Here is a 72,089-nt window from a genome sequence, read left to right as displayed (position 1 = left end):
GGTAATCGGAGATGAATGCTGGGTTTGTCAGGACTATGATATGTTCAGCAGCGGAATTACAAGTCTTAGAAAGATTTAGCTTATACTTAGTCAGAATGCAGAGAGAGGAGGGACTGGGATAGCCAGCCTTTTTGGTGATGTCACCAGGCTAAGCTATAACTGCTATAACACTATAACACTTGCATTTTTAACCCCTTTCTGACGTTGGGCGTAATAGTACGTCCACGTCAGAATCCCTCCCTTTAATGTGGGCTTCGGCGCTGAGCCCACATCTTTCCCGACACGTCAACAGTCGCGGGTGAAACTGCGATCCACCTGCAGCTGTTAACCTATTAAATGCTGCTGTCAATCTCTGACAGCGGCATTTAACTCGCGTTTAGGTCGGAGTCACACTAGAACGTAATACGGCCGAGTGCAATGCGATAAAAAATCGCATAGCACTCGGCTCAATGTTAATCTGTGGGGAAGCTCCTATTATCCGTTGTTTTTTCGGCCATATTCAGGATCCGAGTGAAATCGCAGCATGCTGCGATTGTCAGCGTATCTCGGCCGAGAATCGCCAATGCAAGTCTATGGGTGCAAGAAAAAAACGGATTACACACGGACCATCAGTGTGACTTGCAAGAAATACGCACCGGTGTTCTATAGAAAAGCCGGCAATTCAGTGCGGTGTACAGTAAAATCACACTGACAGGTTAGAATAGAACAGATGAAATAAATGTCTACAGATAGACATATACAGGTCCTTCTCAAAAAATTAGCATATAGTGTTAAATTTCATTATTTACCATAATGTAATGATTACAATTAAACTTTCATATATTATAGATTCATTATCCACCAACTGAAATTTGTCAGGTCTTTTATTGTTTTAATACTGATGATTTTGGCATACAACTCCTGATAACCCAAAAAACCTGTCTCAATAAATTAGCATATCAAGAAAAGGTCCTCTAAACGACCTATTACCTTAATCTTCTGAATCAACTAATTAACTCTAAACACATGCAAAAGATACCTGAGGCTTTTAAAAACTCCCTGCCTGGTTCATTACTCAAAACCCCCATCATGGGTAAGACTAGCGACCTGACAGATGTCAAGAAGGCCATCATTGACACCCTCAAGCAAGAGGGTAAGACCCAGAAAGAAATTTCTCAACAAATAGGCTGTTCCCAGAGTGCTGTATCAAGGTACCTCAATGGTAAGTCTGTTGGAAGGAAACAATGTGGCAGAAAACGCTGTACAACGAGAAGAGGTGACCGGACCCTGAGGAAGATTGTGGAGAAGGACCGATTCCAGACCTTGGGGAACCTGAGGAAGCAGTGGACTGAGTCTGGTGTGGAAACATCCAGAGCCACCGTGCATTCCCCAGGTAAAGCCACTTTTGAACCATAAACAGCGGCAGAAGCGCCTGACCTGGGCTACAGAGAAGCAGCACTGGACTGTTGCTAAGTGGTCCCAAGTACTTTTTTCTGATGAAAGCAAATTTTGCATGTCATTCGGAAATCAAGGTGCCAGAGTCTGGAGGAAGACTGGGGAGAAGGAAATGCCAAAATGCCTGAAGTCCAGTGTCAAGTACCCACAGTCAGTGATGGTGTGGGGTGCCATGTCAGCTGCTGGTGTTGGTCCACTGTGTTTCATCAAGGGCAGGGTCAATGCAGCTAGCTATCAGGAGATTTTGGAGCACTTCATGCTTCCACCGGCTGAAATGCTTTATGGAGATGAAGATTTCATTTTTTAGCACGACCTGGCACCTGCTCACAGTGCCAAAACCACTGGTAAATGGTTTACTGACCATGGTATTACTGTGCTCAATTGGCCTGCCAACTCTCCTGACCTGAACCCCATAGAGAATCTGTGGGATATTGTGAAGAGAAAGTTGAGAGACGCCAGACCCAACACTCTGGATGAGCTTAAGGCCGCTATTGAAGCATCCTGGGCCTCCATAACATCTCAGCAGTGTCACAGGCTGATTGCCTCCATGCCACGCCGCATTGAAGCAGTCATTTCTGCCAAAGGATTCCCGACCAAGTATTGAGTGCATAACTGAACATTATTATTTGATTGTTTTTTTGTTTGTTATTAAAAAACACTTTTATTTGATTGGACGGGTGAAATATGCTAATTTATTGAGACAGGTTTTTTGGGTTATCAGGAGTTGTATGCCAAAATCATCAGTATTAAAACAATAAAAGACCTGACAAATTTCAGTTGGTGGATAATGAATCTATAATATATGAAAGTTTAATTGTAATCATTACATTATGGTAAATAATGAAAATTAACACTATATGCTAATTTTTTGAGAAGGACCTGTATATACTCTATATACCTATACTGTCAGTGAGACACATATATATATATATATTTATATTTCATACTGCGCTAGATAGCAGAAAAGCCGGTAATTCAATTGCCGGCTTTTGCAATCTCCTTCCCAAACCCGACAGGATATGAGACATGGTTTACATACAGTAAACCATTTCATATCCCTTATTTTTTTACATATTCCTCACTACTAATGTTAGAAGTGTATGCGTGCAAAATATGGGGGCTCTAGCTGTTAAAATAAAGGGTTAAAGCCTCTCCATTATTAACCTGGCTTAATGTCACCTTACAATAGCAAGGTGACATTAACCCTTTATTACCCCATATCCCACCGCTACAGGGGAGTGGGAAGAGAGGGGCTAAGTGCCAGAATAGGCGCATCTTCCAGATGTGCCTTTTCTGGGGTGGCTGGGGGCAGATGTTTTTAGCCAGGGGGGGCCAATAACCATGGTCCCTCTCTAGGCTATTAATATCTGCCCTCAGTCACTGGCTTTACCACTTTGGCGGAGAAAATTGCGCGAAAGCCCACGCATTTTTCCCTATTTAACCCTTTATTTTAACAGCTAGAGCCCCCATATTTTGCACACATACACTTCTAACAGTAGTGAGGAATATGTAAAAAAATAAGGGATATGAAATGGTTTACTGTATGTAAACCATGTCTCATATCCTGTCGGGTTTGGGAAGGAGATTGGAAAAGCCGGCAATTGAATTACCGGCTTTTCTGCTATCTAGCGCTGTATGAAATATAAATATATGTATATATATGTGTCTCACTGACATATATATATAGACTGTATATATGTTTTTACGAATATTTGAGGCCATGGATCCATTCTATGTCCATTTTGCAAGACGGCGAGAAAATCTTGCCGTATGGATGCCATACGGGTGACACACGGATAATTTTTGGAGAAAAAATCGCATCCTCGCATTGAATACGGATCATTGTTCAGGAAATTTTCTGCGTATCTCGGCCATCAAAAACGGACTGTATTTTTATACGTTGTGTGTGACTCCGGCATTACTGGAAGCACGCCGCTAATCCCGCCCACCGGTGACCCCGTCACGTGATCGCGGGACACCGATGGGTTGGCATGACAACGAGAGGTTTCCAGTAGACCTCTATTTTTGTCATTGCCAGATTGCTATGAGCGCCGCCTCGTAGTCTGCGCTCATAGCCAATGAGCATTTCTGCTACACACAGGCGATCTGATCATCGCCTGTATGTAGCAGAGCCGATCAGACAGCTGCAGTTTCTAGTTCCCATGGAGACTATTAAAGCATGAAGAAAGTAAAAAAAGTTTTTAAAATTATTTATATATATATATATATATATATATATATATATATATATATATATAAATAGAATTAAAATCACCCCCCATTCGCCCCATTCAAAATAAAACAATAACAAAAATCAAACATACACATATTTGGTATCGACGAGTTCAGAATCGCCCTATCTATCAATAAAAAAAGAATTAACCCGATGACTAAATGGTGTAACGAGAAAAAAAGTCAAAATATCAGAATTACGTTTTTTTGGTTGCTGCTATGTCGCAATAAAATGCAATAACGGGAGATCAAAAGATGATATCTACACCAAAATGGTATAAAAAAATAAGCCCTCACCCAACTCCTGATCCCGAAAATGAGACGCTACAGGTCTCGGAAAATGGCACAATTATTTTTTTTACTAAGGTTTGGATTTATTTTTCACTACTTAAATAAAAAAGAACCTAGACATGTTTGGTGTCTATGAACTCGTCATGACCTGGAGAATCATAATGGCAAGTACACAGAATTCTCCTTGTGACACCATTAGAGCTTGTGACTCAGCAGCTTAAAACTCCTGTCTGAAGTGTTTTAAGCCTGTGGGTTTAAGACGAGGAGACTCAGTGAAAACAAAAGTTCCTTTTTTTGTAATTGCTTATAATTTTTACTACTTTTATACAACCAAAAAATCTTGTTCCTCACCTCAGGATGCACCTCAGTATACACCTCAGGATACAGGGGCCATAAATATACATTGGTAAACACAATGGATCTCTATGAACTTGCATAAGCTGCTTCAGGATTCATTGCCTGCTATACAGGTCACTATAACCAAATTCTCCTAACTACATCACTACACATTGAGCCAGAATGTGGGGATCTATCTGGATCACATCCTTCGCCCATTTGTCACTTCTCTTCCCTTGTATGTAAGAGATTCGTCTGATCTGCTGTGTAAAATAGAAGGTATCTATGTTGACAAGGAGACCCTGCTATGTTCAATAGATGTGGAGGCCTTATACAGAGCAGTATTCCACACCCGATGGGCCTTAAGGCTATGGAGTTTTACCTCAAATCCAGAGCAGTATATTTCAGGAGACATAATGGAATATATTTTAACCCACAATTTTTTTCTACTTGACTGCAAATACTTCCACCAGCGCAGGGGGACTGCGATGGGTTGCTCTTGTGCACCCTCATATGCAAATCTCCTCCTGGGCTGGTGGGAGGAAACTGTCATCTTTCCGGGTGTGGACTGTTGGTGGGCAGAAAAAATATCAGCATGGTATCGCTTTATCGACGATGTATTTCTAATCTGGGGTGGCTCTGAGAACGTGTTTACAGGATTCGTGCAAGAACTAGCTGTAAATAATATTGGTCTAAAATTTACCTCAGAATCTCATCGAAGTGAACTGGTATTTTTGGATGTCATGATTAGTAAAAAGTGAGCATGGACTTCTGAACACTAGAGTATGTCGTAAGCCCACAGCTACGAATGCACTCCTCAGGTGGGACAGCCATCATCCTGTCCCTCTGAAGAAAGGTATCCCCTGTGGAAAGTACCTTCGTATTAGGAGGAACTGTTTGGAGGAAGGGGTCTTTAAGACACAGGCATATGAACTGAGGGGTCGCTTCAGAGAACGGGGGTATCCGGATGAGATATTAGATCCAGCATTTAGAAATGCTCTTGAGAGAGAAAGGAGCACGCTTTTACAACCTCGTGAGCTAGAAACAGATAAAAACATATCTAGAGTGATCGGAACCTTTGACACACAATCTGATAATATCTATAGGGTCCTTAGGAAACATTGGCTGATCTTGCATAAAGACGCTACTCTTGAGGATATCATCTCTCCTCAACCTCAAATTACCTTTAGGAGGGGCAGGTCCCTTAAAGACCGACTGGTGCACAGCCATTACATAAGACCAAAATCTTAAGGTACATGGTTGGATAGGAAGGTCTGTGGGACATTTAGATGTGTGGGAATTGTTCCTTTTGCAGGGTAGTGACACCATGTAAGGGATTTCAGAGTGCTTCAACAGGGCGGAGGCTCTTCATTAGAGATTATGCCAACTGTAAAACAACTGGAGTAATATATATGGCGACATGCTCGTGCCCCATGAATTATGTAGGGAAAACAAGGAGAGAGCTTAGAAAGAGAGTGAGTGAACATCTGGGTGATGTGAGGAATAAGAGGGACACCCCCGTAGCGAGGCATGTGTGGGAATGTCACCAAGGAAATGCTGACACCCTCAGGTTCTGTGTATTGGAAGTAGTCAGACCCAGTGGGAGACAGGGCGACTGGGATAGGCTATTATTACAAAAGGAGTCTCAGTGGATCTTTAGAATGGAGTCAGTAACCCCGAAGGGGTTAAATGAACAACTTTCCTATAGTTTCTTTATCTGAAATTACCTCATCTGTTCATCACTGTTATAGCTAGTGATAACCCTACCTAATAATTTAGTGGTTTTTCGGCCATGTAACATACACTTATGAGACAGTGTGTGATTAACATCTATTCAGAAGTGGACCACAATTTGGTCATTGATTCATCTATCAATATGCCATCATTGACAAATGTTTAGAAAAAATTCTGGGGCTATAGAAAGTGACCTTTCGTTGATATCCTATAATGTGTAGGGGTCATGAGAATTAAGAATTGGTGGTCGAGTATCGGTGTTTATAGCCAGTTTTTTACAGTTATTTCTGACCTATTACTTTCCAAAGTACAAATAGGGTATGGCGCTTTCGCACGTGTTATCCCTTTAAATGGGGGCATGTGCTTGCACAACACAGTCTATACATATTATATTATACCAGGATGCCGTACTTTTTGTAATATGGGGATGCAGTATTCTAACCTACATATGACCCACATGTATAGTGGCACTCGTCTAAAATGGGCATGAGGGGTTCCACACGCTGTGAGCGTGCATTAGGTGGTAGGCAATTTGTATATATATTTTTTGATTACTGCCTTCATACAAATGTGCATGCGGGGTATGTGGAAAGGAGGCTGAGCCACCGAGTCACTGTCCGATACGAGAATGTGATTGGGCTATGTAGAACACAGTGTAGATAACTGCGCATGCGCAGTCTGAGTTAAGACACGCGCCGAGTGTAAGGCATTCTGGCGTCCAGAGAGGCCGTACTGGGCCCACGGCACCTAAAGGGAGGCCGACGTGACAAGGTTGCGTGGGACCTGGTGAGCTGATGCTGGGAATTGGTTGGGAACACGAACAGCGGGGTTAAGTGGTACATGAGGGGAGGGATTATGGCCATGGCTTAAACTTAGAAGGAGGTGGGGATAGGGTGCGAAGGGAGGGGGAGTATAAGAGGGAGCACGTACCTCACGCAGGCATCCATTTTAAGTACCTGCCAGACGTGTGTGGAATCTCCCACCCACCCTCCCTTTCTTGCTTGGTTAAACGGCGGGGTGAGGGCCTTGGAAGGGTTAGACTACTTCTATTTAAGGGGTGCCATAAGGCTAATCGTTTTACGGGACTGTTAATGCTAATGTTTCAAATGTCACGGCAGTTTGGCGGGGGGAGATCCTCGAAGTCGTTGGAAATGTTAAATGGCGGTTCACTGGGTGGGTCTTGAGAGGTCCTGGACTCCCCATGAGTGAATTTAACAAGGCGTGGTTTGATTATCCCGCTGGAGGGGTATTCGAGGGACCCTGGCATGGGTTCTGGTTTGGTGGACCAGGTTGGTTGTTATCTATCCCTGAGCTGGTGCTTTACGGCTGGGGGTAAGACTTAACCTGGGGGAGCAATGTGGAATTTGGATATCTGAGGTTTATAACTTTGGGGCTTCGAGGACCACCCCTCCTAATTTGTGTTTGTTAACTCTTTTTCCCCCAAGGGTTGTTTGCACGATAAAGACCGGGCCAATTTTTACAATTCTGACCACTGTCCCTTTATGAGGTTATAACTCTGGAACGCTTCAATGGATCCCGGTAATTCTGACACTGTTCTCTCATGACATATTGTACTTCATTATACTGGTATCATTTCTTTGATATTACCTGTGTTAATTTGTAAAAAAAATGGATATTTGGCGAAAATTTTGAAAATTTAGCAATTTTCCAACTTTGAATTTTTATACAATTAAATCACAGAGATATGTCACACAAAATACTTAATAAGTAACATTTCCCACATATCTACTTTACATCAGCACAATTTTGGAACCAAAATTTTTTTTGTTAGGGAGTTATAAGGGTTAAAAGTTGACCAGCAATTTCTCATTTTTACAACACCATTTTTTTAGGGACCACATCTAATTTGAAGTCATTTTGAGGGGTCTATTGTTATGACCTGGTGGTTAAGAGGCAACATGGGACAAGCTCTGAGGAGGTGGTATCTGTACTGACCGCAGTTCCTAATCCTAACACCAACACTAGAAGTAGCCGTGGGATGTTCCTGTCACTCCCTAGACACCTCGTCACAGCCTGAGAACTAACTACCCCTAAAGATGGAAACAGAAAGCTATCTTGCCTCAGAGAAAACCCCCAAAGGAAAGATAGCCCCCCACAAATATTGACTGTGAGTGGAGAGGGAAATGACATACACAGAATGAAAACAGGATTTAGCAAAGGAGGCCAAAACTACCTAAATAGACAGAACAGAAAAGGCTACTGTGTGGTCAGTATTAAAAGCTAAAAAATTCCACGCAGAGTTTACAAAAATAATCTCCACACCGACTCACGGTGTGGAGGGCAAATCTGCTTCCTCAGAGCTTCCAGCTAAGTTGAATATATCATACTGAAAAGCTGGACAAGAAAAAACATAACATGAGCTGAGCGATTAAGTCCACAGCAGGTGGACAACAAAAGAACAAGCAAGGACTTAGCTTTGCTGAAATGGACCGGCAATCAGAGAAATCCAAGGAGAGATCTGAATCCAACCAAGAAACATTGACAGCTGGCACTGGCTGAAGCCCAGAGCCAGGTTAAATAGCAGAGCCAGGAGAGACGATCAGTGGAAGCAGCTGCTAATGCTAAACCCAAGGAGCAGCAGTTCCACTCAAAACCACCAGAGGGAGCCCAAGGGCAGAACCCTCACCAGAGCCCCCAGGCCGATCCGGATGAGCCAAGTTAAAAGCACAAACCAAATCGGCAGCATGGACATCGGAGGCAACCACCCAAGAATTATCCTCCGGGCCATAACCCTTCCACTTGACCAGATACTGAAGCTTTCGCCTCGAAAAACGAGAATCCAAAATCTTCTCCACCACATATTCCAACTCCCCCTCAATCAACACCGGAGAAGGAGGATCAACAGAGGGAACCACGGGCACCACATATCTCCGCAACAAAGATCTATGGAAAACATTATGGATGGAAAAAGAAGCTGGAAGGGCCAAACGAAAAGATACCGGATTGATAATTTCAGAAATCTTATAAGGACCAATAAAGCAAGGCTTGAGCTTAGGGGAAGAAACCTTCATAGGAACATGACGAGAAGATAACCAGACTAAATCCCCAACATGAAGCCGGGGACCAACACACTGACGACGGTTAGCAAAACGTTGAGCCTTTTCCTGAGACAACATCAAATTGTCCACCACATGAGTCCAAATCTGCTGTAACCTGTCCACCACAGAATCCACACCAGGACAGTCAGAAGGATCAACCTGCCCTGAAGAAAAACGAGGATGAAAACCAAAATTACAAAAAAAAGGCGAAACCAAGGTAGCCGAACTAGCCCGATTATTAAGGGCAAACTCGGCCAACGGCAAGAAGGTCACCCAATCATCCTGATCAGCAGACACAAAAGCATCTCAAATAGGTTTCCAAGGTCTGATTGGTTCGCTCAGTTTGGCCATTTGTCTGAGGATGAAATGCTGAAGAAAAAGACAAATCAATGCCCATTCTAGCACAAAAGGACTGCCAAAACCTAGAAACAAACTGGGAACCTCTGTCAGACACAATATTCTCCGGAATGCCATGCAAACGAACCACATGCTGAAAAAACAACGGAACCAAATCAGAGGAGGAAGGCAATTTAGGCAAAGGTACCAAATGAACCATCTTAGAAAACCAGTCACAAACCACCCAGATAACAGACATCTTCTGGGAAACAGGAAGATCCGAAATAAAATCCATGGAAATATGCGTCCAGGGCCTCTCAGGGACCAGCAAAGGCAAAAGCAACCCACTAGCACGGGAACAGCAAGGCTTGGCCCGGGCACAAGTCCCACAGGACTGCACAAAAGAGCGCACATCCCGTGACAAGGAAGGCCACTAAAAGGACCTAGCAACCAAATCTCTGGTACCAAAAATCCCAGGATGACCAGCCAACACCGAACAATGAACCTCAGAAATTACCTTACTAGTCCATCTATCAGGAACAAACAGTTTCCCCAGTGGACAGCGGTCAGGTTTATCAGCCTGAAACTCCTGAATCACCCGCCGTAAATCAGGGGAGATGGCAGAAAGAATCACCCCCTCCTTGAGAATACCAACCGGCTCAAGGACACCCGGAGAATCAGGCAAAAAACTCCTAGAGAGGGCATCAGCCTTCACATTCTTAGATCCCGGAAGATACGAGACCACAAAATCAAAGCGGGAGAAAAACAGGGACCATCGAGCTTGTCTAGGATTCAACCGCTTGGCAGACTCGAGGTAAATCAGATTCTTATGATCGGTCAAGACCACAACGCGATGCTTGGCTCCCTCAAGCCAATGTCGCCACTCCTCGAATGCCCACTTCATAGCCAACAACTCCCGATTGCCGACATCATAATTACGCTCTCAGCAGGCGAAAACTTTCTGGAGAAGAAGGCACACGGTTTCATCAAAGAACCATCAGAACCTCTCTGAGACAAAACGGCCCCTGCCCCAATCTCAGAAGCGTCAACCTCAACCTTAAAAGGAAGAGAAACATCCGGCTGACGCAACACAGGGGCAGAAGTAAAATGACGTTTAAGCTCCTGAAAGGCCTCAACAGCCGCAGAGGACCAATTCATCACATCAGCGCCTTTCTTCGTCAAATCGGTCAGGGGCTTAACCACACTGGAAAAGTTAGCAATGAAACGGCGATAAAAATTAGCAAAGCCCAAAAATTTCTGAAGGCTCTTCACAGATGTGGGTTGAATCCAATCATAATTGGCCTGGACCTTAACAGGATCCATTTCTATAGCCGAGGGAGAAAAAATGAAACCCAAAAAAGAAACCTTCTGAACTCCAACAAGGCACTTAGACCCCTTCACAAACAAAGCATTAGCACGAAGGATCTGAAATACCATACTGACCTGTTTCACATGAGACTCCCAATCATCGGAAAAAAACCAAAATATCATCCAAATATACAATCATGAATTTATCAAGATAATTCCGGAAGATATCATGCATAAAGGACTGAAACACAGATGGAGCATTAGAGAGCCCGAATGGCATCACCAGGTATTCAAAATGGCCTTCGGGCGTATTAAATGCTGTTTTCCATTCGTCACCTTGTTTAATTCGAACAAGATTATACGCCCCTCGAAGGTCAATCTTAGTAACCCAACTAGCCCCCTTAATCCGAGCAAACAAATCAGAAAGCAAAGGTAAAGGGTATTGGAATTTGACCGTGATCTTTTTGAGAAGGCGATAATCTATACAGGTTCTCAAGGAGCCATCCTTCTTGGCAACAAAGAAGAATCCAGCTCCCAACGGTGAGGAAGACGGGCGAATATGCCCCTTCTCCAAAGACTCCTTTATATAACTCCGCATGGCGGCATGCTCTGGCACAGACAGGTTGAAAAGTCAGCCCTTAGGGAACTTACAGCCAGGAATCAAGTTAATAGCACAATCGCAGTCCCTATGAGGAGGAAGGGAGCTGGACTTGGGCTCATCAAATACATCCTGGAAATCCGACAAAAACTCAGGAACTTCAGAAGAGGGGGAAGAGGAAATTGACATCAAAGGAACATCACTATGTATCCCTTGACAACCCCAACTAGTCACAGACATAGACTTCCAATCCAGCACTGGATTATGTACCTGTAACCATGGAAAACCCAGCACAACAACATCATGCAAATTATGCAACACCAGAAAATGACAATCTTCCTGATGTGCTGGAGCCATGTACATGGTCAACTGTGTCCAGTACTGAGGTTTATTCTTGGCCAATGATGTAGCATCAATCCCCCTTAAGGGAATAGGGCTCTGCAAAGGCTGCAAGGAAAAACCACAGCGTCTGGCGAACTCTAAGTCCATTAAGTTCAGGGCAGCGCCTGAATCCACAAATGCCATAACAGAAAAGGACGATAATGAGCAAATCAGGGTAACAGACAAGAGAAATTTAGGCTGTACAGTACTAATGGTAACAGACCTAGCGACCCTCTTAGTACGCTTAGGGCAATCAGAAATAGCATGAGCAGCATCACCACAGTAAAAACACAGCCCATTCTGACGTCTGAATTCCTGCCGTTCTGCTCTAGTCAAAATCCTATCACATTGCATAGGCTCAGGACTCTGCTCAGAGGACGCTGCCATATGGTGCACCACCTTGCGCTCGCGCAGGCGCCGATCAATTTGAATGGCTAGAGGCATTGATTCGTTCAAACCAGCAGGCGTGGGAAACCCCACCATAACATCCTTAAGGGCTTCAGAAAGACCCTTTCTGAAGATTGCTGCCAGGGCATACTCATTCCATTTAGTGAGCACAAACCACTTTCTAAATTTCTGGCAGTATACTTCTGCCGCTTCCTGACACTGACACAGAGCCAGCAAGGTTTTTTCTGCCAGATCCACAGAATTAGGTTCATCATACAGCAATCCGAGCGCTTGAAAAAATGCGTCTACATTGAGCAATGCAGGATCCCTTGACTCAAGGGAGAATGCCCAGTCCTGAGAGTCTCCACGCAGCAGAGAAATGACAATCTTCACCTGCTGAATGGGGTCACCAGAGGAACGGGGTCTCAAAGCAAAAAACAATCTGCAGTTATTGTTAAAGTTCAAAAATTTGGATCTATCCCCAAAAAACAAATCAGGAGTAGGGATTCTAGGCTCTAAAGCCGGAGTCTGAACAACATAATCTTGGATACTCTGTACCCTTGCAGCGAGTTGATCCACACAAGAGAACAAACCCTCAATATCCATGTCAGCGCCAGAATCCTGAACCACCCAGAGATTAAGGGGAAAAAAAGGACAAAACAGGCTGCAGAGAAAAAGAAAAAAAAATGGCACAGAACTTTTTTTTCCCTCTTTTGAGATGCATTCAACACATTGTGGGCCAGCTGTACTGTTATGACCTGGTGGTTAAGAGGCAACATGGGACAAGCTCTGAGGAGGTGGTATCTGTACTGACCGCAGTTCCTAATCTTAACACCAACATTAGAAGTAGCCGTGGGATGTTCCTGTCGCTCCCTAGACACCTCGTCACAGCCTGTGAACTAACTACCCCTAAAGATGGAAACAGAAAGCTATCTTGCCTCAGAGAAAACCCCCAAAGGAAAGATAGCCCCCCACAAATATTGACTGTGAGTGGAGAGGGAAATGACATACACAGAATGAAAACAGGATTTAGCAAAGGAGGCCAAAACTACCTAAATAGACAGAACAGAAAAGGCTACTGTGCGGTCAGTATTAAAAGCTAAAAAATTCCACGCAGAGTTTACAAAAATAATCTCCACACCGACTCACGGTGTGGAGGGCAAATCTGCTTCCTCAGAGCTTCCAGCTAAGTTGAATATATCATACTGAAAAGCTGGACAAGAAAAAACATAACATGAGCTGAGCGATTAAGTCCACAGCAGGTGGACAACAAAAGAACAAGCAAGGACTTAGCTTTGCTGAAATGGACCGGCAATCAGAGAAATCCAAGGAGAGATCTGAATCCAACCAAGAAACATTGACAGCTGGCACTGGCTGAAGCCCAGAGCCAGGTTAAATAGCAGAGCCAGGAGAGACGATCAGTGGAAGCAGCTGCTAATGCTAAACCCAAGGAGCAGCAGTTCCACTCAAAACCACCAGAGGGAGCCCAAGGGCAGAATTCACAAAAGTGCCATTCACAACCACCGGAGGGAGCCCAAGAACAGAATTCACAACAGTCTATATGAGGGAAAATACCCAAGTGTGACACCATTCTAAAAACGGCACCCCTCAAGGTGCTCAAAACCACATTCAAGAAGTTTATTAACTCTTCAGGTGTTTCACAGAAATTTTTGGAATGTTTAAATAAAAGTGAACATTTAACTTTTTTACACAAAAAATTTACTTCAGCTCCAATTTGTTCTATTTTACAAAGGGTAACAGGAGAAAATGGACCCCAAAAGTTGTTGTACAATTTGTCCTGAGTACGCCGATACCCCATATGTGGGGGTAAACCACTGCTTGGGCACATGGCAGAGCTTGGAAGCGAAGGAGCGCCATTTGACTTTTCAATGCAAAATTGACTGAAATTCAGATGGGACGTCATGTTGCGTTTGGAGAGCCCCTGATGTGCCTAAACATTGAAACCTCCCACAAGTGACACCATTTTGGAAAGTAGACCCCATAAGGAACTTATCTAGATGTGTGGTGAGCACTTTGACCCACCAAGTGCTTCACAGAAGTTTATAATGCAGAGCCGTAAAAATAAAAAAATCATATTTTTCACAAAAATGATCTTTTCGCCCCAATTTTTTATTTTACCAAGAGTAAGAGAAGAAATTGGACTCCAAAAGTTGTTGTACAATTTGTCCTGAGTACGCTGATACCCCATATGTGGGGGTAAACCACTGTTTGGGCACAAGGGAGAGCTCGGAAGGGAAGGAGCGCCGTTTGACTTTTCAATGCAAAATTGACTGGAATTGAGATGAGACGCCATGTTGTGTTTGGAGAGCCCCTGATGTGCCTAAACATTGAAACCCCCCACAAGTGACACCATTTTGGAAAGTAGACCCCCTAAGGAACTTATATAGATGTGTGGTGAGCATTTTGACCCACCAAGTGCTTCACAGAAGTTTATAATGCAGAGCCATAAAAATAAAAAATCATATTTTTTCACAAAAATGATATTTTTGCCCCAAATTTTTTACTTTCCCAAGGGTAAGAGAAGAAATTGGACCCCAAAAGTTGTGGTCCAATTTGTCCTGAGTACGCTGATACCTCATATGTGGGGATAAACCACTGTTTGGGCGCATGGCAGAGCTCGGAAGGGAAGGAGCGCCATTTGACTTTTCAATGTAAAATTGACTGGAATTGAGATGGGAGGCCATGTTGCGTTTGGAGAGCCACTGATGTGCCTAAACATTGAAACCCCCCCACAAGTGACACCATTTTGGAAAGTAGACCCCCTATGTAACTTATCTAGATGTGCTGTGAGAGCTTTGAACCCCCAAGTGTTTCACTACAGTTTATAACGCAGAGCCGTGAAAATAAAAAATCAATTTTTTTCCAGAAAAAATATTTTTTAGCCCCCAGTTTTGTATTTTTCCAAGGGAAACAGTGTAAATTGAATCCCAAAAGTTGTTGTCCAATTTGTCCTGAGTACGCTGATACCCAATATGTGGGGGGAACCACCGTTTGGGCGCATGGCAGGGCTCGGAAGTGAAGGAGCGCCATTTGGAATGCAGACTTAGATGGGTTGGTCTGCAGGCGTCACGTTGCATTTGCAGAGCCCCTGATGTAACTACACAGTAGAAACCCCCCATAAGTGACCCCATATTGGAAACTAGACCCCCCAAGGAACTTATCTAGATGTGTTGTGAGAACTTCGAACCCCAAGTGTTTCACTACAGTTTATAACGCAGAGCCGTGAAAATAAAAAATATTTTTTTTACACAAAAATTATTTTTTAGCCCCCAGTTTTGTATTTTCCCAAGAGTAACAGGAGAAATTTTACCCCAAAAGTTGTTGTCCAATGTGTCCTGAGTACGCTGATACCCCATATGTTGGGGCAAACCCCTGTTTGTGCACATGGGAGAGCTCGGAAGGGAAGGAGCACTGTTTTACTTTTTCAATGCAGAATTGGCTGGAATTGAGATCGGACGCAATGTCGCATTTGGAGAGCCCCTGATGTGCCTAGACAGTGGAAACTCCCCAATTATAACTGAAACCCCAATCCAAACACACCCCTAACCCTAATCTCAACTTTTACCCTAACCACACCCCTAACCCTGACACACCCCTAACCCTAATCCCAACCCTATTCCCAACTGTAAATGTAATCCAAACCCTAACCCTAACTTTAGCCCCAACCCTAACTTTAGCTCCAACCCTAACCCTAACTGTAGCCCTAACCCTAGCCCCAACCCTAACCCTAACCCTAGCCCTAACCCTAGCCCTAACCCTAACCCTAGCCCTAACCCTAGCCCTAACCCAAATGGGAAAATGGAAATAAGTACATTTTTTTAATTTTTTAATTTTTCGTATCTAAGGGGGTGATGAAGGGGGGGTTTGATTTACTATTTACAGCGGCTTTTCTAGCGAATTTTTATGATTGGCAGCCATCACACACTAAAAGACGCTTTTTATTGAAAAAAATGTTTTTTTGCATTACCACATTTTGAGTGCTATAATTTTTCCATATTTTGGTCCACAGAGTCATGTGAGGTCTTGTTTTTTGCCGGACGAGATGATGTTTTTATTGGTAACATTTTCGGGCACGTGACATTTTTTGATCGCTTTTTATTCCGATTGTTGTGAGGCAGAATGACCAAAAACCAGCTATTCAGGAATTTCTTTTGGGGGGGGCGCTTATACCGTTCCGCGTTTGGTAAAATGGATAAAGCAGTTTTATTCTTCGGGTCAGTACGATTACAGTGATACCTCATTTATATTTTTTTTATGTTTTGGCGCTTCTATACGATAAAAACTATTTTATAGAAAAAATAAGTATTTTTGCATCGCTTTATTCTGAGGACTATAGCTTTTTTAATTTTTCGCTGATGATGCTGTATAGTGGCTTGTTTTTTGCGGGACAAGATGACATTTTCAGCGGTACCACAATTATTTATTTCCGTCTTTTTGATCGCATGTTATTCCACTTTTTGTTTGGCGGTATGATAATAAAGCGTTTTTTGCCACGGTTTTTTTTTGTTTTTTTTACGGTGTTTACTGAAGGGGTTAACTAGTGGGACAGTTTTATAAATTGGGTCGTTACGGACGCAGCGATACTAAATATGTGTACTTTTATTGTTTTTTTATTTTTATTTAGCTAAAGGAATGTATTTATTGGAACAATATTTTTTTTATTATTTTATTTTTTTTTTTTACATTTTTACTTTGCCCCAGGGGGGGACACTTTGTTGTGCACTGTGTCAGATCGGCGATCACACAGCACAGCAGGGAGGCTTCCCAGTGCCTGCTCTGAGCAGGCGCTGTGAAGGCATATCCCTGCAGGACCTGGATGCAGCCCCGCTGCCATTTTGGATCCGGGGACTGCAGGGAGGAGATGCTCGGTACAAGGTGAGCACATTGCCTTGTACCGATCGTCTCAGGGAAGCCCGCAGGGAGCCCCCTCCCTGCGCGATGCTTCCCTATACCGCCGGCAGACTGCGATCATGTTTGATCGCAGTGTGCCGGGGGTTAATGTGTCGGGGGCGATCCGTGACCGCTCCTGGCACATAGTGCCGGATGTCAGCTGCGATAGTCAGCTGATACCCGGCCGCGATCGGCCACGCTCCCCCCGTGAGCGCGGCCAATCGCGCTGGACGTACTATTCCGTCCTTGGGAAGTAGGGCCCACCCCACATGGACGGAATAGTACGTCCGATGACAGAAAGGGGTTAAAGGAATTTGTGTTATACTTTATGTTAATAAAAGGCTGCTGTGGCCACTTAAATCCGAATAATGACTTTGTCTGTTTATTGGGGCAAGGAAGAGGCTTTAATTTTATCAGGTGAATAAATACAGGGGGAACCTGTATTAAGGGTATGGGAAGGTTTTTATTTAGGTCACGGGACTCACGTATACCATTTTATCATGCGCATCCGCAGGACATGACTGGTTGTCATGGTCTAACACAAATGTGCGCGTGCGCTAGGTTTTAACATAGTACCGATAACTGCACACACGCGGACATAGCGGAGACATGCGCACTAACACTGGAGATGGAGTTTTACCTCTAGTGTTTGTGTTACGTTGGGGCATGCGCAGTTTGAACTAGGAGACATGTTTATGTCATGTAGGACGCTGTTCACACTAGGGCATCCGACAGACAGCAGTAATTCCACTTACGTCCACTACACGCTCAGTGGCGTCGGCTAGATTTTATCCAGCTTGCTCGGGGTTAATCTAGCTGGTAATCAGGTTGGAGGCTGGGTCACGCCCACGGCCTCTAAATAGTCGCGCTGGACTTTGGGCGTCGCCGATTATAGCTTGTGCTTTATGCCTGGTGATTCCGGTCTGGAGTGGTGGTCTTGTTGTAGGTATATCGTATCTGGTGGTGTATAATCCTTTATCATATTCCTCCTTCCTATTTGTATTTGTTTTGCCCTGTGCACATTATAGTGAATTCCTGTGTGTCTGCGGCGTGGTGCGTTTTTCAGTTTTCCCTGTCTGTGCTTTCTGTGGGGATTGGTGTGTGGTCTCTTAACTGGGTGGTGGGAGGTGGTTTCAGCTTAGGGCTGAAACAGGAGTCAGGGTCAGGCCTGGCGGCCCAGACATGCACACCTTTAGTGTAACTTCTGGGAAAGGGACAGACAGGGTTTCCCTAGCCTGAGGGACATTGCAGGGGCCCGGGTAACCAACCTTAGTCTACCCAGTTCCCCTGTGACTTTATAATCGGCGCAAAAGAAAAAAAAAATATATATATTTTTTTGCATGTCATGGATCCCATGACTTCCATAAACCGCCAGTTGAGGGCGCTGTTTTTACAGGTCACTGAATTGAAGGGGGCAGTTCAGCAACAGGGTCTTGTGGTATCTAATGTGCAAGTGGAAACTGCAGGTAGAGTTGCAGAGGCAAAAATCCCTTTACCTGAGATGTTTGCTGGGGAACGCAGTAAATTTGTTGTTTTCCGTGAAGCTTGCAAATTGTATTTTCGTATGCGCCCGCTTTCCTCAGGTAATGAGGCTCAGCGTGTGGGCTTGGTTTTGTCATTACTGAATGGAGACCCCCAAGCATGGGCGTTTTCATTACCTTCTGATTCAGCTGCATTTAACTCAGTAGAGAGTTTTTTTTCTGCTCTTGGACTCATTTATGATGATCCTGACAGATTGGCTCTAGCAGAATCTAAAATACGCGCTCTCTGCCAGGGGGAGCGAATGGCGGAGGATTACTGTTCTGAATTTCGCCGCTGGGCGGTGGACACACAATGGAATGACCCGGCGCTGCGGAGTCAGTTTGTATGTGGGGTTCTTCTTCATTAAAAAGAAAGATGGCGGACTACGCCCGTGTTCGGATTTCAGGGAGTTAAACCAGATTATGGTTCGTGATCCATACCCTATGTCACTGATACCTGATTTGTTCAACCAGGTGGCTTATTCTAAGTGGTTTTCCAAGCTTGACCTCAGGGGGGCTTACAACCTCATAAGAGTCCGTCAAGGTGATGAGTGGAAGATGGCTTTTAATACTCCTGAGGGTCATTTTGAAAATTTGGTGATGCCATTTGGGTTGACAAACGCGCCTGCAGTTTTTCAACATTTCATAAATTATGTATTCTCGCATGTTCTGGGGAAATTCGTTATTGTGTACCTAGATGACATTCTCATTCATTCATGCGACCGTGATACTCATTTAGAGCATGTGAGGCAGGTGTTACAGCTTCTCAGGGAAAATAAGTGGAGCGGCCCCCAGATGTAGGACAGCGGGGTACTCAAACCCGGGTCTCTCGGTTCTGAGGATGTCACGGTGGCCCGACCCGGTCCGTGGTCCTGCTAAGGGGCGCCCAATAAAAGGTGTAGGTGGTGGTGTAGGTCGCAGTAAATAACGAGAACACAGGGTTGCAGTCTCTTTACTAGTGTTGAGCGATACCGTCCGATACTTGAAAGTATCGGTATCGGAAAGTATCGGCCGATACCGGCAAAGTATCGGATCCAATCCGATACCGATACCCGATACCAATACAAGTCAATGGGACTCATGTATCGGACGGTATTCCTGATGGTTCCCAGGGTCTGAAGGAGAGGAAACTCTCCTTCAGGCCCTGGGAACCATATTAATGTGTAAAAGAAAGAATTAAAATAAAAAATATCGCTATACTCACCTGTCCGACGCAGCCGGGACTTCAGCGAGGGAACCGGCAGCGTTGTTTGTTTAAAATTCGCGCTATTACTTGGTTACGTGAATTCCCGGCTTGTGATTGGTCAGGTCGGCCATGTTGCCGGGACGCGGACCAATCACAGCAAGCCGTGACGAAATTACGTCACGGCTTGCTGTGATTGGTCCGCGTCCCGGCAATATGGCCGCCCTGACCAATCACAAGCCGTGACGTCACGGGAGGCTGGACTCCCGTGACGTCACGGCTTGTGATTGGTCAGGGCGGCCATATTGCCGGGACGCGGACCAATCACAGCAAGCCGTGACGTAATTTCGTCACGGCTTGCTGTGATTGGTCCGCGTCCCGGCAACATGGCCGACCTGACCAATCACAAGCCGGGAATTCACGTAACCAAGTAATAGCGCGAATTTTAAACAAACAACGCTGCCGGTTCCCTCGCTGAAGTCCCGGCTGCGTCGGACAGGTGAGTATAGCGATATTTTTTATTTTAATTCTCTCTTTTACACATTTTAACATTAATGTTGTTGCGATACCCGATACCCGATACCACAAGAGTATCGGAATCCCGGTATCGGAATTCCGATACAGCAAGTATCGGCCGATACCCGATACTTGCAGCATCGGAATGCTCAACACTACTCTTTACTGAAGGCTTCGGCATCCGCAATCCAGAGCACTGTTAACAGGGCTGGCTGAGACCGGCCGGTCCGAAGGCACATCCAGAGTTCCCTTTGCAGGTGGAAATCACTGCCTACCTACTAGCGCCTGGGTGTTGTAGTACTTCCCTGCTGAGCACCACGGGATAGTCCTCACAACTGTCATGTATGTTTCTGTTCTTTCTCTCCGTCCTCCAGATGATATGGATAGGACGCACCCGTATGACGGGGTAGGCCTGGAGTTATTTTATAGGGACCCTAGAGACGCCCCTCTCCCACAATTGCCTCCGTTGTCTTCATTAGGTGATTTAGGTGAGGCAGCCAACCTAAAATTAACTGCCCTGCCGTTGGTTTGAAGTAATGCGTAGAGCCCAATACTTCCTCGGCGTTCCGGACACCGGCTACGCGCCTCAGTAGAATGTTTCCGATCTCAGGGCACAACTCCTACTTGGTTCTATCGCCTTTGTGCTGTGATCTCGTTTCTCACTTCTCCACAATATACTTCGCTTTGTGTCTTTTCTTAAGATGCCGCCGCAATGTAGTGCAGGCGCGGCTCCGTAACGATCTGTCTTTTTCGCTAGGCCTCTGCCAGGATCCCACCCCTGACAGGGACCCCCTGGATCTTCCCAAGCAACACTCTTCTCTCACTAGATGTTACCTGGGCAAAACCCAGTCAGCTTCTCTCCAACTTCCTATCCAACCCCCAGTTTTACCAGAGTGTGAGGAGTGGCCTAATACATAGAACCCTTTGCTCCCCCTGGTGGCCGGAGTGTGAAGTGTAATGTGAGACTGTGATACCTGGTCAGGTGAACTCCTTTAGTGCAATCAGACGTACCATCACTCCCCTTAGTGGCGGAGCAACAGTACTGCACGACCAGGACTCTGGGGCGCTGCACTCCCCCCCGGTTAAATCCAGTACTCCCGGACTGGGAAAGAAGAACAACAATACATGTTAGCAAAAGACATACAAAATTTTGAAATGCAATAAACAAGTAAATTCAACAATGCATCCCTTTATGGGAGGTGAGGACACTTGAACGTTACAAACAAAACATATTTACATAGTGCTTAAGGTCTAAAATAACATTTATTAAATAACTGACTATAAATAACCATTATTACTCAGCCGGGCATTCAATCTACTTAAGTGCAAATTCTGAACAATAATTTAACTTTTCCTTTAAGGGCGTAAGGCAGGTACCCACTAAAGGCATACTACAAGACTAAAAGTGCAAATCAATATTTTCCTGAGCTCTCTTTCTCCTATGCAGGACTCTCTCGTCTACCCCCACGGGCTTACTGCATCTTTCCTTGGCTCTCTATCATTAGTTCCGATAATCACTTCAACTTCAATTTTTATTCATTATCAACAGTTCTATTCCTTATCACTATCTTTCTATCTACATACTACTACTAGATAAAACATTATTACTATTCAACTTTCTTAAAGCAACATTATATCTTGACTAATTGCTACAGTGAACATCCCCTTTAAGAGGGACATTTCAAGTCTCTCAAGTTGCAAGTCTGCAGTGAACATGAGCTTCTGCGCTGTGTCCGGGAACAGTCTCTTCAAAAAGCTCTCTCCCTTGTAATACCAGTAGGGGGCACCTTTAAGAAGGTGCAACTATTTACAGCAACAGTTTGTGAATCATTCACCATCCATGATTCGGCAGTCTTTTAAAACAGTGATGCAAAACAAACATAAAGCATCAGGGATCCTGGGTAAACGAAGGGATCCCTTTAAGAACTAACCATGGCCGGGTCTTAGCAGCAAAACAGCAGGAAGACAAACAGTTAAATTAACTATTTACATTTTCGTGGCATCGAGGTTTAGTCTTGCGACTGTAACGGCTTTACCTCGCATACCACCCCTCTCAGCCGAGGACGGGTGGGACCCAGGGTCACACGATGGGTCAAGGCAGCCTGGTGGTCCGTAGGGGAGGTGACAGTTGTCTTGCCTGCGGCGGGCCAGGTTTCCGGGGCCTCAGTTGCAGCCGAGAGAGCTGCGCACCGCTGGACGTCTTGGGCTCTCCAGCCAGTCCCCCTTTGCCACCGGGTGTAAACCACGGCATCCCCGGGTTGCAAGTCGCGGTCTGCATCGACCTCCCCGTAGCAGGGCTCTACCTCGTTCCGGGTGACATGCACCTTCAGCGGCTCCCCGATCTCCTGGATGACTCCCCTTCCTTCCTGAGAATTGAAGGTTACCACGACACCCCACTTCGGCGAAGGGTCGTCCACATCATCCTTCAGATCAACCATGACCGCAGGTCAGGTCTCTCTCCCTCTCTCCTTCCCCCGCGCAGCCACCAGGCGCCGCCGGTGCTCCATCCATGGCAGGATCTTCAGGTCCCGCTCCCGCGGCTCACGACCCGGTGACGGGGTTCGCAAGTCCTCCGCAGTCGGAATGGGTGAAGAGGGGAATGCAGGGGACAGGCGGATCTCCGCAGGGTGGACAAGCCGGGAACCCACACAAGTGTGGGCGTCCCGGCAGCGTGCCAGGTGCCGGGCTTCGGCCGCGGCCACCCAGCCTTCCGGCGACTGGCAGCTGGGCCTCCCCAGGGGCAGCTCTGCAACGGTCAATCCCCACAGCGACGGTGGATCCAGGCTCGCTTCTGATGGTGAGGCCCTGCGTCGGGCCGGGGTGTCCCCTGTTATGATCCTTGTGGCTTAGGATCACAAATCTGACCAGCTAAGTAGGAACATAGAACGAGCTCTGGGGATGTGATAACTAGACTGACCGCAATGCTGATCCTAACCGCACACACTATAAGCAGCTGTGGAACGTACCTAGAAATCCTAGACGTCTGTTCACAGCCTGAGAAACTAACTACCCCTAAAGGGAAACAAAGCCTCACTTGCCTCAGAGAAATAATCCCAAAGTATAGAACAGCCCCCCACAAATAATAATGGTGAGTAAAGGAGAAGGCACAAACGCAGTAATGAAAACAGATTCAGCAAAGGAGGCCCGCTAATCACTAGATAGACAGAGGACAGCAAATAGTCTATGCGGTCAGTACAAAACCCTATCCAAAAATATCCACGCTGAGGGTGCAAGAACCCCCACACCAACTAACGATGTGGGGGGAGCACCTCAGCACCCCAGAACTAACCAGCGAGCAAAAAATCACATAAAAGCAAGCTGGACTGAACTAATAATATACTGAGAAACGTTTTCAAAGAAATCATGAGCAAATAAACAAGAAAACTTAGTTTCTCCTAGCAGAAGACTGGTCACAAGGAATATTCAGGAGAGCAATGAATCAGGACTGAATACACCAACAGCAGGCAACAAGTAAAGATCCAGCTGGCTTAAATAGGCCCCGCTAGAAGCAAACATGAAACAGCTGAACCCAGCCAAGACCAGCCATATAGCTAAAGGCCACCAGAGGGAGCCCAAGAACAAATTCACAACAGAGCCCAAGAACAAATTCACAACAGTACCCCCCCCCCCTTAAGGAGGGGTCACCGAACCCTCACCAGGGCTCCCAGGCCGATCAGGACGAGCCAAATGAAAGGCACGAACCAAATCGGCCGCATGGACATCGGAGGCAACAACCCAGGAATTATCCTCCTGATCATAGCCCTTCCACTTAACCAAGTACTGAAGCTTCCGTCTCGAAATACGAGAATCCAAGATCTTCTCCACCACATACTCCAACTCCCCCTCGACCAAGACCGGAGCAGGAGGATCAACAGAAGGGACCACAGGCACCACATATCTCCGCAACAATGACCGATGGAACACATTATGAATGGCAAACGATGTAGGAAGGTCCAAACGAAATGACACAGGGTTGAGGATTTCCCAAATCTTATAAGGACCGATGAAACAAGGCTTGAACTTAGGAGAGGAAACCTTCATCGGGACATAACGGGAAGACAACCATACCAAATCCCCCACACGAAGTCGGGGACCCACACAGCGACGGCGGTTAGCAAAGCGCTGAGCCTTCTCTTGGGACAAGGTCAAATTGTCCACCACATGGTTCCAAATCTGCTGCAACCTATCCACCACAGAATCCACCCCAGGGCAGTCAGAAGGCTCAACCTGACCCGAGGAAAAACGAGGATGAAAACCAGAATTGCAAAAGAAAGGTGAAACCAAAGTAGCAGAACTAGCCCGATTATTGAGGGCGAACTCAGCCAATGGCAAAAAGGTCACCCAATCATCCTGATCAGAAGAAACAAAACATCTCAAATAAGCCTCCAAGGTCTGATTAGTTCGTTCGGTTTGACCATTCGTCTGAGGATGGAAGGCTGACGAAAAAGACAATTCAATGCCCATTTTAGCACAAAAGGACCGCCAAAATCTAGACACAAACTGGGATCCTCTGTCAGACACAATGTTCTCCGGAATACCATGTAAACGAACCACATTCTGAAAAAACAGTGGCACCAAATCGGAAGAGGAAGGCAGTTTAAGCAAGGGTACCAAATGTACCATTTTAGAAAAATGATCACAAACTACCCAGATGACAGACATCTTCTGAGAGACAGGAAGATCCGAAATAAAAACCATGGAAATATGCGTCCAAGGCCTCTTCGGGACAGGCAAAGGCAAAAGCAATCCACTGGCACGAGAACAGGAAGGCTTGGCCCGAGCACAAATACCACAGGACTGCACAAAGGAACGCACATCCCGCGACAAGGAAGGCCACCAAAAGGACCTCGCCACCAAATCCCTGGTACCAAAAATCCCAGGATGACCCGCCAACACCGAAGAATGTACCTCGGAAATAACTCTACTGGTCCATCTGTCCGGAACAAACAGTCTCTCCGGTGGACAACGGTCAGGTCTATTGGCCTGAAACTCCTGCAACACCCGTCGCAGATCGGGAGAGATGGCAGACAAAATCACCCCCTCTTTGAGGACACCAGTCGGTTCATAAACTTCCGGGGAGTTAGGTACAAAACTCCTAGAAAGGGCATCAGCCTTCATGTTTTTCGAACCCGGAAGATATGAAACCACGAAATTGAAACGAGAGAAAAACAGCGACCATCGAGCCTGTCTCGGATTCAACCGTTTGGCAGACTCGAGATAAGTCAAATTCTTGTGATCCGTCAAGACCACCACACGATGCTTGGCTCCCTCAAGCCAATGTCGCCACTCCTCAAATGCCCACTTCATTGCCAACAACTCTCGATTACCAACATCATAATTCCACTTGGCAGGCGAAAACTTTCTTGAAAAGAAAGCACATGGTCTCATCACAGAGCTATCAGAGCTTTTCTGCGACAAGACAGCCCCTGCTCCAATCTCAGAAGCATCAACCTCGACCTGGAAAGGGAAGAGAGACATCGGGCTGGCGCAAGACAGGAGCCGAAGAAAACCGATGTTTCAGCTCCTGAAAGGCCTCCTCGGCCGCAGGGGACCAATTCGTCACATATTCAGAACCCTTCTTGGTCAAATCCATCAAAGGCTTAACCACACTAGAAAAATTAGTGATGAAGCGAGGGTAGAAATTAGCAAAACCCAAGAACTTCTGAAGACTCTTCACAGATGTAGGTTGAGTCCAGTCATGAATAGCCTGGACCTTGACTGGATCCATCTCAATAGCAGAAGGAGAAAAAATAAAGCCCAAAAAGGAAATCTTCTGGCCTCCGAAGAGACATTTAGAGCCCTTCACAAACAAGGCATTGGCACGCAGGACCTGAAATACCATCCTGACCTGCTTCACATGAGACTCCCAATCATCAGAAAAGACCAAAATATCATCCAGGTACACAATCATAAATCTATCCAGATACTCTCGGAAGATGTCATGCATGAAGGACTGAAACACAGAGGGGGCATTAGAAAGCCCAAAAGGCATCACCAAGTACTCAAAATGGCCTTCGGGCCTATTAAATGCAGTTTTCCATTCATCGCCCTGCTTTATGCGCACAAGATTATACGCACCTCGAAGATCTATCTTGGTGAACCAACTGGCCCCCCTAATCCGGGCAAACAGATCGGACAACAGTGGCAAGGGGTACTGAAATTTGACTGTGATGTTATTTAGAAGGCGATAATCTATACAGGGTCTCAGAGAACCATCCTTCTTGGCCACAAAAAAGAACCCCGCACCCAAAGGAGATGAGGACGGGCGAATATGTCCCTTCTCCAAGGACTCCTTAATATAACTCCGCATAGCGGTATGTTCTGGTACAGATAAATTAAAAAGTCGTCCCTTAGGGAACTTACTACCAGGAATCAGGTTTATGGCACAATCACAATCCCTATGAGGAGGTAGGGCACAGGATTTGGGCTCATCAAATACATCCTGGTAGTCCGACAAAAATTCAGGGACTTCAGAAGGAGTAGAAGAAGCAATTGATACCAAAGGAGCATCGCCATTAATTCCCTGGCAACCCCAACTTGACACAGACATTGCTTTCCAATCCAGAACTGGGTTATGAGCCTGCAGCCATGGCAGGCCCAATACGACAACATCATGCAAATTATGTAGTACCAGAAAGTGAATCACCTCCTGATGTGCAGGAGCCATGCACATGGTCAATTGAGTCCAGTACTGAGGTTTATTCTTGGCCAATGGTGTAGCGTCAATTCCCTTTAGTGGAATAGGGAATTGTAAAGGCTCCAAGATAAAACCACAGCGCCTGGCAAATGACAAATCCATCAAATTCAGGGCAGCACCTGAATCCACAAAAGCCATAACTGAGTAGGATGACAGAGAGCAAATCAAAGTAACAGACAAAATGAATTTAGGTTGTACAGTACCAATGATGACAGACTTAGCGAAGTTTTTTGTGCGCTTAGAGCATGCTGAGATAACATGAGCAGAATCACCACAGTAAAAGCACAACCCGTTCTGACGTCTGTAGTTTTGCCGTTCAACTCTGGTCAGAATCCTGTCGCATTGCATAGGCTCAGGTTTCTGCTCAGAAAATACCGCCAGATTGGGCACAGGTTTGCGCTCCCGCAAACGCCGATCAATCTGAATGGCCAAAGACATAGACTCATTCAGACCCGTAGGTGTGGGGAACCCCACCATAACATCTTTAAGGGCTTCAGAAAGACCCTTTCTGAAAATCGCCGCCAGGGCGCACTCATTCCACTGAGTGAGCACTGACCACTTCCTGAACTTCTGGCAATAAACCTCTGCTTCATCCTGACCTTGAGAGAGAGTCAGCAAAACCTTTTCTGCCTGGTCTACTAGATTAGGTTCCTCATAAAGCAATCCAAGCGCCAGAAAAAACGCATCAACATTTAGCAGTGCAGGATCTCCTGGCGCCAGCGAGAATGCCCAATCTTGAGGGTCGCCACGTAACAAAGAAATAACAATTTTAACTTGCTGAACGGAGTCACCAGATGAGCGAGGTCTCAAAGAAAGGAATAACTTACAATTATTCTTAAAGTTCAAAAACCTAGATCTATCTCTGGAGAACAGCTCAGGAATAGATATTTTAGGCTCTGACATAGGACTGCGGATTACATAATTCTGAATGCCCTGTACCCTTGCAGTGAGATGATCCACAGTAGAAGACAGACTCTGAATGTCCATATCAGTAGCTGCATTCAGAACCACCCAGAGATTAAAGGGAGGAGAGAAGCTGAACACAGTGCAGAGGAAAAAAAAAAATGACCTTAGGATTTCTCTTCTCCCTCTTCTGCTGCATAAGCACTTTCGGGCCTGCTGTACTGTTATGATCCTTGTGGCTTAGGATCACAAATCTTACCAGCTAAGTAGGAACATAGAACGAGCTCTGGGGATGTGGTAACTAGACTGACCGCAATGCTGATCCTAACCGCACACACTATAAGCAGCCGTGGAACGTACCTAGAAATCCTAGACGTCTCTTCACAGCCTGAGAAACCAACTACCCCTAAAGGGAAACAAAGACTCATTTGCCTCAGAGAAATAATCCCAAAGTATAGAACAGCCCCCCACAAATAATAACGGTGAGTAAAGGAGAAGGCACAAACGCAGTAATGAAAACAGATTCAGCAAAGGAGGCCCGCTAATCACTAGATAGACAGACAGCAAAGAGTCTATGCGGTCAGTACAAAACCCTATCATAAAATATCCACGCTGAGGGTGCAAGAACCCCCACACCAACTAACGATGTGAGGGGAGCACCTCAGCACCCCAGAACTAACCAGCGAGCAAAAAATCACATAAAAGCAAGCTGGACTGAACTAATAATATACTGAGAAACGTTTTCAAAGAAATCATGAGCAAATAAACAAGAAAACTTAGCTTCTCCTAGCAGAAGACTGGTCACAAGGAATATTCAGGAGAGCAATGAATCAGGACTGAATACACCAACAGCAGGCAACAAGTAAAGATCCAGCTGGCTTAAATAGGCCCCGCTAGCAGCAAACATGAAACAGCTGAACCCAGCCAAGACCAGCCATATAGCTAAAGGCCACCAGAGGGAGCCCAAGAACAAATTCACAACAGAGCCCAAGAACAAATTCACAACAGTCCCCACGTGGCTGCCTGGAAGTCGTCATGTCTGTCCCCCCTTCTGGGTCTTCTTCCCGTGCTCTCTTTCGGGGGCGGCCCCGTCTCCATGGTCTCCACCCTCCATAGAGAATGAGGAGGCGGACCTCGGCTTCTGACGGACATGTCCTCAGGATACAGCAATATTTAGACTGGGCAGCCATGGTTCTTTGCGCTCTTCAGTCTGTCCACGCCCACAAATCCACACCCTTCTTCTTCTCCTGCGCTCCGCATTGCGCTGTAATGGTGGAACTTTTGGCGGCAAATAGCAATACACAGTCTTTGCAATAAATCACGGTTCAAGCACAATTCAGTCACAATTATAGTGTATTCCTGTGTGTCTGCGGGGTGGTGTGTTTTTCAGTTTTCCCTGTCTGTGCTTTCTGTGGGGATTGGTGTGTGGTCTCTTCACTGAGTGGCGGGGTGTGGTTTCAGCTTAGGGCTGAAACAGGAGTCAGGGTCAGGCCTGTCGGCCCAGCCATGCACACCTTGAGTGTAACTTCTGGGAAAGGGACAGATAGGGATTCCCTAGCCTGAGGGATATCGCAGGGGCCCGGGTAACCAACCTTAGTCTACCCAGTTCCCCCATGACAGTTTATCAGGTATGATTACGCTGAGCTCAGACTCCAGCAATAGTTCCAACAATCCTTTGGCCTGATAGAGCGAGCTATTTAAACCCCAGTGTTGACCTGGCACACTACACCTGCAAACAAGATGTTTTGATGGCCATTTGTCCTTTCATCAGCTCATCCATCTGCTGTTATCGTCTTTGTAGGGATCCTGATGATAAGCAGGTTGTTATCTAGTGTTTATCACTTCATCGGGTTCACCTACCCTCCTTTTTCTCCATATTTCTTCCAATCACCACGGCGTAATTGGTTTATCAATTAAAGATTTTTTACTGTCTGCACTCTGCACCTTTATAGGGAACAACAGGGTGCATTTAGGGTAAGCCGTCGGTGAGCGGGGGCACCAATTTGCGTTCAAGTTAGGGTGCCAACCTCCGCTGTAAGGAAGGGTGTATTATGGATTTGTATATATAGGAGCACCAAATCATAAGTTTTGTGTAGGCCCGGTGCCTTTAAGAGCTATTTGTCATTTTATATTTAATAAAGGAAAAAAAGTTTTTAGGTATTAGTTTATGTTAAACTAGATGGTGGCCTGATTCTAACGCATCGGGTATTCTAGAATATGTATGTCCACGTAGTATATTGCCCAGCCACATAGTATATTGCCCAGCCACGTAGTATATTGCCCAGCCACGTAGTATATTGCCCAGTTACGTAGTATATTGCCCAGTTACATTGTATATTGCCCAGTGACGTAGTATATTGCCCAGTTGCATTGTATATAGCCCAGTGACATAGTATACAGCACAGAGCCACATAGTATATTGCCCAGTTACATAGTATATTGCCCAGTGACGTAGTATATTGCCCAGTGATGTAGTATACAGCACAGAGCCACGTAGTATATTGCACAGCCCATGTAGTATATTGCACAGTCACGTAGTATATTGCCCAGCCACGTATGACACAGGTTAAAAAAATAAAAAAATAAACATACTCACCTTCCGAAGGCGCGTTGTAGCTCTGTCGCCTGTGTGGGGTGCAGGCGGCAGCTTCCGGTCCCAGGGTGTGATGACGTCGCGGTCACGTGACCGTGTCGCGGTCACATGACCGTGACGTCATGGCAGGTCCTTGTCACGCAGGACCTGTGATGACGTCGCGGTCACATGACCGTGTAGCGGTCACATGACTGTGACATCACGGCAGGTCCTTTCCGCGCAGGACTTGTGCTGACATCGCGGTCACATGACCGTGACGTCATGGCAGGTCCTTCTGCCAGACCATCCTTGCCACCGGAACGTGCCGCTTGCATCGCGAGGAGTGGGAAAGGCGGCGTGGGTGAGTATATAATCATTTTTTATTTTTTTAATTATTTTTAACATTAGATATTTTTACTATTGACGCTGCATAGGCTGCGTCAATAGTAAAAAAACTTGGTCACACAGGGTTAATAGCAGCGGTAACGGAGTGCGTTACCCGCGGCATAACGCGGTCCATTACCGCCGGCATTAACCCTGTGTGAGCGGTGACCAGAGGGGTGTAGGCGGGCGCCGGGCAGTGAGTGCGGGGAGTAAGGAGCGGCCATTTTCTTCCAGACTGTGCGCGTCGCTGATTGGTCGTGGCAATGGTCGTGGGCGTTTTGCCACGACCAATCAGCGACATGGATTCCATGACAGACAGAGGCCGCGACCAATGAATATCCATGACAGACAGAAGGACAGACAGACAGACAGAAAGACTGAAGTGACCCTTAGACAATTATATAGTACATATAAGAAAATCCACGTTCCAGCTCCTTTAAAAGTTTTGCTTCTTTATTTAATCCATTAAAACTTCATGATTTGCATACAATCATTTCACATAGAAGATGCAAACAAGTGAAACAACAAGATAAAGTGACGCATTTTGATCTACAAATAGTTTATGTTAGCTTGATTTGAATTCTATACCTGTGTGTCTAGTTTTTGGTTTATTGTAGCTCAGTGATAAAGCAACATACTGGGAACAGAGATGCAAGTTTGTGTACTGGGGAGACCAGATCACACTGTGTGATCTCAAATGTTCACCCAATTTCAGGAAACACCTTGATTGGGAGGAGCCACTGGGAGGGAGCAATGAAGCCATTGGAGAGGTGACTATGGAAGCTTGGAGAAAAGCTGTGATGTGACAGGATGTGGGACTGCCTGCCAAATCCAGTGTAAGATGTCCAAGTGAGGTAGTCGTGGGTGAGCTTCTGTTCCCACTCGCTTTGACATCCTACAGATAACTGTGGGTCCTGGCTGGGTGTTAGTGTTGTGAGGGTCTTGTGCCCATGTAGGGCACCAGTAGTCGATGGTATTGTCTGGCCAGGACCACGAGTTCCACAGATTAGCAAAGGAGACTTTTATTCAAACATGGGAACTTTACTGAACTTGATGAGGGTTATATACAAGGGACAGCGAGTACAGTATTAAGCACATTTCATTCATAGCAAGAAGCCTTCTCACTGACATCATCCTTCCACTGTAGTCTGCTCCAGGGCCGATATAGCACACTGCTTTGCCCTACTTCGTCACAGCCTAGCTTGTGTCCACAGTACAGTTCAGCAAGTTCCTCTATACCCGCTCTGTGGCTCTGCGTCCTATCGGTATGGACACCCTGGATCTACCGCTCAGGACCCTCACTAGTCCCACAGTCTCAGTCCTCTTTAGGTCCTTACCTTATTCGGCGTTTCTCAAGCTCAGGGTTTTTCATGATGTCATTCTATTCAAGGACCCCTTTAACATAGAAGGCCATTCTGCCTCTTCTGTCAGTTTGTAGTCATGCTACCTCATCGGCCCATCAATTCCTTTGCTGTAGTTCACGCACACAGCAGCTCTGCACACTTGTCACTTCAGATTCTAACTCTGCTCTGACTAACTTCAGGAAGCAGGTCCCTTGTAGTGATGTGCGAACGTGCTTGCCACTACTCGTTACTCGCCCGAGTATCACTGTACTCGGTGTACTCGGCGAGCATCGAGCATTTCCGGGATTACTCAGCGGGAACTTGGGTCTCCACTAGTGTTGAGCGATACCGTCCGATACTTGAAAGTATCGGTATCGGAAAGTATCGGCCGATACCGGCAAAGTATCGGATCCAATCCGATACCGATACCCGATACCAATACAAGTCAATGGGACTCAAGTATCGGACGGTATTCCTGATGGTTCCCAGGGTCTGAAGGAGAGGAAACTCTCCTTCAGGCCCTGGGAACCATATAAATGTGTAAAAGAAAGAATTAAAATAAAAAATATCGCTATACTTTACCTCTCCGACGCAGCCGGGACCTCAGCGCAGGAACCGGCAGCGTTGTTTGTTTAAAATTCCCGCTTTTACATGGTTACGCGAACTCCCGGCTTGTGATTGGTCAGGGCGCCCATGTTGCCGGGCCGCGGACCAATCACAGCAAGCCGTGACGAAAATACGTCACGGCTTGCTGTGATTGGTCCGCGTCCCGGCAACATGGCCGCCATTAACCAATCACAAGCCGTGACGTCACGGGAGGCTGGACTTGCGCGCTTTTGAAAAAGCGCGCGTATCCAGCCTCCAGTGACGTCCCGGCTTATGATTGGTCACGGCGCCATGTTGCCGGGACGCGGACCAATCACAGCAAGCCGTGACGAAAATACGTCACGGCTTGCTGTGATTGGTCCGCGGCCCGGCAACATGGCCGCCATTAACCAATCACAAGCCGTGACGTCACGGGAGGCAGGACAAGCGCGCATTTTAAAATTGCGCGCGTGTCCAGCCTCCCGGCTTGTGATTGGTTGATCGCGGCGCAACCAATCATAAGCCGGGACGTCACTGGAGGCTGGACACGCGCGCTTTTTCAAAAGCGCGCAAGTCCAGCCTCCCGTGACGTCACGGCTTGTGATTGGTTAATGGCGGCCATGTTGCCGGGACGCGGACCAATCACAGCAAGCCGTGACGTATTTTCGTCACGGCTTGCTGTGATTGGTCCGCGGCCCGGCAACATGGGCGCCCTGACCAATCACAAGCCGGGAGTTCGCGTAACCATGTAAAAGCGGGAATTTTAAACAAACAACGCTGCCGGTTCCTGCGCTGAGGTCCCGGCTGCGTCGGACAGGTGAGTATAGCGATATTTTTTATTTTAATTCTCTCTTTTACACATTTTAACAATGTTAAAATGTGTAAAAGAGAGAATTAAAATAAAATGTTGTTCCGATACCCGATACCCGATACCACAAGAGTATCGGAATCCCGGTATCGGAATTCCGATACAGCAAGTATCGGCCGATACCCGATACTTGCAGCATCGGAATGCTCAACACTAGTCTCCACCCTGCATTTTTGGCAGTCTTTAGAGACCCAATCAACATGCAGGGATTGTCTGCCAGGCACTGTAACGCCGCAGCCGTCTTTGTTGTGGTCTTGCAGTGATTGGCTGGCCGCACAGCATCATCAGGGGTATAAGAGACCAGATGCCGCCCTGCTCACAGCATTCAGCTCCTGACTCAGACAGTGTAGGGAGAGCTGCTGCTGAGATAAGGTCAGATTTAGGGATTTCTTCGTCAGTGTGGGGTCTACCATCCTAAACTACTCAAATCCAGCTAAACCAACAGTCCTTCTAAGGACTAATTCCGGAGTATATAGGTTTCAGTATTAGGTAGGCAGAGGAGTGTATGTCGCTCTATACATATCAGTGCAAGACCTGCAGGCATTGCATGTGTGTATATAGATATCATTGCATACATTAAGAAGGTCTATTCCATTACTGTCTGCTGCTGCTACCTATAGCATATGTTGACATATATACCTAGCTCCAGGTATAATTGACTAGGAAATTTTTTTTTGCCAGGTTAATAGAGATTATTTTATTGCAAAGCAATCCAGAGTCCTTTTTTTTCTCCATTTGCTTTTTGACACTGCACAATACAGCAAGATCCTTTTTCTAGCACAGCGTGGAAATGCAGTGTCACGGGGTCCTTCTCCGGTATCACACAATCAACAGAGCTAGAGTATAGTAAACAATTCCAAGATCTTTATTTAGGGAAAAATAGGTCCATATATAATCCACCACACAAAGGATAAAATAGTCCAGAACACGAATGCAGTTCAGTAACTGGATAAAAATCCAACAATCCAGCAGACAGACAATAGCATAGTCCATATACTCTTCCTTCTCTCTGACCTGCTCTTCACATCATGGTTCCACACAGGATCTCATCTGTTTGACACCTCCCTGATATTTAGAAGTTCCTCTCCTCATTCACAGGTTAGAGGGGTGGGTCACAGGGGCTCATTGTTTCAACAAGCTAGTTCAATATGTCATTAGCATATTAGCAATCAACATTATTCACTGACCCTGTGGAGAGATAACAGTACAGGACTGTGGGACTCATATCAGATGGCAAATAACAACAATTCATCAATTGGCAACTAACTCATCCTACAAGAGAACACCATGATAATCAGTAAAATATAAATATGCACAAAATGTTACCCACATAACATATCACACCATCACATGCAGCAATTTTAAAGGGGTCACCAAAATCACTTATGAGTGCGCAGAAAAATCTTTCATTTTTTTGTGGTACGGTAGAGTAGATTTTTTTTTTAGTGTCTTACACAATTTCTTGACAACATTTTGCTGAATCCCCCAAAAAATACAAGCCACATATTTTACAGTGTGGTATATCTGTGACACGCCTCATACATCCGTGTGCTAAAAATTTGGGCATTTTAGGCCGGTATTCAATTTTTTTGCTGTCTGTTACTCCAGTGATATACAGCACTATTTTTCATTTTTTTAAAAAAATACAGGCCACATATTTGGCAGTGTGATATTTCTGTGACAGGCCTCATATATCTGCGTGCTACAAGTCTGGGCATTTTAAGCCGGTATTCCACTGTTTTTGCTGTCTGTTACTCTAGTTATACACAGCACTATTTTGCAGACCCCCCCCAAAATACAGGCCACATATTTGGCAGTCTGTTATTTTCGTGACAGGCCTCATATATCTGCGTGCTCCAAGTTTGGGCATTTTAGGCCGTTAGTCCAGTTTTTCTCCTGTGTTACTCTACTTATATGCAGCACTATCTGCACTGAAAAAAATAAAAAATACAGGCTACATATTTGGCAGTGTGGTATTTCTGTGACAGGTCTCATATATCTGCGTGCTCCAAGTTTGGGCATTTTAGGCCATTAGTCCAGTTTTTTTCCTGTCTGTTACTGTACTTATATACAGCACTATTTTGCATTGAAAAAAGTAAAGGCCACATATTTGGCAGTGTGGTATTTCCGTGACAGGCCTCATATATCTGCATGCTCCAAGTTTGGGCATTTTAGGCTGTTAGTCCACCTTTTTTCCCTGTCTGTTACGCTACTTATATACAGCACTATTTTTCATTGAAAAAACTAAAAAATACAGGCCACATATTTGGCAGTGTGGTATTTCCGTGGCAGGCCTCATCTATCTGTGCTAAAAATTTGGCCATTTTAGGCCTACGTATTCTAGTGTTTTCGCTGTCTGTTTCCCTACTTATTGACACCAATTTGATAGCCAAAAAAACATTTTTAACTACAGTCCAGATAGTTTAAAGTGTGGTTTTCCTGCACATGTATCACATACAAGTTTCCTCCCAATTCAGCCATTTGTAGTAAACGTGTAAAATATTCTAGTCCATTTACAACTGGCAAGGCACGTGGCAAGGGACAGGGAAGTGGACGTGATGGTAATGGTGCATGCCGAGGTGATGGGCAAGCTGGAATTGGGCCACAAAAAACACCCACAACTTCTCGCTGGACCTTAGTGTCTGAAGTCCTAGGGGACCGCAGCAAGACAGCACTATTGAAGCCAGAGCAGTGCAAAAAGATTGGTTGTTGGATAGAGGATAATACTTCCAGTTACGTGGCTACCAGCACCCTGTCTTCCACATGGTCAAGTCTGAGTAGCCATGAGTCTGGACTGCATATTACTCACCCTGATCTTCCTTCCTCCCACCATGCTGATTGCCCTGAGACAACTGATCCCACACTCGGACACTCTGAAGAGCTGTTCACTTTTCCATTTATAGATTCTGGCCTCTCACTCGGTCCACTTGAAGTGGGGCAAGATGAGATTCTATGTAGTGATGGCCAAATATTTGAGCAGCCACCCTCATAAGAGGTGGACGATGATGAGACACATTTGCCAGAAAGTCAGGAGGAGGACCAGGGTGCGAAAGTGGAAGATGAGGTGGTGGATGATATAATAACTGACCCAACCTGGCAGGAGGACATGCAGAGCGAGGACAGCAGCACACAGGGGGAGGGAGGCGTAGCACCCCTTCAGGCAGGAAGAAGCAGTGTGGTGGCTGCTGACAGAAGGCGGGCAACCATTCCCCGCAACACCAACATGACGGAAGTTGCCAGTCCAACGGTTAGGTCTTCCCTAGTCTGATTATTTTTTAAAAAACTACCAGCCGTACCACCACCAGCATGATCAGGCACATAACAGCAAAGCACCCGACTTTGTGGGCCCAACCCCAGACTCCAAGAACAGTGTCTGCTGGTGACACCACTTCTTCTTCCACTGTTGTGCGTGCAAGCCAATACCCTGTCCTGCCCTGCACCTGCCATTGCCCACACTCAAATAGCACCATCATCAAGCACGTACACATCCTTGTCCCAGCGTAGCCTTCAGTTGTCCATACCCCAGTCATTGGAATGCAAGCGGAAATACACAGTGAACGCTCCACAGGCCACAGTACTAAATTTACACATTTCTCATCTGCTTGCACTGGAAATGTTGCCTTTTAGGCTCGTGGAGATGGAATATTTCCGCAACCTGATGGCGGTGGCCATCCCAAGGTACTCGGTCCCCAGCAGCCACTATTTCTCCCGCTGTGCCATCTCATCATTACACAAGCATGTGTCCCGCATTACCCGATCCCTCAACAATGCAGTTACAGGGAAAGTACACCTAACCACGGACACGTGGACAAGTGCTTGTGGCCAGGGATGGTACATCTCGCTGACGGCACACTGGGTTAACATAGTGGAAGCTGGGACCCAGTCTCACCTTGGGATGGAACACATCCTCCCGACGTCAAGGATTGCGGGCCCTACATCAATCAGGGTTTCCACCACAGTCTACAGCTCCTGCACCTCCTCCTCCTCCTCTTCAGCCTCCATCTCTGAAATGAGCACAGCAGTAACAAGCTGGAAGCACTGCAGCACTGCCAAATCCAAGTGGCAACAGGCTGTGATGAAGCTAATCTGCTTAGGTGAAAAACCGCACAATGCTGAAGAGTTTTGGACAGCTCTGAAAGAGCAGGCAGATCTGTGGCTGACACCGCTGATCCTACAGCCAGGCATGGTTGTGTATGACAATGGCAGGAACCTGGTGGCGGCTCTGAGTTGAGGCGAACAGACACACGTACCATGCCTGGTCCATGTACTTAATCGTGTTGTTCAACGGTTTCTAAAAAGCTACTCTGAGCTGCCGTATGCCGTATCTGCTTGTTCCCTGCTTGTGAAAGTTCCCCGCCTGAGTGCCCATTTTAGAAAGTCAGCTACAGCTTCAGCCACCCTTGCCATGCTTCAGCAGCGATTTCAGCTTCCGGCTCACCGACTGGTGTGTGATGTCCCTATGCATTGGAACTCTACACTGCAGATGTTGGAAACGATTTGTGAGCAGAAGAGGGCAGTTGTTGAATACCAGCATCAACAAGGCCATCGTTATTCAGGTCAGACTCCACACATCTCAGGAGTGGACATGGATGTCAGACATATGTAACATCCTCCAAAACTTTGAGGACTGCACCAAGATGGTGAGCGGCAATGATGCCATAATTAGCTTCACCATACCACTTCTCTAAATTCTGAAAAGCTCTCTGCTCAAAATAAAAGAGGAGGCATTGGCAGTGGAGCAGGAGGACATGGAGCAAGGAACCATACAGGGTGATTACACACAGCCAGCCTCATGTCATCCCAATGTGGATTGTTTGACAATGAGGAAGAGGAGGAGGAGGAAGAACAGGAGCTACTTTAATGCGCTGTAGATGGTACTACAAGCACAAAAAAAATTCCCCATTAAATGTCACCTGCTTAACCCAGCAGGAAGTACAGCGGCGTCTAAAAATAACTAAAATTGATAAATCTCCGGGCCCGGATGGGATACACCCCCGAGTACTGCAGGAACTAAGTACAGTCATTGATAGACCATTATTTTTAATCTTTAAAGACTCCATAATAACAGGGTCTGTACCACAGGACTGGCGTATAGCAAATGTGGTGCAAATATTCAAAAAAGGGGCAAAAACTGAACTCGGTAATTATAGGCCAGTAAGCTTAACCTCTACTGTGGGTAAAATCCTGGAGGCAGTGGCGTAACTACAAAGTTATGGGCCCCGGTGCGAACTTCCAAATGGGGCCCCCCCCCTACCTCCGTGACGCCCCCCCACCCCCTTCCCCTAGATACGCCTCGGACTGTTGCAGGAATCTCCTGCACTGCAACATGGTGTTGGGTGCCAGCACAGCCCGCACAGTGGTATATCCAGCACAGCCCGCACAGTGGTATATCCAGCACAGCCCGCACAGTGGTATATCCAGCACAGCCCGCACAGTGGTATATCCAGCACAGCCCGCACAGTGGTATATCCAGCACAGCCCGCACAGTGGTATATCCAGCACAGCCCGCACAGTGGTATATCCAGCACAGCCCGCACAGTGGTATATACAGCACAGCCCGCACAGTGGTATGTACAGCACAGCCCGCACAGTGGTATATACAGCACAGCCCGCACAGGGGTATATACAGCACAGCCCGCACAGGGGTATATACAGCACAGCCCGCACAGGGGTATATCCAGCACAGCCCGCACAGGGGTATATCCAGCACAGCCCGCACAGGGGTATATACAGCACAGCCCGCACAGGGGTATATACAGCAGAGCCCGCACAGGGGTATATACAGCACAGCCCGCACAGGGGTATATACAGCACAGCCCGCACAGTGGTATATCCAGCACAGCCCGCACAGGGGTATATAGAGCACAGCCCACACAGGGGTATATACAGCACAGCCCGCACAGGGGTATATCCAGCACAGCCCGCACAGGGGTATATACAGCAGAGCCCGCACAGGGGTATATACAGCAGAGCCCGCACAGGGGTATATAGAGCACAGCCCGCACAGGGGTATATAGAGCACAGCCCGCACAGGGGTATATACAGCAGAGCCCGCACAGGGGTATATACAGCACAGCCAGCACAGGGGTATATAGAGCACAGCCCGCACAGGGATATATACAGCAGAGCCCACACAGGGGTATATACAGCAGAGCCCGCACAGGGGTATATGCAGCACAGCCAGCACAGGGGTATATAGAGCACAGCCAGCACAGGGGTATATAGAGCACAGCCAGCACAGGGGTATATAGAGCACAGCCAGCACAGGGATATATACAGCACAGCCCACACAGGGATATATACAGCACAGCCCGCACAGGGATATATACAGCACAGCCCGCACAGGGATATATACAGCAGAGCCCGCACAGGGGTATATGCAGCACAGCCAGCACAGGGGTATATAGAGCACAGCCAGCACAGGGGTATATAGAGCACAGCCCGCATCTCATCTCCCCCCCCCCGATAATGGCCCCACAGTCCGGTGAAAAAGAAAAAAAAAACTCTCCTCACCTTTCCTTTTGCCCGCGCTGCTCCTGGTGGCTGCAGTCTGCCCAGGACACTGCAGGTGCGCGATGATATGACGTCATCGCGCACCCGCAGTGTACTGTCAGAGGCAGAGCGGGGAATGATGGGAGAGGGAGCGTCAGGTGACGCTCTCCTCCATCATTGCATTGAACTATACCGGTGTCATAGACGCCGGTATAGTTAAATGCGGCGGCGGCGGCGGCGGCGGCGGCGGCGGGGGGGGGAGGAACAGTGCAGCGGCCCACTACTGGCATCGGCTCTTCTGGCATTTGCCAGAAGTGCCCGATGTCCAGCCCGGCCCTGCCCTGACCTGCCGGCCCGGGGCCCCTGACCTGCGAGGCCCGGTCGCAATGGCGACCGCTGCGACCGCGGTCGTTACGCCCCTGCCTGGAGGGCATTCTAAGGGATGCTATGCTGGAGTATCTGAAGAGGAATAACCTCATGACCCAGTATCAGCACGGGTTTACTAGGGACTGTTCATGTCAGACTAATTTGATCAGCTTCTATGAAGAGGTAAGTTCCGGACTGGACCAAGGGAACCCAGTGGACATAGTATATATGGACTTTTCCAAAGCTTTTGATACGGTGCCACACAAAAGGTTGTTACATAAAATGAGAGTAATGGGGATAGGGGAAAATATGTGCAAGTGGGTTGAGAGCTGGCTCAGGGATAGGAAACAAAGGGTGGTTATTAATGGAGCACACTCGGACTGGGTCACGGTTAGCAGTGGGGTACCACAGGGGTCAGTATTGGGCCCTCTTCTTTTTAACATATTTATTAATGACCTTGTAGGGGGCATTCAGAGTAGAATTTCAATATTTGCAGATGACACTAAACTCTGCAGGGTAATCAATACAGGGGAGGACAATTTTATATTACAGGATGATTTATGTAAACTAGAAGCTTGGGCTGATAAATGGCAAATGAGCTTTAATGGGGATAAATGTAAGGTCATGCACTTGGGTAGAAGTAATAAGATGTATAACTATGTGCTTAATTCTAAAACTCTGGGCAAAACCGTCAATGAAAAAGACCTGGGTGTATGGGTGGATGACAAACTCATATTCAGTGGCCAGTGTCAGGCAGCTGCTACAAAGGCAAATAAAATAATGGGATGTATTAAAAGAGGCATAGATGCTCATGAGGAGAACATAGTTTTACCTCTATACAAGTCACTAGTTCGACCACACTTAGAATACTGTGCACAGTTCTGGTCTCCGGTGTATAAGAAAGACATAGCTGAACTGGAGCGGGTGCAGAGAAGAGCGACCAAGGTTATTAGAGGACTGGGGGGTCTGCAATACCAAGATAGGTTATTACACTTGGGGCTATTTAGTTTGGAAAAACGAAGACTAAGGGGTGATCTTATTTTAATGTATAAATATATGAGGGGACAGTACAAAGACCTTTCTGGTGATCTTTTTAATCATAGACCTGAGACAGGGACAAGGGGGCATCCTCTACGTCTGGAGGAAAGAAGGTTTAAGCATAATAACAGACGCGGATTCTTTACTGTAAGAGCAGTGAGACTATGGAACTCTCTGCCGTATGATGTTGTAATGAGTGATTCATTAATTAAATTTAAGAGGGGACTGGATACCTTTCTGGAAAAGTATAATGTTACAGGGTATATACACTAGATTCCTTGATAAGGCGTTGATCCAGGGAACTAGTCTGATTGCCGTATGTGGAGTCGGGATTTTTCCCCATGGTGGAGTTACTCTTTGCCACATAGGGTTTTTTTGCCTTCCCCTGGATCAACATGTTAGGGCATGTTAGGTTAGGCTATGGGTTGAACTAGATGGACTTACAGTCTTCCTTCAACCTTAATAACTATGTAACTATGTAACTATGTAACTGTCATACCGTCTGTTCAGCGTGGATGGCCTGAGGACAGGGAGGAAGAGGAGGAGGAGCAGGAGGACACTTTGGTTAGTTGTCCTGTTGGCGAGGACACGGAAGTCTTGCCTGTTACCAGTCTGGCACGCATGGCTGACTTTATGTTGCGCTGCCTTTCCTGTGACCCTTGTATTGTAAAAATTTGGGGTAACAGTCATTACTGGGTAGTGACACTTTTAGACCCACGCTACAAGGAGAATTTTCAATCTCGTCTTCCAGAAGCAGACAGGTGTACTAAAATGCTGCATTACCAGAGGGCCAATGTTGCAGAATTAGTAAATAAATTCCCATCTCAAAATGCTGGTGGCAGACATAACAGTTCTTTGGACAACCAAGTAGTACAGGCGAGAGAGACACAACTCCAATCCAGCAGAGGAAGGGGAACACTGGCAAAGTTCTGAAACAGTTTTCTAAGACCCTCCCATTGCCCTGGCCCTGAGGCACAGGGTAATGTCACAAGGAATGGAATGTTTTCTAAGATGCTGAGGGAGTACCTTGCTGACCGTACCAACGTCCTCCGTGATTCCTCTGTGCCTTTTAATTATTGGGTATCCAAGCTGGACACATGGCATGAACTGTCTCTCTATGCCTTGGAGGTCCTGGCCTGCCCTGCTGCTAGCATTTTGTCAGAGTGGGTTTTTAGTGCCCCTGGTGGAATTATCACAGATAAGCGCATTCACCTGTCAATGGAAAATGCGGACAGGCTGACCTTTATAAAAATGAACAAGGGCTGGATTGGGCCAGACTTCTCTACACCACCAAATGACAGTGAAACATAACCTCCAATACAGTATCTTTTTGGAAGGTGTATTCCCATGCACCTCTTCACACCTACACATGGGGTATACGCTTCTTTATTTTGGCTATTTGTTGTACTCCTCCTCCTTGTCCTCATCGCCATCATCCACCACCACTAACACACCAGGGTGAACATTTTCTATGCTGCTACAGCCAGTCAATTTTTTGGCAAGGGTGTTTATGATGCCCGTAAACTATATATTGCTTTCAACCACTACGAATGCATTCACTGGGAAATGTCATTGTAACATTTAACAACCCTAGCTGGCCATGTGGTGTGTGACACATAAGCAGACCCATCTTGTTTCATTTATAAAAGAGGGACTCTTAAAGTCACAGAGCCTATTTTTACTGGTGCATCAGGCGGCATTAATCTTAAAGGGCTATTATTAAACTGTGGGTCTCCTAAACTGTTGGAGCCTATGCTGTGAGTGGATGGGCTTCCAAGAATTACGACCCACCACAATACCCCTTTCATAAGATGTCCAGGAGGGCCTCCTGAAAAAATGTTGCATTGAATGCAACGCCTGCCCTGCTACCAATTCATATGCACCCCAAGAAGCCTTGGAACCCACATACTGCATGGGCCCATGAAAATCCACTTCACAATATGCATTTTGTACTCCGTACTCCTTTGTTTACACAGTGAAAGCAATGTCTGTCCTGCTGCATAGTCAGTCATATGCACCCCATTACGCCTTGGAACCCACATACTGGATGGGCCCATGAAAATCCACTTTACAATATGTATTTTGTACATCCATAAGTCGCCAATGATAGACATAAAAGGTCTAAGTTAATCCACCCATGTGATTATTAAAGGGAACCTGTCACCTGAATTTGGCGGGACCAGTTTTGGGTCATATGGGTGGGGTTTTCGGGTGTTTGATTCACCCTTTCCTTACCCGCTGGCTGCATGCTGGCTGCAATATTGGATTGAATTTATAAATAGGAGAACTAGAGTTTTTAGTATAAAAAATACCATTTATTAAATATAAAATATCAAAGAACAAAAGAATTTCATTATATATATAACATATATTGTATACCAGCATAGAAAATAGCATGATCCTAGTGGGTGCAAACGCTAAGCGGTCGCTATCCTGGGCTGATTGGGCAGCAGTAAACAGTAAACAATTTCGCTTTCAAGTGGCTATAATTATGGGCTAAAAACTAAGTAATCCCTTACTAAGCATATGCTGACAAGGAAAGAGAATTCTCTCCCTTATAAAGGTTCGGGTAGTTTCAGCCTGGAGTAAATGCCACGCATAACATATCAGCAATTGCTGCCAAAAAAGAATAACAACATAAGAGGTTAATTACCCATGATGTGTGAGGTTCAGTCCAGGGAACGACCGCTCTCTTAATAAATGGTATTTTTTATACAAAAAACTCTAGTTCTCCTATTTATAAATGCTATAAATGAGTTAGTATATGGGTTATAATTTACACATTGCTGGGTTTTTTCTATAAAATATTGGATTGAAGTTCATTCTCTGTCCTCCATAGTACACAGCTGTGTAATGCAAGATTGCCTTGCGCTGGCGTGTACTCTTCGAGGACAGAGAATGAACTTCAATCCAATATTGTGGCCAGCATGCAGCCAGCGGGTAAGGAAAGGGTGAATCAAACACCCGAAAACCCCGCCCATATGACCCAAAACTGGTCCCGCCAAATTCAGGTGACAGGTTCCCCTTAAAGGGCCTTTAGTGCAAAATTTCCAACATATCAAAGTAAATGGCATTTTCACACCAAAAAAATTACACCTGCATGCAAAGTGTTCCTTTTCTCCACAGAAACACTTGAAGATCATTATTTTTTTTTTCGACTGTTATTGTATCAGTCAAAGAAAATAATGTTGCTTCCCTGAAATCGTCTTCTGATGGAAAAGAAAAGCATTCATTGAACTGTTAAACTGTAGGCAAAGATCGTACATTGCAAGATGGTGGCCGTTAGACAAGGCATGGTTCCAAAAGTTTTTTTCAAAATGTTAGAAAAGTGCGTTCTTCCCCTACCAAATCCATTTCTCAATGTTCAAATAACAAATTACATACAAAATCACACAGAGTTAATGAGAACTGACTGCAAGAAAAAAAAGGAAAGAATCTGTATCTCTTCCACCAAAACTTGCTAACAATTTAGAGTTGTGGCTGAAAAAAATATCACCAATTAGTCCAAAAGCGATTGAAACAGAATACTTTAAATCCTTGCAAGACTTTAAAGTTTACTAATGTGACACAAAATGATGTCTGTTTTAAGTTAAGATTTTGGTAATACCCAACAATGCAGTCTGAATTACGTGATTGAAGACAGGAGACTGTTATTTAAAAAAATAAATAAATAAATTGTGTACAATGAAACCTCAAGCTGTCAAACCCTTTTAAAATGGTAATGAAATCACGACAACACGTTGAGAGCTGGATGCACTACATTGAAGGACGATCAACTTTTTGTATCCTTAAATGGTATGATGTTTCCGTCTTTGCAGAATTATTTACAGGAGAATTTGGCAATTTTATTAGCCAAGTTTTTAACACTAAGGTTCAGACATGGCTTTAAAGAAGGCTAATACTTGCAATACAACGCAATTTTATTGCAAAGTACAAAATTAAAGGAATAGTATGATTGAATAGTATGAGTGCGTACACTTTTGTATATGTTAAAATACAAAGGTTTAGTTCATATAATGATTAAATACATATAATGATTAAGTATATCTAAAGATTAACTACATACAGCATACTTACATCATCACCAAGAGGCTTTTAAACATCATCCGTCTGCAATATCAGAGAAGCAACACCAAGACAGAGAACCACTGGGAGATTCACTACACTGCATGGGCATCCCCAATTATGCAGGTACTAGATTGTGGCCCGATTCTAACGCATCGGGTATTCTAGAATATGCATGTCCCCGTAGTATATGTACAATTATGATTCCAGAATTCGCAGCAGACTATGCCCGTCGCTGATTGGTCAAGGCAACCTTTATGACATCATCGTCGCCATGGCAACCATTATGATATCTACGTCGATACTGTGCCCGTCGCTGATTGGTCGAGACCTGGCGGCCTCGACCAATCAGAGACGCGGGATTTCTACTTCGATACTGTGCCCGTCGCTGATTAGTCATGTTTATCTGGTCTTATATAATGAATTACACTATGTAGTAACTCTGGTTTCACCCAGCCCTTCAAGTGGCCAGCTTTCAAGGTCGGATGAAACTTACATATCATGGAGTCATCAGACGAGGGGCCATAAACCCCTAGAATATAAAATCCACAAGGATTTGGATAAAACCACCACAGGCAGAGTTTCAGTAAACCTTAATGTTTTACAATGACAAACAACAAACATATAGAAGCTTAGAACTGTTTGTGAAGTAAATAAACAAACATTTCTCAAGATTGTGTCACTATGAGCATTGTCTGTCACATCTGTTAATGTTTTACAAGAAATGCAGCTATGTAATTGTCTGAATGCATTCAGTATATTTCAATCTGGATTCCAAATCGCCATTTTTATATTCGTCATTTGTATATTTGATGCAGCCAAAGCTATGGCTCTCAAGGAGAGAAACTAATATAGTGCAGAAAGAAGTATTTGTAATGACCTACTGAGCGAAACTAACAGCATTGCTTTATCAAATTTATATGAAGTGTATCGTGTCCAATGTGAGCAACCAGGCAAAACAAAAAGGAGCTTTTCAAGTGAGCTCTTTCAGGTACACAAATGTTATGAAGTCTTGGCCAACAAGGATGTGGTTTCACCAATGGGGGGTACCTTTTTTAAAAATATACTATTGCCAACACAGCCCCCCTTGCCCAAAATTCAGTGGCCTATAACAGTACAGAACATGTTTACCCAGGTCATGTAGTCTGAGATAAGGAAGAGACTTTGCAGGAAACCGAGTTAAGAAGTAGGCCCAATGTAGGGGTGTGGGTCTCTGTGACTTATGATAGAGTGCATGAGCTGACAAACAATTCCCCAATGGGGGTACTTTTTAATAAATAAAATAGTGCCTTCACAGCCCCCTTGCCCAAAATTCACCTGCCTATAACAGTGCAGAGCACGTTCACCCTGTCATCTAGTGGCAGGTAAGGAAGAGACATTGCAGGAAACAGAGTTAAGTAGTAGGCCTAATGTAGGAGTGTGGGTCTCTGACACTTGTAATGGAGTGCATGGCCTGACAAGCATTTGCTCATGGGGGTACATTTTTAAAAAATATTTCATGGGGATCATAGACACCCTTGCCAAAAAATTGACTGTCTGTAGCAGCACGGAACACGTGAACCCTGGTGATCTAGTTGTAGAAAATGATGAGAGGTGGAGGAAGGCCTCATTAAAAACTAGTCCCAATTTAAAGGATTGGGTCTCCTAGACTTGTAATGCTCATACACGCAGCACATGGGCTGATAAACATTTCCCCAAGGGGGATACATTTTTTAAAAACATACTATGGGCATCATAGACACCCTTGCCAAAAAATTGACTGCCTGTAGCGGCACAGAAGCTGATAAGCCTGGTGATCTAGTGGTGGAGAATGAGGAGACATTGCTGAAGGCCTCATTAAAAACTAGGCCCAATGTAAAGGATTGTGTCTTCTAGACTTATAATGCCCATACACGCAGTGCATGGGCTGACAAACATTTCCCCAAGGGGGATACATTTTTTAATATCATACTATGGGGATCATAGACACCGTTGCCAAAAAATTGACTGCCTGTAGTGGCACAGAAGCCGATAAGCCTGGTGATGTAGTGGTGGAGAATGAGGAGACATAAAGCTAAATCATAATGAAATCAAGCAAATAAATAAAAAATGTGAATCCACTGATGAAAGTAAATAACAAAAGGAAGGGGCGAACACAGGTTCATAGATTTAAAGCCAGAATGTGTCCAACGAGATATGTTTGTCCCTAGCAGCAGCTCAGAGACAGGGCTATAAATAAAAATATAATATAAAAGGCTTTGAATAATTTTCTATTGTACAGGTATACACTACCTCATTAGAGGACTCTCCAGAGATAGGGAAAATGGAAAATATATGAACAAATGGGAATATTAGACGTACATCTCTTTTATGACATTTCCCTCTGTTAGAGTAACATTGGTTTTGGTTTCTAATTAGTTTTGGGCATCATATTAACACCCTTGCAAAAATAAATTTGTGACTTTGGCATCACGGAATCCGTTCACCCTGGTTGTGGATGATGAGGATGAGGATAAGGAGGAGGATAACAACAAACAGACCAAATCTGGAAGCGTATACCCATGTGTGGTTGTGAAGAGGTACATGAGAATACACCTCTCCAAAACAGAGAATGTATTTGAGGCTATGTTTTGCTGTTTTCACTTGGTAGTGTACAGAAGTCTTTCCCAATCCAGCCCTTGTTCATTTTTATAAGAGTCAGCCTGTCAGCATTTTCAGTTGACAGGCGGATGCGCTTATCTGTTATAATTCCACCAGCGGCACTAAAAACCCACACTGACAGAACGCTAGCAGCAGGGCAGGCCAGGACCTCCAAGGTGTAGAGAGCCAGTTCATGCCACGTTTCCAGCTTGGATACCCAATAATTAAAAGGCACAGAGGAATCCTGGAGGACGTTTGTACGATCTGCAAGGTACTCCCTTCACATTTCCCAAACATTGCACTTCTTGTGACAGCACCCCTTGCCTCTGTGCCCTTACAATGGGAGGGTCTGAGAAAACTGTCCCAGAACTTTGCCATTATTCCCCTGCCTGAGCTGGATTGTACCTCTGTCTCTCTCGCTTGGACTCCTTGGTTGTACAACAAACTCTGGCGTCTGCGGCCAGCGTTCTCACATGGGAATTTTCTAAGAGATTCCGCTACAAGGGCCCTCTGGTACTGCAACATTTTAGTACACCTCTCTGCCTCTGGCAGAAGAGATTGAAAGTTCTCCTTGTAGCATGGATCTAGAAGTGTCACCAACCAGTAATTAGTGTCACCAAATCTTTTTATAAAGCGAGGGTCACGTGAAACGCAGCGCAACATAAAGTCAGCCATGCGTGTCAGACTGCTAACAGGCTAGACTTCCGTGTCCTCACAAACAGGATGACTGACCATGCTGTCCTCTTCCTCCTCATCCTCCCCCTCCCTGTCCTCAGGCCATTCCCACTGAACAGACAGTATGACAGGTGTGCTTGTAGTACCGTCTATAGTGCATGAAAGTAGCTCCTGTTCTTCCTCCTCCTCCTCATTGCCTACCAATCCACGTTGAGAAGACATGAGGCTGGGCTGAGTATAATCCCCTTTATGGTTCCTTGCTCCATGTCCTCGTGCTGTGCCTGCAATGCATCCTCTTTTATTGTGAGCAGAGAGCTTTTCAGAATGCTGAGAAGCAGGATGGTGACGCTAATTATGTCGTCATCCCCGCTCACCATCTTGGTGCAGTCCTCAAAGTTTTGTAGGATGGTACATATGTCTGAAATCCATCTCCATTCCTGAGGTCTTATGTGTGGAGTCTGAACTGAATATCGACAGCCTTGTTGATTTTGGTAATCAACAACTGCCCTCTTCTGCTCACAAATCATTTCCACCATATGCAGCGTAGAGTTCCAGCGTGTGGGTACATCACACACCAGTCGGTGAGCTGGAAGCTGCAAATGCTGCTGAAGCATGGCAAGGGCAGCTGAAGCTGTAGCTGACTTTCTAATATGGGCAAACAGATGGCGTACTTTCACTAGCAGATCCAGCGGCTCCGGGTAGCTTTTCAGAAAATGTTGACTCACGAGGTTAAGCACATGGGCCAAGCAAGGTACGTGTGTGAACTCACCTTGCCTCAGAGCCGCCACCAGGTTCTGGCTATTGTCACATGCCTGGCTATAGGTTCAGCAGTGTCATCCAAATATCTGACTGCTCTTTCAGCACTGTCCACAACTCTTCTGCATTGTGCGGTTTGTCACCTATGCAGATTAGCTTCAGCACAGCCTGTTGCCACTTGGGTGAGGCAGTGCTGCAATGTTTCCAGCTTCTGACTGATGTGTTGATTTCAGAGATGGAGGCTGAAGAGGAGGAGGAGGTGCAGGAGCTGTAGACTGTGGTGACAACCCTGATTGACGTAGGGCCCTCAATCCTCCACGTGGGAAGGATGTGTTCCATCCCAAGGTCCAACTGGGTTCCGGCTTCCACTATGTTAACCCAGTGTGCCGTCAGTGAGATGTACCGTCCCTGGCAACAAGCACTTGTCCACGTGTCCTTGGTTAGGAGGACTTTCCCTGTAACAGCATTGTTGTGGGCATGGGTAATGTTGTGTGACACATGCTGGTGTAATAGCGGTACACCACATGCAGAGAAATAGTGGCAACTGGGGACCGAGTACCTTGGGATGGCCGCCGCCAACAGATTGCGGAAAGCTTCCCTCTCAACAAGCCTAAAAGGCAACATTTCGAGCGCAAGCAGAAGAGAAATGTTAGAATTTAGGACTGTGGCCTGTGGGGTGTTGGCTGGGTATTTCCGCTTGCGTTCCAATGACTGGGGTATAGACAATTAAAGGCTGTGCTGGGACAAGGATGTGGACGGGCTTGATGATGGTGCTGCTTGACTGTGGGCAACAACGGGTGCAGGGCTAGAGGCGTCTTCACATGCACAGTGGACGGGGGATTAGCTTCTATGCAAAAGAGTGGAAGAAGTAATGGTGTCACCTGGAGACAGTGTGTTATGGACCTGGTGGTTAGGAACACTTGAAATGACCTGATAGGTAAACCAGAAATACAGGACAAGCTCTGGGAGTGTGGGAACTTTACTGACCGCAACCCTGATCCTATCACACACTATAGGCAGCCGTGGAGCATACCTGACTCTCCCTAGACGCCTCTTCACAGCCTGAGAGCTAGCTACCCCTAGAGAGAAACAAAGCCTCACTTGCCTCAGAGAAATTTCCCCAAAGTAAGTCAGCCCCCCACAGATAATAACGGTGAGTTAAGAGGAAAATTCAAACATAGGCATGAAAACAGGTTTTAGCAAAAGAGGCCCACTAATACTAGATAGAAAGAAGATAGCAAGGGAACTGTGCGGTCAGTATAAAATACTACAAAAATATCCACGCAGAGAATACAAAAAGACCCTCACACCGACTCACGATGTGAGGGCGCAACTCTGCACCCCAGAACTTCCAGCAAGCAAGAAAATAGCATATAAGCAAGCTGGACTGAACTTATCAAATACTGAGAAACATTTTCCAAAAGCAATTAGCAAAAATGAACTAGCATGAATTTAGCTTCTCCTGGAGGAGACAGGTCACTAGAGAAGTCCCAGAGAGATCTGAACCAATACTGAATACAACGACAGCTGGCAACAAGTAAAGATCTAGGTGGAGTTAAATAGGAAGCCAGCACTGCAGAAAACGAGGCAGCTGAGAGCCAGCTAAGGACCAGCAGTATCACTCAAAGCCACCAGAGGGAGCCCACGAACAGAACTCAACAACGTACCATTCATGACCACAGGAGGGAGCCCGAGAACGGAATTCACAACAACAGTGTTCCTAGAGCCTGGAGTTCGGCCCACAAAGTCGGGTGCTTTGCTGCCATGTGCCTGATCATGCTGGTGGTGGTCAGGCTGGTAGTTTTGCTACCCCTGCTGATGTGGGCATGGCAGGTGCTGCAAATGGCCTGTTTGGGGTTATCGGCAGAGTCTTTAAAAAATAACCAGACTCGAGAAGATCTAACAGTTGGAATGGCAGCTTCCCTCATGTTGGTGTTACAGGGAATGGATGCACGCCTTCTGTCTGTGGCCACCACACTGCTTCTTCCTGCCCATTGGGGTGATATGCCTCCTTCCCCATGTGTGCTGTTGTCCTCGCTCTGCATGTCCTCCTGCCAGGTTGGGTCAGTCACTATGTCATCCACCACCTCGTCTTCCACATCAGCACCCTGCTCCTTCTCCTGACTTTCTGGCAATTGTGTCTCATAATCGTCCACCTCTTGTGATACTTTCCCACCATCGCCTTTGTGTGACCGTGGCTGCTCAAAGCTTTGGGCATCGCTACATGCGATCTCAACTGTCCCCACTTCAAGTTGACCGACCGAGAGTCCGAAATCTTGAAACGGAAAACTGAACAGCTCTTCAGAGTGTACAAGTGTGAGATCAGTTGTCTCAGGGCACTTGGCATGGTGGGAGGAAGGAGGATCAGGGTGAGGAATATCCGGGCCACACTCACGGATACTCAGACTTGACCGTGTGGAAGACATGGTGGTGGTGGCTAAGTGGCTGGAAGCATTTTCCGCTATCCAACCAACAACCGTTTCACACTGCTCTGGATTCAATAGTGGTGTGCTGCGGTCCCCTAGAAACTGGGACAGGAAGGTCGAGCAAGAAGATGTGGGTCTTTGTTGTGGCCCATTTTCAGCTTGGCTACGGCCTTGTCCTCTGCATGCACCATCAGCATCACGTCCACTTCCCCATCCCTTGTCTTGCCCATTTTAAATGGACAACTGCACTATTTCAAAAGCTCAACACAAATGTATTTATTTGGAGCTAAATTATATCTGATCAGTATGCCTGCAAAGCTACTATTTTTCAAATACAGAAACCCCATGCCTCAGCCTGACATAACAGACTGTATTAAATTTTTTTTTGTCTTTTTGGTGAATTTAAAACAAAAAAAAAGAGTGGCACAAGGCTAGCACACAGAACTATGCCTGCGGAAATACGATTTTTCAAAAACAGATACACCAGGACTCAGTCAGACTTAACAGACTGTGTTAATGTGTTTTTTGCTTTTGGGTGAATTTAACTCCAAAACCCCCCAAAACAACGATAGTGCAGCGCCCCAGAGTCCTGGTCGTTGCAGTAATGTCGCTCTCCCACCAGGGGGAGTGATATTACTTCTGATGGTACTAAAGGAGTTCACCTGACCAGGTATCACAGTCACACACTACACTTCACACTCCAGTCCACCAGGGGGAGCAAAGGTGCTATTTACTAGGCCACTCCTCACACATGGGTAAAACTGGTGGGTTGGATAGGAAGTTAGTCAGAAGCTGCCTGGGTTTGACCCAGAGAGGACTTGTCAGGCAGACAGGGGGAGAAGGAGGAACATCTGAGCTGCAGACAGAGGGTCCCTGTCAGGGGTGGGATCCTGGCAGAGACCAAGCACGAGATAGAACATTACGGAGCTGCGCCTGCACCTCATTGCAGCAGCATCCTAAGAAAGGACACGAAGCGAAGTATATTGTGGAGAGTGAGAAACAAAGTCACAGCACAAGGAGATAATACCGGGAGGAGTTGTGCCTTAAGATCGGCAACATCCTTGTGGGGCGCGTAGCCAGTGGCCGGAACACCGAGGGAGTAATAGGCTCTACACATTACTTCAGAGACTGGCAGGACAGTCGATTCCAAGTTGGCAGCCCGACCTTAATACCTATGAAGACAACGGAGGCAATTGTGGGAGAGGGGCATCACTAGGGTCCCTATATAATAGCTCCAGGCCTACCCCATCATATGGGTTTGTCCTATCCATACCATCTGGGGGACAGAGAGAGAGAACATAAGAAACATCTACAAAGGTTGTGAGGACTATCCCGTGGTGCTCAGCAGGGAGGTACTACAACACACAGGCGCTAGTAGGAAGGCTACTGATTTCCACCTGGATAAGGGAACTCTGGATGTGCCTTCGGACCGGCCGGACTCAGCCAGCCCATTCACACATCTTGGGAAGCCCTGGGGACATACTTCACCTGTGGGAAGGTATACAATCTAGCTGCCATTCCATCACCCCAGCGGACCCCTAGCAGCGTCGGTCACCCTGACCGAACACCACAGGTGGCATCACGAACACTTGACAAACTATCACCTTTAATTGGGCGCCCCTCAGCAGGGCCACGGACCGGGTTGAGCTACCTTGACATCCCCGGAACCGAGACAGACGGACCCAGTACCGAGTGCCCCATTGCCCTGCACGTGGGGGTGATCCAAAAGCACACAGAACTATGCTACGTATGCCTGTGGAAATACGATTTTTCAGAAACAGATACACCATGCCTCAGTCTGACTTAGCAGACTGTATTAATGTGTTTTTTGCTTTTTGGTGAATTTAACCAACAAAAAAAAAAGAACAACGATAGTACACAGAACTATGTTACGTATGCCTGCGGAAATACGATGTTTTACACCAGGACTTACTCTGACATAACAGACTGTATAAATTTTGTTTTTGGTGAAAAAAATAAAAAAATAAAATGAAAACTGCAGCTAGGTATATAAGGAAATAAGCTGCAGCAGCAGCAGTTATGGAGCTTTGGGAAGGATGCAGTGGGAGCTATGTACGCACATACAGTGCCTGCAGGCCTTGCACTCATGTTGATATGCTGTGCCCTGCCTACCTAGCGCTGCAATTTCGGGACCCACGAATTAGCCCTAAAAAGGACTGTTGGTTTCTCAGGAGTTGTGGAATTAACAGTTGCAGACCTACTCTAACTATTAAAAGCACAATTCTTACCCTATCTTGGCAGCAGCTCTCCCTACACTCGCTGAATCCGGAGCTGAATGCGGTGAGCAGGGCGGCGCCAGGTCTCTCATACCCCTGATGATGCTGTGTGGTCCGCCAATCACTGCACGACCACAACAAAGACGGCTGCGGTGTTTCATGGCCTGGCAGACAATCCCTGCAGCGTGATTGGGTCTCTAAAGTCCGCCAAAAATGCTGTGTGGAGACACCAGTTCCCGCCGAGTAATCCCGGAAATGCTCGGTGCTCAGCGAGTACCCCGAGTACCCTGATACTTGGGTGAGTAACGAGTAGTGGCGAGCACGTTGGCTCATCACTAACAGTATGCGGATGTGTACCCTCCAGTACAAAATGTTTGTCAGCCCATACACTTAGTGTATGGGCATTACGAGTCTATGAGACCCGCTCCTTTGTAATGGGACAGTTTTTTTTATGAGGCCCTCCTCCATGTTTCTTCCAAAGGGGATTGGGGTGCGTGCAAATTTGGGTCAAGGCGGCCCTTGCATTCAATGCATAAGGAAACTGTATGGCAGGACCAACAGAAGAATGTGAAGTGGATTTTCCTGTGGCCATCCAATACCTGGGTTCAAAGGCTTATTGGCCTGCATATGACTTAGTAGCAGGGCAGGCCTTGCATTCAATGCAACATTTTTTCAGGTAGCCCTCCTGTACCTCTCGTGAATGGGGTATTGGGGTGCATCGTAATTCTTGGCCGCCCAGCCACTCACTGCATAGGCAATAACAGCATAGGAGACCCACTGTTTAATAATGGCCCTTTAAGAATATTAATGCCGCCTGATGCCCCTCTAAAAATAGGCTTTTTGACTTTAAGAGTCCCTCCTTCATAATTGAAACAAGATGGGTCTGCTTATGTGTCACACACCACATGGCCAGCTAGGGTTGTTAAATGTTACAATGACATTTCCCAGTGAATGCATTTGTATTGGTTGAAAGCAATGTTAAAGTTGAAAAGCGCATCAAAAACGCTGCATGTGAACTAAGCCCAAGTGGTGGAGGAACATTTTGATCTGGGGATAATTATTTTGCCTTAAATACAAGTCATTACCCTGGTAAGGATGTTCCTTAGGCTACTTTGACACATCACTTTTTTGCCGTCAGGCAGGATCCAGTGAATTTTTGAAAAAAATGGATCCGTTGCAAATTGTGAAAAACTGATGCAACAGATCCGTTTTTTTGCTGGTTCCTTTTTTTTTAAAACCCGGGGATAGAATTTGAACTTAATGTTCTGGGGAAAGAAAAGAGAGAGAGAGAGAGACCCCAGAATAGAAAAATACCATTTCTGGGCATGTGCAGTTTAAAAAAACGGAATCCGTCGCCGGAATCCGTCATTGACCTATGACTTTCATGCATCACATGACTATGCATTATAATTCCTTACATTAGCACATTACATAGGTAAACATCTTACACTTCACATGACATAAGATGTACACAAGACACAGGACATTACTCAGATTACACATCGCATTATTTACAGCGGTGATATCTTCAAGGAGGAGCAGGGCAATATGTCCATCTCCTTACACCAGGATGGCTGGGAACTATAAATCCATGAGAATACCTACAAATGTCTCTATTCTTAACTTTCCATAAACTTTAAAGATTCTACAATATAAATTTAACAGAATATTGCACCAGGCCAGAAAATCCCTGACAGGCGGCAATACACATCACAACCACTGGGTGACCACAGGAGAAGACACAGCACAGACATCTCCCAGATGAGAACTGCCAGCACTTCTCATGCCACTCCAGCTCTATGTCATCACTCTGCCTTACCTAATAGACTAATGTCACAATAATGTAAAAATGCCATGGTCTGAGTAATTTTCAGAAGGTACCATGATTCCAGACACACTGCGATTTGACTCCCCCTCCCCCTGCTATACAGCTGTAATGTGAGACCAGCGTGCCAGCAACCTTCACTGAAGAGTTTCATGGCCTTAAAGTGAAAGTACAAGTAGAAGCACATGGAAAAAAACAAGGTTCCTTTGTCCTTGCAAATGTAAATATAGCACCGATTAATGATAGGAGTGTGACAAATACATTATTGACATGTGCCTCGGTAGACCTACCAGCCAGTGAGTTTGCTAGCTTCCAGAGCTAGCACAATTGAGAAACGGATTACTATGTAACTGGGTCACTGTAACTGTTTTTCTCATATACTCAAGAAAGAGGAGTGCATTCCATAGCTCTGCCCACCCCATGAGGTCATCCAGGGGGGAGACCCTTAGTTTTGGGCAAAGGGATAAAACTCAGAGGCCCAGACAGGGGGGTGTCTTTTGCCAGAGGATTCAGATATGACAGGCTGTGCAATCTGACCTGAAGATTTTGGGGAAGGTCCTGTTGTGAATTCTGCTTTTGGGTTCCCTCCGGTGGTGGTAGGTGGTAATGCAGTTGTCCCTGAGTTGCAGTCCTGGTCAGGTGTTTCTGCTGATTGCAGTTCTGACTGGGGTATTTAGGTGTGCAGGATTCATTAGTCCTTGCCAGTTGTCAATTGTTGTTGGGAGGTGTTGGACCTCTGCCTGGTTCCTCCTGCCTTTCTGCCAAATCAGCAAAGATAAGTGTCTGTTTTTTTTTTCTGTGGCACACATGCTGTGTGCTTCATGATTCAGTGCTATTCTTTTGTGTTTTCTTGTCCAGCTTAGATTGTGCCAGTATTTTCTCAGTCTTGTTGGATTCTCTGGGGTTGCAGATATTCATTCCACGTCTTTAGTTAGATTGTGGAATTTTTTGTATTATCTGCTGTGGATATTTTTTGAAGCATTTTAATACTGACCACCTAGTATTCTGCCCTATCCTTTCCTATTTAGCTAGAGTGGCCTCTTTTGCTAAATCTTGTTTTCTGCCTGCGTGTGTCTTTTCTTCTCCTACTCACAGTCAATATTCGTGGGGGGCTGTCTATCCTTTGGGGTTCTGCTCTGAGGCAAGGTAGTATTCCTATTTCCATCTATAGGGGTATTTAGTCCTCCGGCTGTGTCGAGGTGTCTAGGGTTTGTTAGGCACACCCCACGGCTACTTCTAGTTGCGGTGTTAGTTCAGGATCTGCGGTCAGTATAGTTTCCACCTACTCCAGAGAAAGTTTCATGCGGCTCCAAGGTCACTGGATCATAGCAAGGTCCGCCCCAGCCACCACATGGTGTACCATTAAATGATATGAAAGAACAGTAAGTTGATATTCTTCTGTTAATCCCTTTTTATTTGTAATTGTTTGCACATACGATACTGTCTACTTTTATAATATCTTTTTATACTTTTGTTAACACTGCCTACCTTTTTGGAGTAAAATATATAAAATTACTAGCTTCGTTTCTTCTTGCTCTATAACGTACTGTCATGTCCTCTGAAGTGAATTATGCTACTAATTTGGGTTGGCTCCGGACCCGTTATTAATTAGGAAATCAGAGCAGGTGGCAGCTGATTTGTCCTGCGCATTTGGGAAACCTGGTAGCGACGGACGGCATTGAAAATTATTTTTCCAGCTTGAGTGGGAGTAGTTATATCACTCTCACTGAAGTGTGCCCATTAGCCAGTACAAAGTAAGGCAGCCTTTCTGGTGATTAATTATCCTAGGTGCAGTACCCTGTCTGACCTGAGGGTAAAGGGGGCGCCAGAGAGCTGCAAGTTTCGAACCGGGACTGGGAAGTGGCATATAGATAAATCCCCTTCAGAAAAGAACTAGGGGCAACCAAACAACTCCAATGCATGACATATTGTGTGAGCGGAGGGGACGATAAAGTTATCCTCCCGGTGCCACATGTTGGTGGCAGCGAGGTGGGATCATAGAGCATCAGTGATCTGGTTTGAGCAATCATTCCTCTCACTAAAACTTGCACAGTTTTTGCGGGGACTCTGCGCAAAAAGTTTTGGAGAACGAGCTCAGCGTTTCCTAGTCCTGAGACGATACCGTGTGTATGTGTGATTACCCGCTCACTTTTTTTGTTTTTCTATCCTATCTTTTATTTGGCAATGATGGCAGCAAAGGGAGAAGGCTGGTATAAGCAGCATACCAATGACACTCTTATTGCCCTTTGCGGGTTGAGGCAGATTGACGCAACGGGCAAAAAAAAAAGCCAACTGGTCGCGGCTCTGGTGCAACTGGAAATCGCTCAGAGCCCAGTGGATGCAAAAGTTGGCCCAAGCAAAAATGGTGCTGCTGCAGAGGTCCAACCACTGAATGCCGGCCCTACTTGCAACCAGGGTGGATTGGACCCCCACCTGCTGGTGGCCTTGGAACAACTCCCCGCCAATGACCAAGATGTACGTCTGCAGCTGATCCAGCAATATCAAGAGAGAGCGGAAAAGCAGGAGGCTGAGAGAGCCCAGCAGGAGGAGGAGCCGAGCGGCAAGCAGAGCGGGAGCATCAGCTGGAGTTAGCCCGACTCCAGGGGCTGATGTCGTCCCAGACCAGCGGCGAGCCCAACAGTGCTCAGATCCCTAAACCCCGGCCCGAGCACCTTCCTGTGATGGAAAAGGATGGGGACTTGGACACTTTTCTGAGGGTTTTTGAGAAGGCCTGCAGACAATAACGCCTTCCTGAGAACCAATGGGCCCGATACCTGACCCCAGGGCTAAAAGGCAAAGCTCTGGAGGCATTTGCTTATCTCCCGCCAGACTAAGATGAAGACTATGAGGCCATCAAGCAGGCCCTGATAACAAAGTACCAGCTTAGGTTTACTGAAGAACATTCTGGAACCTCCAACATGGCCCACATGACAATAAGGCTGGCATCACACTAGAGAGTTTTACGGATGTATGAGAGGCGCAAAAACAACGCATTGCACACTCACCAATGATTCTCTATGGGGCAGCTCCTTTCTGCCGTATATTTCTCAGCCGTATTATACGGTCTGAGAAAATTGCAGCATGCTGCGTTTGTCAGCGTATTGCGCAAAAAATCCACCAATGAAAGTCTATGGGGGTGAGAAAAATACGGATTACACATGGACCATCAGTGTGACTTGTGAGAAATATGCGCCGTTGTTCTATAGAAAAGCCGGTAATTCAGTGCGGAGTACAGTAAAATCACATTGACAGGTTAGAATAGAATAGATAGAATAAATGTCTACACATAGTATAGATATATTTATATATATATATATATATATATATATATATATATATATATATATATATGTGTGTGAAAAATTGGAACAGCATCAAATACTACCTTAATAATGTGCAAAGTTTCCCCAACCACTGTTCAAATGGCTCTTAGAAATAAAAATAAAATAAGGAAAACTCTTGTCTTCACGCTGTGGCTCCGGCTCAGGCGTACTTTGCCCTGTTGAGGGGCAGGAGCCGGGAAAGGTCAGAAAGGCCCAGCGCCTGCGCACTGCAGTACTTTGCTCTGTCCTCAACAGGGCAGACAAAGTACGCCTGCGCCAGAGCCGCTGGTCAGACACGTTTGGTCAGACTCCTGGCTATAAACACTCTGCTGCCCGACTAATCCACCTGTCTCCCCGTTACTCCCCAGCCTCTTCTCTCTGCCAGGCCCTTCACTGGCTTCCTATTGCCCAGAGGCTACAGTTCAAAACACTAACAATGACATACAAAGCCATTCACAACCTGACTCCTCCATACATCTGTGATATGGTCTCCCGTTACCTACCTACACGTAACCTTCGCTCATCTCATGATCTCCTGCTCTACTCCTCTCATCTCTTCCTCCCACAACCGCATCCAAAACTTCTCCCGTGCTTCCCCTATACTCTGGAACTCTCTACCCCAACACATCAGACTCTCACCTACCACGGAAACCTTCAAAAGCAACCTGAAGACCCAACTCTTCCGACAAGTCTACAACCTGCAGTGATCCCCTGTCTACTGAACCGCCGCATGACCAGCTCTACCCTCTCCTAGTGTATCCTCACCCATCCCCTGTAGACTGTGAGCCCTCACGGGCAGGGTCCTCTCTCCTCCTGTACTTGTGTGTGCCTTGTTTTACTCCTATTTATTGTACTTGTCTATATTTGCCCCGTTCACATGTAAAGCGCCATGGAATAAATGGCACTATAAAAATGTATAATAATAATAATAATAATAATAATAATAAAAAAACAGCACAAAAAATGAAAAAAAGTGGACTTTATTGCCCAAACGGTGTGGCAACGTTTCGGATGTGATATCCTTACTCAAGCCAATTTATATATATATATATATATATATATATATATATATATATATATATATATATATATATATATATATATATATATATATATATATATATATATATATATACACTCACCGGCCACTTTATTAGGTACACCTGTCCAACTTCTTGTTAACACTTAATTTCTAATCAGCCAATCACATGGCGGCAACTCAGTGCATTTAGGCATGTAGACATGGTCAAGACAATCTCCTGCAGTTCAAACCGAGCATCAGTATGGGGAAGAAAGGTGATTTGAGTGCCTTTGAACGTGGCATGGTTGTTGGTGCCAGAAGGGCTGGTCTGAGTATTTCAGAAACTGCTGATCTACTGGGATTTTCACGCACAACCATCTCTAGGGTTTACAGAGAATGGTCCGAAAAAGAAAAAAAATCCAGTGAGCGGCAGTTCTGTGGGTGGAAATGCCTTGTTGATGCCAGAGGTCAGAGGAGAATGGGCAGACTGGTTCGAGCTGATAGAAAGGCAACAGTGACTCAAATCGCCACACGTTACAACCAAGGTAGGCCTAAGAGCATCTCTGAATGCACAGTGCGTCGAACTTTGAGACAGATGGGCTACAGCAGCAGAAGACCACACCGGGTACCACTCCTTTCAGCTAAGAACAGGAAACTGAGGCTACAATTTGTACAAGCTCATCGAAATTGGACAGTAGAAGATTGGAAAAACGTTGCTTGGTCTGATGAGTCTCGATTTCTGCTGCGACATTCGGATGGTAGGGTCAGAATTTGGCGTAAACAACATGAAAGCATGGATCCATCCTGCCTTGTATGGAGCATCTTTGGGATGTGCAGCCGACAAATCTGCAGCAACTGTGTGATGCCATCATGTCAATATGGACCAAAATCTCTGAGGAATGCTTCCAGCACCTTGTTGAATCTATGCCACGAAGAATTGAGGCAGTTCTGAAGGCAAAAGGGGGTCCAATCCGTTACTAGCATGGTGTACCTAATAAAGTGGCCGGTGAGTGTATATATATATATATATATATATATATATATATATATATATATATACTGTATATATGTTTTCATGAATATTTGAGCCCATGGATCCATTCTATGTCCATTTTGCAAGCTGGCGAGAAAATCTCGCCGTACGGATGCCATACGGATTACATACGGAGGTTTACATGCGCAAAATACGCAGGGGTCCTGGTGTTGGTTGCAGGCTTTCCCCCTCTCCAGCTGGCGGTGACTGGCTTCTGGACTTCTGATCTACAGTTGGCCTCATAGGCATCGGCAATCTGCGCTGCTTTAGTCACGTCTTTGGGCTCTCTGTCCATCATGAACTGTCGCACCTCAGCTGGGCAAAGATGTAAGAACTGTTGTTTGATCATCAGGTCTCGCAGCTGTACAAAGGTGGTCACTGACAGTCCTTGGGTCCACAGGTCAAAGTTGGCTTTTGTTTTTGCCGTTGGCGTCGATCTGCATCAACCCGCAAAGGGCAATAAGTGTCCTTCTTCTGCTGGGTGTACCAGCCTTCTCCTTTTGCAGCCAACATTGCCAAATAAAAGATAGGACAGAAAAACAAAGAGAAGGGTAGGGGGTAATTGCAAGTACACACAGTATCGTCTCAGGACTAGTAAACACTGAGCTTGCTCTCCAAACTTTTTTCCGCAGATTCTTCGCAAGAACTTCACAAGTTTTTAGTGAGAGGAATGATTACTCAAACCAGATCACTAATGCTCTATTTTCCCACCGCTCTGCCACCAATATGTCACGGTTCACATCGTGCTGCCAACACTAGGTCACGGATCCCAGCCGTATGTCAGGGATCCCATTGAGGATGAAGCCGCAACTGCCGGAGCCAAAGGGGCGGCTAAGGACTGGACTAAGGAAGAGGAGAAGATGGGATGAAGTCAGGACCTCAAAGGTGACAGAAATAGCAGAGGCACAGCACCGACAGGGACGGCAGAGAACACAGAGGTGGCAGGAGCGGCAGAGACAGAGGACTGGCAGGGACGGCAGAGACACTGGACTAGCAGGGACGGCAGAGACACAAGACTGGCAGGGACGGTAGCGACACTGGACTGGCAGAAATGGCAGAGACACAGGCTGAAACCAAATCAGAGTCACAGCGGAGAAAACAGAGACAGGGAGCCAAGGAACCTAAAGAAACGCAAGCCAAAACTAGTGACAACCATAGACACTAAGGCGTCTTATCTGGGTAGACGCAGGGAAGAAGCACCCGACGGGTGCCGCCATATTGGGAGCAGAACCACCGGGTCACGACCTCCCAGAAGCCCCAGCAGTGAGAGGAGCGCGTCTGCGCATGCACGGACCACTGAAGGGACGAGCACCAGTGAATTTGGATGGGGGAGAGCGAGGAGGGGCGTCGGGAGCATGCCCGCCGGAAAGGTAAGTATTAGGTGGCGTAACAGTACCCCCTCTCTTACTCCCCCTCCCTCTAGAACTGGAAAGGAACCTCCTCAAAATAAGAGGAGCATTGATATTCTCTAGAGGTTCCCAAGATCTCTCCTCAGGACCGAAACCCTTTCAATCGATCAAATAAAAGATTCTACCTCTAACAGATTTCCTGGCGAGAATATCCTTAATTTCAAAAGAATCATCGGAAGTACTGGGTAGAGGACAGTGAGACGGAGCAGAATGAAAATGATTAAAGATTGCGGGTTTGAGGAGAGACACATGGAAAGCATTTGGAATGTGCAACAAAGTAGGCAACTTTAACTTGTAGGCTGTCATTAATACGGCTAGAAACCTCAAAGGGACCGATGTAATGTGGACCTAACTTTTGAGAGGGAATCTTGAGTCTGAGGATAGCCAGACTTTGTCACCAGGACGATACGGAGGAACATCTAAATGCCTTTTATCCGCATATTTTTCATTCTGTTACTAGCCTTTTCAAGCACCTCTTTAGTCTCTTGCCAAATTTTGGAAAATTCCAAGGACAAAAAATCCGCCGCTGGTACACCAGAGGTGGGGAGAACAGGGAGAGGAATGCCGGGATGTTGTCCAAAAACAATAAAAAAAGGAGAATAAGAAGAGGATTCACTAGTGTGAGTATTATAGGCGAGTTCTGCCCAGGGAAGAAGAGACACCCAGTCATTATGATGAGCATTGGTAAAATTCCGAAGATAAGACGTGAGAATTTGATTCACACGCTCCACTTGACCATTGGACTGGGGATGGTATGCGGAGGAGAAATCCAGCTATACTTTCATAAGTCCACAAAGGGTTCTCCAAAAACGAGAGGTAAACTGAACTCCTCGGTCGGACACAATATGCTGAGGGAATCCGTGAAGTCGAAGGACTTGATGTAGAAAGATCTTAGCTAGGTCAGGAGCGGAAGGTAAATCATGCAAAGAGATGAAGTGGGCCATCTTGGAAAATCTATCCACCACCACCAAAATAATGGTGAAATTTGAGGACTGCGGTAAATCAGTGACAAAGTCCATGACAATATGACTCCAGGGAACAGAAGGCACAGGAAGTGGATGCAGAGATCCTGAAGTTAGCTGCCGAGGAAGCAACAAAATCCAGGACATCTTGATGAAGTGAAGGCCACCAATAATGGCAAGAAATCAAGGAGAGAGTCTTCTTGCCCCGGGAAGAATGGCCCCAACGTAAGACTTTCATCTTGTCATGATTTGACACAAAGGTTTTTCCCGGAGGAGGAGTGATTACGTTCAGGGGCGCTATGGAGACGATCTTAGCAGGATCCACAATATGCGCAGTTCTCTCCTCCTCATTCAGTGGAAACAAAGGGTGGTTATTAATGGAGCACACTCGGACTGGGTTGCGGTTAGCAGTGGGGTACCACAGGGGTCAGTATTGGGCCCTCTTCTTTTTAATATATTTATTAATGACCTTGTAGGGGGCATACAGAGCAGAATTTCAATAGTTGCAGATTACACTAAACTCTACAGGGTAATCAATACAGAGAAGGACAATTTTATATTACAGGAGGATTTATGTAAACTAGAAGCTTGGGCTGACAAATGGCAAATGAGATTTAATGGGGATAAATGTATGGTCATGCACTTGGGAAAAAGTAATAAGATGTATAACTATGTGCTTAATTGTAAAACACTGGGCAAAACCGTCAATGAAAAAGACCTGGGTGTATGGGTGGATGACAAACTCACATTTAGTGGCCAGTGTCAGGCAGTTGCTACAAAGGCAAATAAAATAATGGGATGCATTAAAAAGAGGCATAGATGCTCATGAGGAGAGCATAATTTTACCTCTATACAAGTCACTAGTTCGACCACACTTAGAATACTGTGTACATTTCTGGTCTCCGGTGTATAAGAAAGACATAGCTGAGCTAGAGCGGGTGCAGAGAAGCGTGACCAAGGTTATTAGAGGACTGGGGGGTGTGCAATACCAAGATAGATTATTACACTTGGGGCTATTTAGTTTGGAAAAACGAAGGCTAAGGGGTGATCTTATTTTAATGTATAAATTTATGAGGGGACAGTACAAAGACCTTTCTGATGATCTTTTTAATTATAGACCTGAGACAGGGACAAGGGGGCATCCTCTATGAAACTCTTTGTTTCCTATCCCTGAGCCAGCTCTTAACCCACTTATACATATTTTCCCCTATCCCCATTATTCTCATTTTATGTATCAATCTTTTGTGTGGCACCGTATCAAAAGCTTTTGAAAAGTACATATACACTAAGTCCACTGCGTTCCCTTGGTCCAGTCCAGAACTTACCTCTTCATAGAAACTGATCAGATTAGTCTGACAGGAACGGTCTCTAGTAAACCAATGCTGATACTGGGTCATGAGTAGTGTTGAGCATTCCGATACCGCAAGTATCGGGTATCGGCCGATATTTGCTGTATCGGAATTCCGATACCGAGATCCGATACTTTTGTGGTATCGGGTATCGGTATCGAAACAACATTAATGTGTAAAATAAAGAATTAAAATAAAAAATATTGCTATACTCACCTCTCCGACGCAGCCTGGACCTCACCGAGGGAACCGGCAGCGTTGTTTGCTTAAAATTCATGCTTTAACTTCCTTACGTGAAGTCCCGGCTTGTGATTGGTCGCGCGCCGCCCATGTGGCCGCGACGCGACCAATCACAGCAAGCCGTGACGTAATTTCAGGTCCTTCAGGATTTTAAAATTACGTTCCGGCTTTGTGATTGGTCGCGTCGCGGTCACATGGGCGACGCGACCAATCACAAGCCGTGACGTCACGGGAGGCAGGACACGCGCGCATTTTAAAATGCGGTAAGGTGCAGGCTGCGTCGGAGAGGTGAGTATAGCAATATTTTTTATTTTAATTCTTTATTTTACACATTAATATGGTTCCCAGGGCCTGAAGGAGAGTTTCCTCTCCTTCAGACCCTGGGAACCATCAGGGATACCGTCCGATACATGAGTCCCATTGACTTGTATTGGTATCGGGTATCGGTATCGGATTAGATCCGATACTTTGCCGGTATCGGCCGATACTTTCCGATACCGATACTTTCAAGTATCGGACGGTATCGCTCAACACTAGTCATGAGGTTATTCCTCTTCAGATACTCCAGTATAGCATCTCTTAGAACACCCTCCAGGATTTTACCCACAGTAGAGGTTAAGCTTACTGGCCTATAATTTTCAAGTTCAGTTTTTGTCCCCTTTTTGAATATTGGCACCACATTTGCTATACACCAGTCTTGTGGTACATACCCTGTTATTATGGAGTCTTTAGATATTATAAATAATGGTCTATCAATGACTGTACTTAGTTCCTGCAGTTCTCGGGGGTGTATCCCATCTGGGCCCCAAGATTTGTCAATTTTAGTGATCTTTTGCAGTGTGTGTACAGTATGTGATTGGGTGCTGTGTGTACAGCATGTTATTGTATGGTAGCAGTGTGTGTATAGTATGTAATTGTATGGGAGCAGTGTGTGCACAGTATGTGATGGTATGGAGCAGTGTGTGTACAGCATGTGATTGTATGGGAGCAGTGTGTGTACAGTATGTGATTGTATGAGCAGTGTGTGTACAGTATGTGATTGTATGGGAGCAGTGTGTGTACAGTATGTGATTGTATGGGTGCTGTGTGTACAGTTCTTGTTTCTATGGGAGCTGTGTGTACAGTATGTGATTGTATGGGAGCAGTGTGTGTACAGTATGTGATTGTATGGGAGCAGTGTGTGTACAGTATGTGATTGTATGGGAGCAGTGTGTGTACAGTATGTGATTGTATGGGTCTTGTGGTTACAGTATGTGATTGGGTGCTGTGTGTACAGTATGTTATTGTATGGTAGCAGTGTGTATACAGTATGTGACTGTATGGGTGCAGTGTGTATACAGTATGTGATTGTATGGGAGCTGTGTGTACAGTGTGTGATTGTATAGGAGCAATGTGTGTACAGTATGTGATTGCATGGGTACTTGTTGAGGAGAGCCATAAGATCAAATACTTAATTAACCTCAAGACATAAGAGATTGAGAGAAGCGACCCATAACGTGTAATGTTTAACCTTACATAAGCTTTCTCAGATCAAAGTAAGAAACTAAAGATGGCTGCCATTTCCTGTTTCACAACACCATGTGCTGATATCCAAGATGATCAGTGGGACACTAAAGATGGCTGCCATTTCCTGTTTCACCACACCATGTGCTGATATCCAAGATGAGGCCCACCCTGATGACCTCATGGATCCACCCACAGTGACGCCCACCTTGATAACCTCATTAACCAAGCCACCCTGATGACCTCATGGATCCGCCCACGGACTTGCTCATTGCCCAACCCACTAACCAATGGAATACATCCAATCACTCCCATTTTAGAGCTAACTGAGCCCCCCTTACAGGGGTTATATAAACCTGTGTTCTGACTAAATAAAGGCCCTTGGAGCTGAGCCATAGATTGATCAAGGAGAGTTTACATCCGACTGTGTGTCTGGTGTATTTCTTTAGTGCGCACCTGATCAATATCCATTGGGCCAGGAGTAGGCAACTAGAGTGAACATTTCTTATTGTTCAACCTAACATATTTGGCACCCAACGTGGTGCCAGCAGAGGAAGAGCCCTGATCCCTGAGGACCGGCGAGTGGAACAGCAGGACGCGCTGAATACCCCGAACCAGGAGACTGATCACCTCCTTATCACGGTAAGTCTGTTGATTTTTTTATAATCTGTAGTCTTTACCTGTGTCCTTTGGGGTATCCTGTGCAGATTGCCTGGCCATGTCCGGTTTTCGCGGTATCTGTAAGGCTGGTTTCACACTTGCATTTTTATCTGCATGCGTTTTTTTAAAAAACGCATGTGTGAAAAAACGCATGTAAACGCGGTAAAACGCATGCGTTTTTTAGACGCATGCGTTTTTATAGAAAAACACAAGAAAACAAGAAAAAAACAAAAAACCCTAACCCTACCCCTAACCCTACCCCTAACCCTAACCCTAACCTGAAATGCGTGGCACTGAAATACTTTTATATACGTATATACGTATATAAGTGCCACGATATTTCAGTGGCCACGTATTTAAGTGCCACGTATTTAAGTGCCACGTATATAAGTGCCACGTATTTAAGTGCCACGTATTTCACGTAAATGCCACGATATTTCAGTGCCACGTATTTCAGTGCCACGCATTTACGTGCCACGTATTTACGTGCCACGATATTTCAGTGCCACGTGTAACCACGTAGTTATAGTATTTACAGTACGTGGCACTTAAATACGTGGCACTGAAATATCGTGGCACTGAAAGACGTGGCACTTAAATACGTGGCACTGAAATATCGTGGCACTGAAATACGTGGCACTGAAATACGTGGCACTGAAATACGTGATACGTGGCACTGAAATATGTGATACGTGGCACTTAAATACGTGGCACTGAAATACGTGATACGTGGCACTTAAATACGTGGCACTATGACTGTCAGAAAATGTTCATTAAACGGTTAGAGGTGAGGTTAGGGGTAGAGTTAGGGTTAGGGTTTGGATCCCTTTATCACCTTGATGGTGGTGGGTGGCTTTTCAGTGTGTTTTCAGTTTTTTTTCTATAAAAACGCATGCGTTTTTAACGCAAACAAACGCATGTGCTTAAAAACGCATGCATTTACATAGACAGCAATGCATTTTTTTGACGCGAAAAAACGCATACGTTTTTTCGCGGCAAAAAAAACGCGCAAGAAAATGCTACAGGTTGCATTTTTGAAAATGAACGCATGCAGAAAAAAAACGCATGCGTTTACAAACGCGACCAAACGCGTACAAAAAAACGCATGCGTTTTCAATGTTAAATATAGGGGGAAAAAACGCATGCGTTTTTTGTGAAAAAAAACCCTGCAGACAAAAACGCAAGTGTGAAACCAGCCTAAGACGGCAGAAGGGTCTCTCCGCTGCTAGTCATTTAATTGCAAGAACCGTTATATGTTTTTAGTTGCCTACTGCCTGTTATGTGTTGTGAAGAGGGGAGATGACTGGTAGTTAAGAGAGCAAGTGGAGTTTTCAGCATTTATAAAAAAAATTAAAAATTATTGTCTGTGGTACAGTACACGGTTGTCGTCTGTGATACAATTTTCAGTTCTGTATAGGAGAGACTAGGACCTGGAGTGAATTGACTCAGCCTAGTAGGGGCCCGTTACCTTGGAGTGAATTGACTCAGTTCGGCACCTAATAAATTGTGTAGCGACCCGTAAACTTCAAGTGAGATGAGTGAGCCAAATAAATTTCGTTTTGCCTTGTGACTTGGAGTGAATTGACTCAGCACGGGGTCTGGTAATTTAGGAGTAATTTGGTTAAGTAGGGAATAATTGGTTTGTAAAGTACGGAACACGGAAATCAGACAGGGACCACGGCAGAAGGAATAGGAAGTGTGTGCTGCAGACTCAGTTCTCTTTAGAATCTCAGGTTTGAGTCATCTCCCCCGTCTTATTGTTTGTTCGGTGTTTGTTATCTTGATGGATATATATGGAGCGGCCCCCAGACGCAGGACAGTGGGGTACTCGAATCCATGTCTCTCGGTTCTGAGGATGTCACGGTGGCCTGACCCAGTCCGTGGTCCTGCTAAGGGGCGCCCAATAAAAGGTGTAGGTGGTGGTGTAGATCACAGTAAATAATGAGGACACAGGGTTACAGTCTCTTTACCTCTTTACTGAAGGCTTCGCCATCCGCAAGCCACAGCACTGTTAACAGGGCTGGCTGAGACCGGCCAGTCCGAAGGCACATCCAGAGTTCCCTTTGCAGGTGGAAATCACTGCCTACCTACTAGCGCCTGGGTGTTGTAGTACTTCCCTGCTGAGCACCACGGGATAGTCCTCACAACTGTCGTGTATGTTTCTGTTCTTTCTCTCCATCCCCCAGATGATATGAATAGGATGCACCCGTATGACGGGGTAGGCCTGGAGTTATTTTATAGGGACCCTAGAGACGCCCCTCTCCCACAATTGACTCCATTGTCTTCATTAGGTGATTTAGGTGAGGCAGCCAACCTAAAATTAACTGCCCTGCCGTTGGTTTGAAGTAATGTGTAGAGCCCAATACTTCCTCAGCGTTCTGGCCACCGGCTACGCGCCTCAATAGAATGTTGCCGATCTCGGGGCACGACTCCTACTGGTTCTATCGCCTTTGTGCTGTGATCTCGTTTCTCACTTCTCCACCATATACTTCGCTTCGTGTCCTTTCTTAAGATGCCGCTGCAATGAAGTGCAGGTGCGGCTCCGTAACGATCTGTCCTTTTCGCTAGGCCTCTGCCAGGATCACACCCCTGACAGGGACCCCCCTGGATCTTCCCAAGCAATGCTCTTCTCTCACTAGATGTTACCTGGACAAAACCCAGTCAGCTTCTCCCTAACTTCCTATCCAACCCCCAGTTTTACCAGAGTGTGAGGAGTGGCCTAATACATAGAACCCTTTGCTCCCCCTGGTGGCCGGAGTGTGAAGTGTAATGTGTGACTGTGATACCTGGTCAGGTGAACTTCTTTAGTGCAATCAGACGTACCATTACTCCCTTTAGTGGCGGAGCAACAGTACTGCAACGACCAGGACTCTGGGGCGCTGCATATATATCCTGTATCTATAAAAAGATGGAGAAATTAATGCAGTTCTGCCGTACTGGTACTAAGCCAAATTAGGATGGCAAGTTAGACTCGTGTACATTACTGACGACTCGTGAAGGGAAGAGTCATGTTAAACAATGTAAAAAGCTTATGAAGTTGTGTGGAATGCCAGAATGGGGGAGGTTACAGCCCCTGGAGTGGAAGATTGTCTTGGGGGAAAAAAAAACTGCTAGGGCATGGGAAAGAGTATCTGAAAGTCTATATAGAGAAAATTGGGTAGAAGAGGAAAGGAATAAAAGAGTAGAGTTTTGAGTTATGTGTATTACAAAAATGTATCCTGTGAGCTGCCACCACCATATAATGGTGGCCCAGAGCCATGTGCTAACTCTGGCAGCAGCCATTTTGTGGACGGGCCACGTGTTAATTCTGGCGGCAGCCATTTTGTGGATGGCAAATGTAATTCTGGCAGTAGCCATTTTGTGGATGACAAATGTAATTCTAATGGTAGCCATTTTGTGGATGGCAAATGTGTTAATGCTGGCAGCAGCCATTTTGTGGATGGCAAATGTGTTAATTCTGGCGGCAGCCATTTTGTGGATGGCAAATGTAATTCTGGCAGTAGCCATTTTGTTGATGGCAAACGTAATTCTAATGGCAGCCATTTTGTGGATGGCAACTGTGTTAATTCTGGCAGCAGCCATTTTGTGGATGGCAAATGTGTTAATTCTGATGGCAGCCATTTTGTGGATGGCAAATGTGTTAATTCTGCCAGCAGCCATTTTGTGGATGGCAAATATGTTAATTCTGGCAGCAGCCATTTTGTGGATGGCAATTGTGTTAATGCTGGCAGCAGCCATTTTGTGCAAGGCAAATGTGCTAATTCTAATGGTAGCTATTTTGTGGATGGCAAATGTGTTAATGCTGGCAGCAGCCATTTTGTGGATGGCAAATGTCTTAGTACTGGCAGCATCCATTTTGTGGATGGCAAATGTGTTAATGCTGGCAGCAGCTATTTTGTGGATGGGCCATGTGCTAATTCTGATGGCAGCCATTTTGTGGATGGCAAAGGTAATTCTAACGGCAGCAATTTTGTGGATGGGTCATGTGTTAATTCTAATGGGCCATGTGTTAATGCTAGCGGCAGCCATTTTGTGGATGGCAAATGTAATTCTGACGGTGGCCATTTTGTGGATGGCAAATGTAATTCTGGCAGCAGCCATTTTGTGGATGGCAAATGTAATTCTGACAGCGGCCATTTTGTGGATGGCAAATGTGCTGCTCCTGGTGGTGAACATCTTAGACTAAGGCTACACACCACATCACCAAATCCTTGTTACCCAGTAATGACCACTAACGACCAATACTATATTCCTTCGGGAAGTGAACAGGCTTTACCCATGTTTCCTGTCTTAGTGGTTTCCAATGGGGCACCGACCCTTTCTCCTATCACTCCTGTCATGAATCTAGCAATCCTCCCACCTGGATCGTCCCCGGCACCGACCCTTTCTACTGTCACTTCCACTGCCAATTTAGCTGCACACCCGGATGAGATGCTCCAAGCAATGGCCTCTCCTCCAAATGCTTCCACTACAACAGCACTCTCACGCAGTCTACCTAACCCTATACCCGGT

The sequence above is a fragment of the Ranitomeya variabilis genome, chromosome 4 (genome assembly GCF_051348905.1).
Source record: "Ranitomeya variabilis isolate aRanVar5 chromosome 4, aRanVar5.hap1, whole genome shotgun sequence".
In the NCBI taxonomy this organism is placed as follows: domain Eukaryota; kingdom Metazoa; phylum Chordata; class Amphibia; order Anura; family Dendrobatidae; genus Ranitomeya; species Ranitomeya variabilis.
This window is presented reverse-complemented; position numbering follows the sequence as displayed.